The sequence below is a fragment of the Triticum aestivum genome, chromosome 7D (genome assembly GCF_018294505.1).
Source record: "Triticum aestivum cultivar Chinese Spring chromosome 7D, IWGSC CS RefSeq v2.1, whole genome shotgun sequence".
NCBI classification, from domain to species: Eukaryota; Viridiplantae; Streptophyta; class Magnoliopsida; order Poales; family Poaceae; genus Triticum; species Triticum aestivum.
The window spans coordinates 19,124,164-19,196,252 of NC_057814.1; the positions used below are offsets into that span (position 1 = coordinate 19,124,164).

The 72,089-nt window shown below is 44.5% G+C and overlaps 2 protein-coding genes across 2 annotated transcripts; one reads left to right on the plus strand and one right to left on the minus strand.

Moving 5' to 3' along the window:
* The first annotated feature begins 8,047 nt into the window (after positions 1–8,047).
* Positions 8,048–9,715, plus strand: LOC123167305 (acid phosphatase 1). Its single transcript, XM_044585153.1, has 2 exons — positions 8,048–8,537; positions 9,071–9,715. The coding sequence occupies exons 1-2, from the start codon at positions 8,080–8,082 to the stop codon at positions 9,453–9,455; spliced, it is 843 nt and encodes a 280-aa protein (XP_044441088.1). The 5' UTR covers positions 8,048–8,079; the 3' UTR covers positions 9,456–9,715.
* An 11,276-nt stretch (positions 9,716–20,991) lies between these two features.
* On the minus strand, positions 20,992–22,953 carry LOC123167910 (3-ketoacyl-CoA synthase 5). Its single transcript, XM_044585774.1, has 2 exons — positions 22,183–22,953; positions 20,992–21,907 (listed from the first exon to the last, which is right to left on the minus strand). The coding sequence occupies exons 1-2, from the start codon at positions 22,857–22,859 to the stop codon at positions 21,097–21,099; spliced, it is 1,488 nt and encodes a 495-aa protein (XP_044441709.1). The 5' UTR covers positions 22,860–22,953; the 3' UTR covers positions 20,992–21,096.
* Positions 22,954–72,089: the final 49,136 nt, after the last annotated feature.

Here is a 72,089-nt window from a genome sequence, read left to right on the forward strand (position 1 = left end):
TCGACGGTCAGGGACTCGGTGCTTTGGCCGATTTCTACCTCTGGGTGGTTTTCTGTTAAGTCGCTCTATTCTAAGCTAGTGGGTGGCACACCTACCAGTCGTTTTTCCCAAGTTTGGAAGGCCCGCATTCCCCCTAAGATAAAAAATTTCTTGTGGCAAGCCTTCCGAGGCCGGCTGCCCTCGGCTGATCAGATTCGTAAGAGAAACGGGCCGGGCTCCCAGTTTTGTGCTCTTTGTGGTGATGTGGAAGATTCGGATCATATCTTTTTTCACTGTCACCTAGCTAAGCTTATTTGGAGTTGTGTGCGGGACTGGCTTCATGTGTCTTGGGCCCCTGCCTCCTTTGCCGAGTTGCGCAGCCTAGCATCCAACCTTTCCGGTGTTTATAGACGGATCTTTTGGGTCGGCTTGGGGGCTTTATGCTGGTCCCTGTGGACTACTAGGAACAAATTTACTATCGAGCACGTGTTTCCGGCTAAACCGGCTGACTGCTTATTTAAATCGTGTGCTTTCCTGCAGCAGTGGAAATCATTGACTAAGGCCGACGACCAAGAGGCGCTATCTATGCTGATCGACAAAATCCGGACCACGGCGTCTCAGTTATGCAGACAACAGCACGATGCTTGAGGGATTCTTTGGGCCTGAGTCTTTAGCTTAGTTGGTTCCTTCTATTCCGGCCTGCGTGCCGTGTACTGGCATGGGAGCCATGTACCATGACTTTATCCTAGTTGTCTTGCCCAGCGTTGGGGCTTGGGTGTGTTTGATACGTTTCGGTGTTGCTGTTGCTACCTGCCTTATGGCTTTATTTATAAAGTCGGGCGTATGCCTTTCCTCTAAAAAAGAATCTATGTTGTGATAGCTTAGCCCATGGGAACATGTCAGACCAAGGTATTAGCCCAACCCACCACAAGATTTCCTTCGGGCTGACCCGATGTGGCCATTTCCCCCCTCCAAGTGCTGGCGACAGTGGCGTCCATGAAGGGGTCACACTTCGGAGTTGCGTGCCAGGTGGTCACGCCTACCACCACACATTGAGACATGTAAGAGGATCCAACGCAAGTTCTAGTGGCATTCCTAGCCGCCGAAGACCGCGGAACATTACTACGGTGTCATCGCCATCCGTGAGGGGGGCACACTTCGGAGCTGCATATTGCCTATTTAAACATCCCACCACACTTAGTGGCATTGCAACCCCCCCCCCCCCCAAGGCCCACGACCGCCCTAAGCATGGCCTCATTTACCTGAAGATCTAGGCCTTTGACTTTCGCCGGACGGACTTTGACCAACGTTCTTTTCCATTTGGTTGTGATAGGTCATTCCATACGAACTCTACAGAACAAGGTCCGGGCCCAACCCACCACAAGATTTCCTCCCGTGTCGACCCGACGTGGTTGTTTCCCCCTCCAAGTGCTGGCTGCAGTGCCGTCCGTGATGGGGGTCACACTCCGAAGCTGCGTGCGGGATGACACTGAATTGATCTCGCTCTGAGCGTTCAAGAATATTCATGCAATACCAAAACTGCAAAACATTACTTCAGTGTCATCGCCGTCCGTGAGGGGGGCCACACTCCGGAGCTGCGTATTGCCTCAGAACCTGACACAATGTTTTCATATGGCCCTTGTAGGGTGCGGTGAAAGTTTTAGCGCGTTTCACGGAAGCCTGATCGGAGGTCGCTTGTAAACTACACCATCTCCTAGGTAGTATCTGGCTATCGTGAGCGAACGTGTCCGGTTTGTGAAGGAAGTGTATTGCCCGTTGCTCCGTTGGCCTCGAAACTTCTCGTGCTCACAAAGGGAGCCATTGCATGACACGTGCTAGTACATGGCATTTTTCGGGCCAGCCTGCAATATTTGAGACATTTACTGCATCCGTAGGGTTTCAATGCGGGAAATTGCAGGTCTGCACGGCGGCCACTTGAAATGATGTCCAGAAGTGGTTTGTCAAATCATATATGATGTCTTTGCAGTATGTGTAGGCCTAGTGCAACCCAAGGAGGGGCATGCCCCACCACCGGGAGGTGAATGTACCTCGGCGGCATGCCGGATCTAGCCGTTGAAATCCATGGGAAAGCATACGATGCCGAAAATCCTCGAGACCTGGCATGGTGTAGTCATATGGCCCTTGTATAGGGTGTGGTAAAAGTTTGAGCATGTTCCACAGAAGCCTGACCAGAGGCCGCTTGTAAACTACACCATCTCCAAGGTAGTATCTGGTTATCGAGAGAGAACGTGTCCGATTTTGTGAAGGAAGTGTGCTACCCGTTGCTCCGTTGGTTATTTCAACCCTCCATCACACTTGTATACATATATTAAGACACAAATGCACGTTTTGGTGGCATTGCTACCCCCGAAGGCCCCCGATCGGCCTACCCTAGCCCCGTTGACCATGAGATCTAGGCCTTTGACTTTCACTGGACGGCCTATGACCAACGGACATTTCCACCTGGTTGTGATAGGTCAGCCCATAGGAACATTTCAGAACAAGGTCTAGGCCCAACCCACCATCGGATCCCCCTTGTGTCGACCCGACACGGCCGTTTCCCCCTCCAAGTGCCAACGGCAGTGCCTTCCGTGAAGGGGGTCAGACTCCGGAGACGCATGACGGGTGTTTGCACCTGACACCACACTTCCAAACATGTAAGAGGATCCAGCACAAGATTTGGTGGCATAGCTAGCCCCCGAAGGCCCCTGGCCATAAGATTCCCTCTATGTCGACCCAACGTGGCCGTTTTCCCCCTTCAAGTGCCGACGGCATCGTCGTCCATGAAGGGGTCACACTCCGGAGCCGGTTGTCGGGTGTTTGCGCCTGCCACCACAATCCTTGAAACAATCTGATGGATGTAGATATAAAATTTGTCTCGATTGGCCAAGGAATGAAAAATATACAAAAAATTCAAAACAAAAGGGTGCTTTCTGTAAATTTGAAGCAAACATGATTTAAGTTTGTTCAAATTTGAAACATAGCATACTAACAGAATCCTTTCAAGATTCTGATAAAAAAAACTATATAAATTTTTTCAAAATCAATCCAAGTATCAATTACTTATGATTTTAACAAAGTATAAAGACCTATATGCAAAAGTACATGAGGTCACATTTCTAACATACTAAAAAAATAAAAACAAATTGGATATTCATCATCCATGGAAAATTCTACCCCAAGTCGATGCATAATTTGTGTGTGTTTAAATTTAGATAAGTTTGATTTAAATCATTCAAATTTTAACTTAAAAAACAAAAATAATTTAAAATAAAAAAAGAGATGATATCTGTGCCTATGGCCATGCCGTAGGCATAGTTCTCGGGGCTACTAGAAGGCGCCACGTGGCGGGGCTATGCCTACGGCCTTGCCGTAGGCATAGATGGAAAACTATGCCTACGGCTTTGCCGTCGGCATAGCTCTGCGACGTGGCAGCTCCTAGTAAAAAAAAGATGATATTTATGCCGCCGGCCGCCGTCAGGGCCGTCGGCATAGATTTGACGGCGTCTGTCGCCGGGCCACCAGGGCCACCTCTATGCCGACGGCCTAACTATGTCTACGGCTGCCGTAGGCATAGATCAATGTATGCCGACGGCCTTACTATGCCTACTGATGCCGTAGGCATAGATGGAGCTATCCCGACGGCTTTTCTATGCCGACAGTATTCCCCAGGCCGTCGGCAAAGCTTTATCTATGCCTACGGCAGCCGTCGGCATAGATATGGCCGTAGGCATATAAGGTTATTCCGGTAGTGGCCAGGCGGGAGCAGAAACCCGGGCGTCTCTAGAGCACGACAAGGATGACGACCAACATGGCCGACACCACAATAACCGGATCCAGGAGGCGCGCACCTCTACCAGGTGAGGTTGACGGGGAAGATGGTCGTCAACAGGAGCTGTGGACAGGGGGTGCGACCTAGACAAGGGAGAATGCAAGGACGCCCCGCCGTCGCTGCCAACCACACATGCAAAGGCCGCGGCGGCTGCCGGCGAGGGCGGACGGAGGAGGGAGGAGGTGGGCGTGGCCTGAGCTGGATCTAGGAGTTCGGCCCCAGAGTTTCCCAGTAGCGGATAACACGGTTTTGGGGGGGGGGGGGGCATCGCGCACATCTCATTTGAATTATTGTGTCAAGCTCATTAAGTAAATACAATAATTCAAAATAAATTATAGTAGCCCACTCACATGTGTCAAGTGGTTTAACTCTAGTCTAACATTGCTATTGGAGAAGGAGTTATACCAAAATACAAAATCTTGGTCTTTTTAACTTAAACCATAGAATAATGGTCAAATAGGCTGCACATGCATATGTTTTCACAAGCATGCACTCCTAGAGGTACCAAAATGCTACCGGCCGGTCGCTAATTCCTTATGGTAAGACCATCTACAACCACAGTTGGCGTATCTAAGCCCCTTTGTGCGTTCGACGCGCCCGCTGGAAGTGACCGCACAGTTCACTTATATCTATGTCCACAATCACAGTATCCAAATGCCCGCACCCAAATCCATATAATGCATGGAGCAACGTAACACGTAGATCCACATCACAAATGAGTTCACTGGACAAAAAATATAGATAGATTGAGGCATAGATTGTTCATCCGACAGACTCAATCAAACCCAAAATAGACAAAGTTCACTGGATTAAACTAGATACTAATTAAAAAGACATTCTAGAGGACGAGACCACCACTTCTTGGTCGTGCCCTTTCCCTAGCGGTTGGCGGCACAGCCGTCCGTCTCCTTCATGCACGCGTCGGGGGAGGGAGGATCATCGTCGTCGTTCGTGGTGGTGCGTCTCTCCCATGCCGAGCAGATGTAGTCGGAGAGGCGACGGATGGTGCGAGCCTGCTCATTGGCATGGAGGCCGCCTTGGCCATGCCATGTTTTTTCTCCCTTGCAAGGCAATCCAAAGATTTGAGCCCGAGCCCAAGCGCCTTCATATTTTGTACTAGAACTGTTTGGCATCCGTCTTCGTCATGGTCAGCGACCGGCGCACGATCACGCAGAGGAATGCCTCTTCCAAGTCGAGAGCGGTGGAGTCGGCGCGTTGGCTGGAAGTGCCGGGCTCCGTCACGGCCACGGCATGCTGCCCCTCGCGGTTAGCAACCTTGGCCTCTGACTCCGTCATGCGCATCCACGGGAGCCGCCGTCAAGAGCACCCAACACTGCGCAGGCGGTACTGGCCGCCAGAGGGGAAGGGGAGGGGGCGCCCTGCTGCGTATCTGGAGCGGTGCCGATCTGGATGGGGGACCGTGGGATAGGACTGGCGAGCATAGCCCGCACTGCGGCGGCAGGACCCGAAGGAGCTGGCAGCGGACGTGATGGAGCTTGGCCTCCCGCCAGTGTCTAACCCTGACTACTAGATGGCAATGCGGAGCGCCACACTATTCGTCGTCCGACGCATCACTGCCAGAGCCGGAGTCCTCCTTCACTAGGCCATCCCAGTCCATCAGATCGGTCTCGCTGACGGAGTCATGGCCGGCCATGGCGGAGGGGGACTGAGAGACTGGGAGAGGAGGGGGAGGAGACAAAGGGGAGCGAAGTGGTCGAGAGGACTGAGTGTGGAGTGGGGTTTGACACTTTGATTAGTGTTCCTTAGTCGGATAGGGTTCTTGTGGGGAATGGTGGTGAGGGCGGCGTGTGCCATAGCGGGCCGATGCGACGTGGCGCATCCGCGCCTCCCCATATCAGCCCTACATATGGGCTGGATATGGGGGTTGCCGGACAACCGGAGCGTTTGGGCTAGTTGTGGGGAACACGGTTGGGTGCGGTTTTTTCATCCACGCAGTGACCGGGCAACCAGCCCATGCGTTTGGGGTGGGTATGGGTGTTTTCGGTTGTAGATGCTCTAGCCGCGCGTGTTGTACACAACGGATTTAATATCATATATTTTGACATTAAATTTTTAAATTCAACATTTGTTTGGAAAAATCAAAAGAAAATCCGGAATTCCTGAGATTTTTGGAACCCGGGTTTTCAGCCCCTGCCGGAAAAAGCAAAAAAAAAAGAAAAAATATTGGGGCGGGGGGGGGGGGGGACAGATACACAATCAAGTCATAATAATGAGGATGTCGATGCATCGTGCGCCACTCCAACCGTGATGGGAATGGGGGGAGGGGTAGGTTGTAGATGCTCTAACCATGCATGTTGTACACAATGGGTTAAATATCATATATTTTGACGCATTTTTTTATAACTAAAAATTTGTTTGGAAAATTCAGAAGAAAAAATTCCGGAGTTCCTGCGATTTTTTGAAAACCGCCCCCTGCCGGAAAAAGCGGAAAAAAAGAAAAACATTGGGGGGAAGGGCGCAGAGTCACAATCAAGTCATCATAATCAGGCTGTCGATGCATCGTGTGCCACTCCAACCATGACATGTAGGGGGGTGGTAGGTTATAGATGCTCTAACCATGCATGTTGTACACAATGGGTTAAATATCATATATTTTGATGTAATTTTTTATTCAAAATTCGTTTGAAAATTCAGAGTAAAATCCAGAATTCATGAGATTTTTACAATCAAGTCATGGGGCACCACTCCAACCGTGACCACATGCCAACCTTTGAGTATTGTTACCATGTTGAATGTTTCGTAGGTTAAAATTTTCTCATATATCCAACACATCTAGCACCTCCCAACACAGCCACATACATGTAATCCTACCACAAATATCACATCACATAATATGTCCCCGGCCCCATCAAAATTGACATCAACACACCCTATACCACTCTTAATTTTGTGAATGGATGGGTGGCTTAGTCAAGCTCTCTGTTGCTACTTGCAGTTCATAAGAAATATGAATGGCAAATTTGCGTTGCCAGCACACGGTGAAGCACGGAAACTATGTACAATGGGTTAAATATAATATGTTTTGACGCTAAATTTTTTAAAACTCAAAATTCTTCTGGATAACTCAGATGTAAAAAATCCAGAATTCCCCGAGATTTTTTGGAAACTGGATTTTCCGCCTGTATCGGAAAAGACGGAATAAAAAAATTGGGGGACAGTAGGATGTTGATGCATCATGCACCAGTCCAACCATGACCGCATGCCAGCCATTCAACACATCTACCACCTCCAAACACAGCCACATACATGTAATCCTACCACAAATATCACATCACATAACGTGTTCCAGGCCCCATCAACAATGACATCAACAACCCCTATACCACTCTCAATTCTGTGAATGGATGGTGATCAGCTCTCTGTTTACTACTTGCAGTTCATAAGAAATATGAATGGACAATTTACATAGCGAGGACACGACGAAGCACAGAAAATATGTACAATGGGTTAAATATAATATATTTTAGTGCTAAATTTTTTAAAATTCAAAATTCTTTTTGATAACTCAGACGTAAAAAAATCTGGAATTCTCCGAGATTTTCGGAAACGGGATTTTCTGCCCCTTAGAAATAACCATTGGTGGGACAGAGTCACAATCAATTCATAATAATTAGGACGTCGATGCATCGTGCGTCACACCAACTTGACCACAAGCCAACCATTGAGTATTGTTGCCCTGTTGAATCTTCTCTAGGTTGAAATTTTCTCACATATCCAACACATCTACCACCTCCAAACATAGCCACATACATGTAATCCTTCAACAAATATCACATAACGTGTTCTAGGCCCCATCAATGACACCAACCGACCAATCGAAAGTGTTTGTTGAATGATTGGATTGTATCCATCAATGACACGAACCACATACTTGACCGTATGTTAGTATTGGCTCATATACATCTTATCCCATGTTCCCAACCGACTAATCGAAATTGTGTGTTGTAATCCTACAAAAAAATGTCTCCTCAACACCAACGTGTTCCATGCTATGAATACGACCACGCCAGTGACACCAACCACCTCTTTTGTCACTTAATTTCTTTCACGATCATGGTCATTATCATTGATGGCTATGTACATCGATAGATGCGGAGGCCGGGTTTTTTTTCCTCCTCGAAAAAAAAACTCAGCGTCACACACACTGTACTGTAGGACTGATGTTGCTTTAAACTTCCTATATAACAAGCTAGAGACTCCACACTCTTTGTATAGCACTGCACCTCAGGAAGCACCAACAAGTAGAAATGGCAATGGCTACGAAGATGCTGCTCCTGCTCGCCGCCGTGGCTCTTCTTGTGGCCTCCAGTGGCGCATGGGAGATTAACATCCACATGCCGTCGTCAGTTGCCACAGTCACCGCCATGGAAGAGGCCATGGCGCCGATGATCCATGCGCTGCGGCCAATGCTGGGCTCGGGCGGGCAGCTGGGGAGCCGCGCCGGCGTGGCATGCGACAGCTGGCGGCTGGGTGTGGAGGCGCACAACGTGCGTGACTGGAAGACGGTCCCCGCCAGCTGCGAGGGCTACGTCGGGCATTACATGCTCGGCGGTCACTACCGCCGCGATTCCAAGCTCGTCATCGACGAGGCCATCTCCTATGTCGACAGCCTCAAGCTCGCCGGAAACGGCAAGGAGGTGTGGGTCTTCGACGTCGACGAGACCACGCTCTCCAACCTCCCCTACTACGCCACTCACGGCTTCGGGTACGTGCCTATATAGTATACACATATATGCTATAGATGCGTACATCTTGTTATATAATTCATCTGAGCAGAGACTTGCACTCATCTTGTCCTTCAGATGAAGTAGAAATCTCTCCCGCAAAAAAAGAAGAAGAAGTAGAAATCTGATTAGAACTTGTTAAAACCATCAACTCACTAGCTAGCTAGAAACCACCGGTAAAACCTTAACTGGCACATAACATCTTCCATGAATACAAGTGAAAAAAAACAAATGAGACCAGAAGTGGAAATAAAATCTTAATTATAGGACGTGTTTTTTTTTGTTTTTTGCGAAATAATTATTGGACGTGTTGGACCTTATTGCTGGTCACGGGTCACCTCCAATCACAGTTAAGGAGGTCGTCCAGAAGGACCATATACATGCATGCCCTGTGAGTGACGAGCTAAACAAGAGGACTGCGCGGAGATAGTGATGTGATAGCTACTTTAACTATGGATTTATTTCGTAACCGTCCTTATGAAAAGATGATCTAGCTGACTTGCATGGTTGACAGGGCTACCCCGTACAACTGGACGAGCTTCCAAGAGTACGCGCGGCAGGCGAGCGCACCTGCCCTGCCAGAGACGAAGCGGCTGTACAACAAGTTGCTCTCGGTCGGCATCAAGCCTGTGATCCTCACCGGCCGGAGAGAGGCCCAGAGGACCGCCACTATCACAAACCTCCGCCGGCAGGGGTTCTCTGGGTCAATGGCGGTGCTGCTGAAGCCAGCGGAGTTCAAGGGCTCCTCGGTGACCTTCAAGTCCGGTGAGAGACTGAAGCTGTTGTACGCCGGGTATGACATCGTCGGCAACATCGGTGACCAGTGGAGCGACATCCTTGGCACGCCAGAGGGCGCCCGCACCTTTAAGCTGCCCGACCCCATGTACTACATCGGCTAGGGCTCGGCCGCCTCCGGATCTCACGCGTCGTCGTCGATTGCTTGAATAAGTTACATGCATGCTTTCCGTTACATGCAATGCATGCTTGGTCGATGGCTCGAATAAGTTACATGCATGCTCTCCGTTACATGCAATGCATGCTTGGTCAATAATCCCTCCCTTGTCGCTGCTTGCTTCATTTCCATATATATAATTGATCACTTGTTGTATTAATAAGATGTATTATGAAGAAGTTGCATCTATCTATCTACCTTCGATTATATCTGCAATTCAGAGATGGGCCTAGGCTCATCTACTCTCATTGAATAGTAAATTCAAGAAAAACCGTAAAAAAAACTGAAATTCTTAGGGCATCCAAGATTCTTGGGTGCGCTAGGACTGTGCCAATTTTCATGGTCAAATGACATCGTAGGAGCTCATGGCAGAAGAACAAAATTGGGCCTGCATAGTGCTTTCTTTCAAATTTTCTTTTACAGTCAGAATTTTGATATTATTTTGCCAAGAGCTCCTCGGATGTGATTTGACCACGAATACTTTCATGCACCCAGCGCACCTGAGTATCTTAGAGACATTAAAATTTCAGATTTCTTTGGATTTTTTACTATTTTTTAATTTACTATTTATCGGCAGCTGTAGATGAGCATGGGCTCTGAAATCCCTGTTCTCCGATTGTATGCGCTATAGTAATTATAGACTTCCTATGAACTTACACGTTAATTCATTGTTGAAATATATTTCCCACCTCTCTCCGTCAATTTTTACTTTTGGAGCAACTAATTGGAGCATAAATTCAATACAGTAATCAGAGTCAATCTGCCATATCTCATCTAGCTTTCCAATCTACCTTCAATCTCGTCTTCATCATCTACGGCGCCTGCCCTCTTCTTCAACCAAATTTCTGAGGAACTTACGAGAGAAAACTTCCTCCTATGGAAATGAAAGGCTCAAATTCTTCCCCAGATTCATGGGCCTGGACTTTATGGCTACCTAGTTGGCAACCTTCCTGCGATCGAGAAAACCATGACATCCACAGAAAAAGAAGGCAAGCGAGTGAACACTCCCAATCCCCGTTACACGCCTGGATGATTACGGATCGGCATATCCTTTCCTATCTCCTTAACTTTCTTTCCAAAGACACTAGTAGAAAACAGGGCTTTGGTTCGGCCAGAAAAAAGCATTAATCCCGGTTGCATTACGAACCGGGACTAATGTGAGCATTAGTCCCGGTTCGAGCGGCTAGGGCACCGTACAGGCATTAGTCCCGGTTCAAATGGGACCTTTAGTCCCGGTTGGTGCCACGAACCGGGACTAAAGGGTGCGATGCCCATTAGTACCGGTTCGTGGCACCAACCGGTACTAAAGGTTAGACCTTTAGTCCCGGCGAGCCACCAACCCGTACTAATGGGGTTTCAGGTATTAGTACCGGTTCATGGCACAAACCGGTACTAAAGGTCCCATTTTCAAACTCTACCCCCCCCCCCCCCCTAGTGGATCGCCTTTTCAGTTTTGTAAAAAGCAAAAGAGAATGATAAAAACTTCAAAAATTAAAATCCTTCCAGATGTAGTTATGTTACTACATGTACTAGTTAGGAAAATTTAAAAACTTAAATTTGGACATGTTTTGCAAAAAAGTGTAGGGAAAATGTAAAACGGCTATAACTTTTGCATACGATGTCAGAAAAAACGTATAATATTAGTGTTACTAAATAATTATTCAAGAATATAGTGTTACTAAATAATTATTTCAGTTTTTTTGAATTTTGGTCAAATCTGGTCAAACTGTGGTCAAACTAATTATTCAAGAAATATTAGTGTTACTAAATAATTATTTCATTTTTTTTGAATTTTAGTCAAATCTGGTCAAACTGTGGTCAAACTACTTATTCAATAAATATTAGTGTTACTAAATAATTATTGTTTTTTTAGAACAATAGTTTCAAACTAAAACAGTGAAATGTGTGACTTCATGCTCAAGCTAAATTCCTGAGGGTTAATAGGATTGACATCTTACTATTGTCAGGAAAACAACAAGTGCAGACTTGGAAACGAGGAAGAATAGAACTCGGAAGTTAAGCGTGCTCAGGCTGGAGTAGTGAGAGGATGGGTGACCGTCCGGGAAGTTAGATGATTTGGGATGATGAGGGATGATTAGAGATTAGAGGTTAAATTGAGCAGTGATGAGGGGTGATTAGAGATTAGAGGTTAAAAAATTCAGAAATTTGAAAATAAAAAAAATTCAAAAAAATTAAAAAAATCAAAAAAAATCATAAAATTTGCTTTAGTACCGGTTGGTGTTACCAATCGGGACTAAAGCTGAACCTCCAGACAGCGGCCACGTGGAGAGCCTTTAGTCCCGGTTCGTGTAAGAACCGGGACTAAATGCCCTTTTTCTACTAGTGAGAAATCCTCATCCATGTCCTACATCTTGAGGCATCTCAAGTCGTAAGGAGTGCCATCACCAACATGTTCGCATCCGTATCCCTCTCACCAATGCCCAGAAGGGTAACATGTATGTTTCGGCGTATTTTTCTCGAATGAAGGGCCTCGCTAAACTACTTGCAGGCGCCGTGAAGCCTCTCGCTAAAGAAGAGCCCGTATCCTACATCCTTGCTGGCCTCAACATGGATTACAACCCTGTGGTATATTCCCTAGATACAAAAATCGAACATCTCTCACTTGATGCACTGGCGAACTGAGCACCTTCAGAACAACCGGGGCGGATTCAAGTCCTCAGTAAATGCAGCATCACGTAGAAATGGTGGATACCATGGACGCGGTGCTCCATGTGGACGTGGTGGAGGCCGCGGTGGCCGAAACAATTGAGACAACAGCGGTGGTGCTCATCCCTCCTACAACACATACTAGGGATGGGCGTGACCAAAAACGCTATACACAATACTAGCAAAGGAGAAAGCGCAAGACACAAGAAAAAGAGATGGCTCAAGCACTCACATTCGGAAGCCTGCTCAAGCCGGCGACACAATTCCTGCGCCCGTTGGAGCTCTGTGGCAGATCTTTGGCAGGCCTCCGTCAGCCGCGTGAGTTGAGCCTCAAGTTTTTTCTGGCCCTCCTCATGAGCGCACAGGGCCGTTGACAGGGTGCCAACGGCGGATCCTACATGGCGCGTGGGCGCCACCTAGCACCGTAGCGCACACCCCCAAGCTCCCCTTGCGCGCCTTCTGGGTCGGCCGATGTGGGGTGCAAGGTCCCCTATTTTTTCTTTTTTCTTTGATGTTTCTTTTTCTGTTTTCTTTATTTCTTTTTCTATTTTCAATTTCTTCTTCATCTCCATTTTTTCTTCATTGTTTTTCTTTTTTCTCATTATTCTGATTTTTTTAGATCCTGAACATTTTTTTCACTGCATTCAAAATATGTTCATGAAATTAAAAAAATCACCAGAATTTTAAAATAAAAATTCATCAAATACAAAAAATGTTCATCCAGTTTTCAAAAGTTCATTCGATTTTCAAAAAAGTGTTCTTGAATTGAGTTTTTATTCATCAAGTTCAAGAAATGGAAAATGTACATCTAATTCAAAAAAATGTTCATCGTATTCCAAATTTATTCACTGTAATTTCTAAAATAAATATCTAACTCAAAAAATGTTCAACCTATTTCATCCTATTTTTTCAGAAAATGTTCTTGAATTGAGAATTTGTTCATCAAGTTCAAAAATGTTCATAAAATTCAAAATTTGTTCATCTAATAAATAAATGTTCATCAATATCCAAATTCACAAGCATTTTTTTAAATCATAAACTTTTTTCAAATTTATGAAAATTATTCGAAGTCAGAGGACATTTTTTGGCTCCACAAACTCTTTTTAAATTCGCATTTTTTAATTTTGGAAAGCTTTTGAAATCCCGAATTATTTAAAAAAGGAAAACAAAACAAAAAACGAAACAAGAAAATAGGGGGCTCCCCGCTGCCGCTCATGGGCCGGCCCAAAATGGGCACGCGGGGGGTGCGCGTGAGTCCGCTCCCTGGGGCGTGTTGCGGCATATAGGAGCTCTCAGTGCCAACCTCATGTTTTAAGAGTCCTTGCACGTCTTTGTTTTCTTCAACAGAAGCCCTCACGACGGCGGTCGACATCAATGGCGGCCTTCATTTGCTCCACGGTTTCCTGCAGAACTCGGGCTTTATCGCAGGCATCCTGGGGCGCCAAGTCTGAGCCATCCCGCTCCTTGTGCGCCCCAGCGACTAGCTGTTGAAGCCAGTTGTTTTCTTATGATGTTGCTCATCAACAAAATACAGACTTCGCCAAATTAAAGTGGTCAGTGTATGAATGGCAAAGCACGAGTATGTACAGTGCAAGTCGCTTACACATGGCGCTGGCCCGGGATTTCTCCAGGGTTTCTTTGGCCCGACGCTGCTCAGCTAGCTGTTCGCACAGCGCAGCAACTTCCGCAGCCAAGCCCCACGTTTCATCTGCTAAGTTTTCTGGACAACAAAAAGCAAGGATTGTCAATGAAATGCCACGCCGAATGATTTCCGTCCATCACCGGATGCAAGTGAGCAAGGACCTGAGCGCGGTCAGGACGAGCTGTCCTCAGGCCCGGAGACTGCTACCTAAAGAAGGCCATTTGCAGGCATCTTTATAGGTAAAACTTCGTTTCAGTGCAAACCTACAAAGTATATTCTAGGACGCCAGATTGTAGATGGACCGACTCGATATCAGCTGGTATTCTAATCATTCCACTGAAACAAGTTTTACGAAAGCTACCATATGCATGTGATACTTCTAGCAACCGATCCCTCGTCCTCTTTACAGGCCACGGCTTTTTTTCTTTCCAGGAAGACGATGGAGCAATATAACCTACCCGTGAGGGAGAAACTACACCCTAGAAAATATAAATTGTACAATAGCCATGTAGGCTTTCTGCTCCAACAACACTCACACGACCACATGGAGGAACTCAGCATTGCCGACTAACCAAGAACCAAGAAAATTATCAAACAAGGATTCACACATGTACAACAGCCTCCTAAATCTGGAGATTCAGATCCAGAGGGCCTGACCCTCGACTTGCCAACAACAACGAAGCGTGCACCATAGTGACGGGCGAGGAGTGAGAATAGAGAGGTCATTGACGCCTCGACGCCTAGACCTGAAGGATGGACACAGTGGAGCTTCGTCGGCCACCTCTCGCTCGCCAAGCAATAGAGAGTTCACCAAACATAGGAGAGACACAAGATGGTTTCATGAAATATGTTCAAGTGATTACAGGAATATCGTACCTTTCACCTCACCCATCGATTCGCAATCGGATAGCTCCGATTGAAAATTTTCAGGTTTGCACTGAAATACGGGTTTTCACCTGATATGTTGCCTATAATTCAACTAGCATAGTGGCCCGCTCTTCGCGCGGGCTAGTATTTAATATAGTTTGGTTGCAATAAGTTAATATGTACCAGTTCTTTGGGCTAGTCGTGAAGTGGTGATTTTAAGGATATAAGAGTTACCCCTTTAATGTTTCGGGGAAATATCTGGAGGCTATGTTGTTGCTGAACTTTGCTAGTGGTACGTGCTCGAATCCACGGGTTTGTCTAATGCGGCTGTAGTGATGTGTACATGGTTTGTTGCTGGCTTGACAATCCTGTTGTGGTGTATTAATTAAAGTTTCCTATTTTTAGTATATAATATTTTCCCGAGAAGTATCATATGCATAACATTTGAGTTAATATGGGTGATTTTGTAACGATTATATTTTTTGTTCATATTCCCATTAATTATATGTTAGCATGGATTTATTTTTTAAAAAGTTTGCATCACAAAAAATTCCATAATTTACGCTAAAAATACGTATATGCACTATACTTTTTTCCCTAGATGATGTACATTAATCATAGGTGTTGTTATGTTTCATAGCTGATTATTTGTGCTGTTTGTAGTAAAAAAAATCATTTGAATGGTTAGTTGGGCTTTTAACTCAAGATGCACACGTATATGCACACAGCGTTCAGGCATTTGTCACACTCCACATCTTCACACAGAGGTTGGTCTTGCCTGATCCCTGTTGTCCCATTTCTCCTTTCCTTTCTTTCTGCGTTGACTTCCGAGTTGCTACCAGTGGTTGATGTCCAGCTACTCATAGAGCAAAGACACCCTCCGTTTCTCCATTGACTCCCAAATTGATGTCGTCGGCTGGTGTCTAGCTACACAAAGAGCAACGTCGGTGCTATTGCTGATTCATTGTGGGCATGGATCTCATCTCCTGTAGCCAACCTGGATCTGGACTGAGTTCATCCTCCAGAAGACACATCCATATTAGTCAATCAAGGCCAGCCGACACGTCGTTTTCGTCCTCCATAGCGGCTGCTATCTTCCGCCTACAGTTCGAATTTTTTTCCGTATCCTGTTCATGTCACATTTCCCCCTTCTTCTTATCCTTTTCCTATGTTTGTACCGTAGAACTGATGTAATTAAGGTAATGAAAATATTATTTTGTTTATGCCTATCATCTTTATTAGTGCTTGGGATCGACATTGGCGCAGTTGCTCCCGTACCCCTATTCATATTCATGCTCTCAACTACGTAATGATCCTCAAATATCAGATAATATTGAGCGGCGATGTTAGGTATGAATGAGTTGTTTCCATCAAATGCTGATGCACGTTTCCATTACTTGTGCATATCAGTAGACCATATCCATCCTGCCATATCATGTTAGCATTGATATGTTAGCTACTACTTAAAGGGACATGTAGAAATATACAAGGTGTGCACGTATGTTTTTTTTGAACAGCATGTACATGCTAAGGATTATTTAAAGGGGCATGTAGAAATATATAAGGTGTGTACGTTTTTCTTTAAACAACACGTACAGGCTAAGGATAGCGGTATTTTTTTTAGATGGAGCGCTCTTAGATATAATCCATTAATTATGTCTTTTAAGTTATGGGTCCACGAAATCAACGATCAGATGTTTCTAATTATTGTGGTAATTTGTAGCTTATTTATCTTTTTCTGATTAACCCATCAAGCACTTTTTATATTTAATAGATTTTCCTTCAAAAAACTAATTTTTATTTTATTTTTTATTTTTTAGTATATAAGTTTTTGTTTGCCAGGAAAAAGAAAAAGCAAGCGTTGCAGAAAAAAAATCAGTCACATGTTAACGATTGGCCACTATTTGGCCTAGCTAGTGCTTGCCCTTGTAGTTAGCGGTCGGCTTTTTCCAATTGATTGTTCTGGTTAGTAGCGAATTGATGGGTACGTAGGACATACAAATCACTTTTATAGTATATATTGATGAGCAAGTCAGCGGTCAGGGGTTTTCCATTTGATGATTTTTGTTAGCTGAAAATTGACGAGACGATGCTGGTGCCCGGTAGGGTACAGTTTTAATTAAACACTGATCTCATGTTGAAACGTCACGTCACTGTTTGTTCCCAGGCAGGGTGCCGTCTCATTAAACTCTGATGTTGAAAAAAAAAAGTATTGACATGGACCGTTGGCTGCTTTTTAGGGAACTACAGAAAAAAATGGGGAGAGGAAATGTTGAACCCTGTTTGCTGAAGGTGGTATGACACAAGGCGCCAAGTGGTTACCAATATTTAGATGGTACGTTTATATATTTCTGAGTCAGACTACATAATGGCAATTGTCGGTCTAGTGGTTAACATTACTAGCTGTACATTTTTAAAAGGGACATTGAGAAAAATTAATCTGTTAATCTTCCAAGTTGCATGTTGTCACAAGTGCAGGTGCACAATTTTTGTTCTTTTATGCCCCCTCTGTCCCACAATGTAAGACGTTTTTGTAAGCTAACTTTCAGGGTAGAAGTAAACACATAAAAGTGATGGTGCAGACAAGGGAGAAGATTCTGAGCATGACAACCTTCTTCTGCTAGTTTGTGATGGTTGATTGTGTAGAATAGTTCCCCATTTCTCTAAATGCCTATGGGTGCCACATCCCCTCTTTTTGTTGTCATGGGTGACTGTCTTGTTTCTTTTACATTTTGTTCGGATGGTTACATACCTATTAAACGATCGTTGGTATCCTCAAGTCCTGCATGGCACGTGCCCTTAAATCTAAGCCATAGTCTTGCACTCCTCTAATGAATGAGACAGTGCAATAGTACACATATCCGATTCCAAATTAATGCAACAATAGTCGTTGGGTGGTGACATGTGAGCAACGAGGAATTTTTTCTCTTTCTAAGGCCCTGTGTGAAAAGTAAATAAACATAACTCAAGCAAATAAATACAATATGAATATATATTGAAAGATATGTCTAGTGCTATTGATTGGGTGTTGTATATGTTGATATTGTTTCTATCAAATTGGTCGATCTAAAAGAATGACTTAAGAATATCTATAACTTACGAAAACTCGATGACTTATGTCGACGGCAATAGGTGAGCGACCAAGATTTTCGAAATAACCCTGGTAAGTAAATACATGAACATTTTCGAAATTCATGAACCATTTTGAGTTCATGAAAATATTTTGAAATTCAAAAACTTTTTTTTAATTCTTGAACTTATTTGACTTTATTAAACCTTTTTTGAATCCATGAACCTTTTTGATATCATGAACTTTTTTTGAATTCGCAATTCTTTTTAATTCGTGAACATTTTTTAAGTTTGTGATTTTTTTTATTTAACCACCTTTTCCAAAACTAAAAAAAAATGTAGTTGATTTTACATAACTGAGCAGTCAAGGACCAAGTGATCTGTACGTATCAAGTTAGATGGAAAAAAACTGAGTAGTGAGTGAGAGAAACAGAGAGAAGAGTTGATGTACCGGATCATACTGCCGCCTTTAGCAGCCATCACAGCGAACCGGTGCCATGAAACAGCCTGTCTCGTGGAAGAGCCACCACTAACGATCTTTGGAGTACTCAAGTTCCATCAAAGCTTCGGGTATTTCTATGGCGTCTCGCTCGGCAGTCCCTTATGACTCATTATTTTCTTGAAAATAGAAATATGGCTACCATAATTGCTCTCTATGTAGAAGTGAAGACTCATGGCCTCATGCACTTAAAGGTTGCTCAATGTAAAGATGTGTATGGGCTCTTTCAAAAGAGGAAGTCGTGGAACACATGATAGACACTAAAGAATGCAGCACCAAGCAATGGTTAATTACACTAATGGGCTTGTTATCACATGCAGACTTTACTCTAGCCCCAGTGACACTATTGAAAATTTGGACGGCACGTCGAAAATTGATACAAGATAATATCTTCAAGCCCATGTATACTCACATGTTTCTGAAAATCTTCATCAGTGATCTTGATCAAGTTCCAAATCGGAGATGAGACCTATTGCCACTATTGGTGAATTTGGTGTTTGCCATGGTCTCCCCCGCATCACTGTTTCTTCAAAAATGATGTAGATGGTGCAGTCAACATGCAAGGTGGACAAGGAGAGGTGGCTGTGGTATGCTGTGATCGTGATGGAAAATATATGGGTTCATCTTCTATCACAGACAATGGAGTCATTGATGTTGCAGTTCTTGAGGCTATGGCATGCCGTGAAGCTCGTTCTTTAGCTTCTAATCTAATGGTGACCCACATTCTAATTTGTTCTGACAGCAACTCCGTTATCAAGGATATTGAAGCCAACACGGGAGGAGCTCATGCACCGGTGATAAAGAGTTGATTGTCAAAAAGAATGATTTGAAGAATGCTAGTTTTCTATGAGTGAAGATGTTGAAACTTTGAATCCATCCTAAAAGCCTGATAAATCACAAGTGACCCAATCAAGCCACGAAAATGGCGTCAAAGCAATGGCAGAGTACAGTCATACATGGAAATGAAAAACAGCGAGGAGATGGTCTAGGAACCAATCCACTCATTATCTTTCGCTATCCTTCATTTTATTAGAGGTGGCCTATTTGCAGTTTTTTTTATTAGAGATGGCCATCCATGCGTGCATGCCCCCGCTCAATACGTTCTGCATTTAGGGTCATGTTCGGTTACCCAAGGTATATTTGCGTTTTTTGGAACCTTAACCCAACGGAGGCTAGCTGGAGAACTATGTTGTGCACTGTGCTTGGTTGACCACAAAGGTCTATGTTTCATGTACGTAAAAACACAAGAATGGTGTTTGGTTGCATGTATGTGCTGCAATGTTCGGCTGTTTGGTTACCGGTGCGCCGAGAGAGCCACCACGTGCACTCCCTTGTGGTTGCTCGGGCCTAGCTAGCTCGGATGAACACTCGAGGCAGGAGAGTGCTTTGAGTTTCGTGCCATGCAGCCTAGCCTTACTCGTGGGCACAAAACAGGCCGGTTTTCTATTGCCCCGAACCACGTGTATGAAACTTTGTGGGAAACCAAACACGTCTGAAAACTAGCTATTAAAGTAACTTTGTATATCTAACCAAACACGTCTGAAAACTAGCTATTAAAGTAACTTTGTATATCTTGTTTGTGTCTAGACATTATGTCAAGACAAATTTTGAAACCTAACTTTTGTGACTTCTTCACCTATGGTTGCAATATCCAACTTTTTTAAATCATATTCATACTTGCTTATAATTTTTCTACAGGGAAATAGTCCTTTGTTGTCGGGCTGTTCGTACTTCCAACATCTCCTGTAACCTATAGGAGATTGGTTTACCGATCAAGTCGCAGTATCATCGTATGTCGAGCCACCAAAGTCATCTGAACCTGAATCACCGGCGTGTTTCAGATGGAAACATCAGGACACCCAAGGTGCTATCACCATGAGTGCTACTCTTTACGTTTCATCATTCGTAAACCAGAATGGACTAGGCGATACAACGCGAAGCTTTGAAAGGAAGTCGAGAGTTGTAAACACTACAGGCAGACTGCTCTTAGTGTTGTATAGATTCCTAACTATTCACTGCCATACTCATTTAGAGTTCCTACGTGGAAACAGTTTGCAAATATATCTCTGAAATTCAAGAGGTACGTGTTGATCGAGTGACATGTTAAGACTTTTGAAAGTGTTGTTGCCGGGGTCCCACCAATTGCAAGAAAGAATGTTGTGCCTCTTGGTTCTTCCAAAGCCAAAGAAGAAGAAGAGCACAGAAAGAGGAAATAGAAGACCAGAATCGCCGCCGCCACCTTTGAGCTAAAACGGAACGCTGGATGACAAACACAGCCATCGTGGACTCATAAACTTAACATCCAATAAACTCAAGCTTATTCTACAAGCATTGATGCCAGTTTCGACCTTCTCCGGTCAGATGCAATCTAGTCGTTGTCAGCACATGCAAGAACACGATGAGAGAAAATATTTTGGTGCCACGATAACTTGCGGCTTTTTAGGATATTTTCCATAGCTTTATATTAGACCGACACTGACACCCAAGATGACACAAGACAATAGGATGCCATCCGGAATACAACTCCAACCCCGATTTACAAAACTAAGTAACTACAACTAATTAAGGTTTCTCACGACATCTCACGTGATTATTTAGGCGATTGTGTTGGTTTTTGCACTTATTATGTAGTACTCCCACCATCCCAAAATATAGTGCATATTACAATTTTGAAAGTCAAACTTTGTAAACTTTGACCAAGTTTATTAAAAAAATATCAACATCTATGATACCAAATCAATTTCACTAGATTCATGCAATATATTTTTATTTAATATCGTACATATTTGGTAGTAGACAGAGATAATTTTCTCCATAAACTTGGTCACAATTCATGAATTTGACTTATTTTAGCACGTCGGGAATGTCCACCGGATACCTGTGGATAGACGTGGTCCATGGCCCATCGGTGTCGCGGGCAGCTGGTTGGATGCACTCCCACACCACGCTGTTGCACTTGAACCCTGAGCCGAAGCCGATCATCCAAACGCGGTCGCCCTTGCGCATCCGGCCTTTGGCCTCGACGTAGGCGAGCTCGTACCACAGCGAGCTACTCGACGTGTTTCCGAACCGGTGCAGTGTCATCCGCGACGCCTCCACCTGCTGGTCGGAGAGGCGGAGCTTTTTCTGCAACTGGTCTATGACGGCACGGCCGCCGGCGTGAATGCACATGTGCTCGAACGCCGTGGAGAAGTCCGGGATGTAGGGCTTGATGCGCGCGCCAAGCACCTTGCGTGCGATGAAGGAGAGGACGAAGAGAAGCTGCTCGGATGCCGGCAGGACGAGCGGCCCGATCTCAGTGATGTTGGCCTGGAGCGAGCTCCCTGCGACAACCATCAGGTTCTTGCTGAGGTTGATCCCGACGTTCCCTTGGTCGTCCTCCTCTTGGAACACGCACCGGTAGGCACCGTCGTCGTTCGCGCCCGTGAAGGTGCGCACAACGTGCTTTAGGCGGAACCGGGCATTCATGGGGGACGTCGACAGCAGCGCGGCCACTCCGCCGACGCGGAATAGGCAGTTGGGCAGGAGCATGGCGCGCTCGTTGCCGACGTAGTAGTTCGGCGTGATGGTCTCCGTGGAGACGACCAGCGCGCAGGCGCCTCGGGGAAGAACCTGCAGGAGGGTCCTGGCAAGCCCCGCGGCGATCAGCCCCGCACTGCGATGATTTTAAATTTTTAGTTTCAACAATATTTTAGCAGTTGCGGAAATCACTAAATTTCACTGAAATCCAGTATTTTGGTTTTCATTTGGGCCAAAGGATTGGAATTTCAATTGAAATTCACTAGGATCCAACAAATTATTTGAAAAAATATTATATATATATATATATAGAATTTGTGTGTACTGCCGAAATTGTTGAAATATTTTGACCGAAACACAATTATTATGTATGTACCAAAATTTCAACGAAATTGCACTGAAAGTGAGAACCTGCAACCCATGCCGGAGAGGTTGATGCTGCGGATGTCGCTGCGCAGGTTGTACTTGTTAACGATGATGTCGACCAAGGACGGCGTGGGGCAGAAGAGGCTGCAGTTGAGGACGAGTGTGCCGATGGTGTCTGGGGCGACGCCGGTCTTGGCGAGCAGGTCGTCGATGGCCGAGAAGACGACGAGCTCGAACTCGTCGCGTGCGTTCTCGAGGGTGCAGTACTCGTGCGTGGGGACGTAGTTGTGCGCCGCCGGCAGGCATGTCTCCTCCCCGAGCCCGGAGCGCTGCAGCAGCCGCGACATGAACCGGACGCTGCGGGCGTCGATGGTGGGCGTATGCTTGGTGTGCTCGACGAAGGAGGCCATGGGGATGCGGGCGAGCGGGCGGTTGGAGGAGGAGTGGAAGCAGGCGTAGTCGATGAGGTACACCGCACGCGGCCGAAGCATGAGGTACACGGTGGCCGCTGCGGCCGGGACGAACCCCGCCAAGAAGAGGTGCGCTGGCTGAAGCTGGAGCTCACGGAGCCAGCTGATGAGCTCTGCTGGTCCGAGCCGCACCAGGGCGACGAGAGAGTAACTGGAGATGGCGGCGGTGACAACGGCGAGGAAGTTGTCCACGATGCGCTGGTACACGGCCTTGAGGCGCATGCTGCTATTTTTTGGAACGTTGAGGCTCATGCTGCTTGGTTACGTACGTGTGGTTGTTTGTGCTTTTCTTGTATGAGGGGTTACTTACGTGTGGGTGTCTTTGGTGTGTTTAGAGCTTGCACTTATATAGCGAGGTTGTGGCTCCGGTGCTGCACATCATGCCCGGGCTATAGACGATGTGTGAGGAGCCCGCTTCGCCTCTGTCGATGGTACATGTGGACTCACTTGTGACCTCGACGGTGGTTATATATGGCGCCACCCACACCACCACCGTCGAAGCCCAGCGTGGAGGATTGGCCGTTTGGGCGCAGGTGTCTTCCACCTGCCTGAGCTCATCAGCCAGATAGTTCCCACAGGTGACTAGGTTGCGGCATCCGGTGAGTTGGCACTTGGGCTCTCTTCACTAAAAAGCTTCGTGGATTCATCGCCAGCTCGGACGTTGCTAGACCTACATCTGCCAAGATGATAGCAATCGGGGACAAGAGAAAGAGGGTGTGCGCTAGCCATCGTTCCGGCATCCTAAGGACAAATCATTCCAGAGCAAAAGTAAGAAGAGTGGCACTATTGGGAAGGTGTTCATGTTGTAATGTTTTTTGCCCGGTCTTCCGTCAATTAATGGGTAATTCACTTCTGCTTAATTAATGAACAAGGCAAATACATTGCCTCGGTCAAAAAAAAATAGTCCGCTTTTGCTATTATCTAGACCACAGATTTTTAAATTTTCTTCCTTAAAAAATCTTTTAATATTATATATGTTTCTGTTTGCAGGGAAAAGGAAAAAACAACACATAACAAAAAATCAGTCACATTGTAAACAATTGGGCACTATTTAGCCTAGTGCTTGCACTTGTAGTCAGCGGTAGGCGTTTTCCAATTGATGATTCTGGTTAGCAGCGAATTGATGGGTAAGTCAAGCAATTCACTTATAGTATATCGGATGGGTAAGTCAGTGGTCAGGCGTTTTCCGTTTGATGATTTTGGTTAGCAGCGAATTGATGAGACGATGTTGTTGGTGCCCTGTAGGGTACAGTTTTAATTAAATACTGATCTGATGTGGAAAATGCCGAATAATACATCTCACGTCAAGTCACTGTTTTCATTAAAATCTGATGTTGAAAAAAAATGTCGACACCAACCGTTGGCTGATTTTCTTAAAGAACTAAAGAAAAATTGCGCCCAGGAAATGTTGAATCGTAAACAGGGTACCATTTTGGTTAAACTCTGATGTTGAAATAATGTATTGACACGAACGATTGGCTGATTTTTTTTTTAAAAGTAACTAAAGAAAAAACGCGTCCACGAAATGTTGAACCCTGTTTGCTATAGGTGGCTTCTAATGGTTAACATTACTAGTTGTACATTTCAAAAAGGGTGACTGAGAGGTATCAATTTCTTTATCAGCCATGTTGCACATTTCCATCATGTACACGTGCACATTTTTTTTAGAAATATACAAAAGTCGGGTCGCACATACCTACACAAGAAAATGCACATAATTTGAAAACATGTAACCACCATATTTTCTTGCATAACGATCCACATTCGTTGAATGATACTAATAAATAAGCGCATTAACAAATAGACCCTCTTTAATAATATGTGCAACTTTATTTATAGAGGAGTATAAAACTTGGTAATATCACATTTCCAGCAATGACTTATTTTATATTTGTGGACTTGATACGATGCAAAGAGTTAAATGGCACAAAGCTATATATACAAAACTATAGATTTTGTGGCTGCAGTTTTGCAGCATGCCCAAATAGCGTGGTCGATGGGAAAACCGTAGGTTTTGTCCTCATCTTTTACATCCTATCCAAATCTCACAGTTGAAGCATTTTATCAACAAAAATGACAATCTGGCCCCACCTGACAATGCATCCTTGCTACTTTGTTTTCATGCCCTCCCCTGATATGTACTCCTCATCCTCCTCTTCTCCTGTCTCTCCAGCATCGGATCTATGATTGCAGTAATTTTTTTAGGGTGAGGAATATCGACATTTGTAGTTGTACGATCCCTATTCGCATTGATTGCCGTTCAACTGATTTCATGTTCACTACACGGGGTCACTTTATGGGACCTATCAAGATCTCCCATTCGGGCAATTACAATTTTTATGCATGTGTGTGTCTGCACCTCCATCGGTCGCCTCTTGGGGGGGGGGGGGGGGGGATTTAAGTCATGAATATTACAAATATTACTTCAAGATAGTAGACGGCTACTGGAGGCACAAGACCCTGATGAACCATTGATATGCCATTAGTTCCATCGCTTCCATCACCCAACTGGATCCATTTTTTCCGAATTTGCAATTGGCATATGGCTAATATTCTGAGAAAAATCTCCAACTTATTAATGTTTGGGTGAACATCTCTGGACAATAGGGATATTGTAAACCATACGTTTTGGTCGCTTGTACATGCCTTCTTAATGGGATTCAAAGTGAAACTGACTTGCATGGGGTCACTGGGTACCTTCACTTTCCTTGGTTTATCATTTAGTTAAACACTGATGTGATGATAAAAATGCTAGCCGGACATATCACATCAAGTCACTATTTGCTCATGACAATGATGTTTTTGAAGGAAATATGCCCTAGAGGCAATAATAAAGTTGTTATTTTATATTTTCTTATATCATGATAAATGTTTATTATTCATGCTAGAATTGTATTAACCGGAAACTTGATACATGTGTGGATACATAGACAAAACACCATGTCCCTAGTAAGCCTCTACTAGACTAGCTCGTTAATCAAAGATGGTCAAGTTTCCTAACCATAGACATGTGTTGTCATTTGATGAATGAAATCACATCATAGGAGAATGATGTGATGGACAAGACCCATCCGTTAGCTTAGCATAATGATCGCTAAGTTTTATTGCTATTGCTTTCTTCATGACTTATACATATTCCTCTGACTATGAGATTATGCAACTCCCGAATACCGGAGGAACACCTTGTGTGCTATCAAACGTCACAACGTAACTGGGTGATTATAAAGATGCTCTACAGGTGTCTCCGAAGGTGTTTGTTGGGTTGGCATAGATCGAGATAAGGATTTTTCACTCCGAGTATCGGAGAGGTATCTCTGGGCCCTCTCGGTAATGCACATCGCTATAAGCCTTGCAAGCAATGTGACTAATGAGTTTGTTATGGGATGATGCATTACGGAACGAGTAAACATACTTGCCGGTAATGAGATTGAACTAGGTATGATGATACCGACGATCGAATCTCGGGCAAGTAACATACCGATGACAAAGGGAATGACGTATGTTGTTATGCGGTTTGACCGATAAAGATCTTCGTAGAATATGTAGGAACCAATATGAGCATCCAGGTTCCGCTATTAGTTATTGACTGGAGATGTTTCTCGGTCATGTCAACATAGTTCTCGAACCCGTAGGGTCCGCATGCTTAACGTTCCATGACGATTTGTATTATGAGTTATGTGTTTTGGTGACCAAAGTTTGTTCGGAGTCCCAGATGAGATCACGGACATGACGAGGAGTCTCAAAATGGTCGAGAGGTAAAGATTCATATATTGGAAGGTAGATTCGGACAACGGAAGGGTTCCGGAGTGTATCGGATACATACTGGAGTACCGGAGCGGTTACCGGAACCCCCGGGTGGAAGATATGGGCCATATGGGCCATATGAGGGAGGCTAACCAGCCCACAAGGGGCTGGTGTGCCCCCCACAAGGGAGGAGGCCGAATTGGTTTAGGGAAGGGGGCGCCACTCCCCTTTCCTTCTCCTACTCCCTCTCCTTCCCCCTTCCACCTCCAAGAGAAGGAGGGGAGGCCGAATCCTACTAGGACTAGGAGTCCTAGTAGGACTCCCCCATTGGCGCGCCCCCTTTAGGCCGGCCGCCTCCTCCTCCCCTCCTTTATATATGGGGTGGGGGCACCCCAAAGGCACAATAGTTGTTTCTTAGCCGTGTGCGGTGCCCCCCTCCATAGTTTACCAAATCGGTCATATTGCCGTAGTGCTTAGGCGAAGCCCTGTGCGGATCACATCACCAACACCGTCACCACGCAGTCGTGCTGACGGAACTCTCCCTCGACCCTCTACTGGATCAAGAGCTCGAGGGACGTCATCGTGCTGAACGTGTGCTGAACACGGAGGTGCTGTACGTTCGGTACTTGGATCGGTTAGATCGTGAAGACGTTTGACTACATCAAACGCGTTACTAAACTCTTACGCTTCCGGTCTATGAGGGTACGTGGACACACTCTCCTGTCTCGTTGCTATGCATCTCCTAGATAGATCTTGCGTGATCGTAGGAATTTTTTTGAATTACTACGTTCCCCAACAGTGGCATCCGAGCAAGGTCTATGCGTAGATAATATATGCACGAGTATAACACAAAGAGTTGTGGGCGATAATAGTCATACTGCTTACCATCAACATCTTACTTTGATTAGGTGGTATTGTTGGATGAAGTGGCCCGGACCGACATTACATGACCACGTTCATGAGACTAGTTCTACTGACATGCTTCGCACACAGGTGGCTAGCGGGTGTCTATTTCTCCAACTTTAGTTGAATCGAGTTTGACTACAGCCGGTCCTTGTTGAAGGTTAAAACAACACACTTGACGAAAAATCGTTGTGGTTTTGATGCGTAGGTAAGAACGGTTCTTGCTAAAAGCCCGTAGCAGCCACGTAAAACTTGCAACAACAAAGTAGTGGACGTCTAACTTGTTTTGCAGGGCATGTTGTGATGTGATATGGTCAAGACGTGATGAGATATAAATTGTTGCATGAGATGATCATGTTTTGTAGTAGTTATCGGCAACTGGCAGGATCCTTATGGTTGTCGCTTTATTGTATGAAATTCAATCGCCACGCAATTGCTTTACTTTATCACTAAGCGGTAGCGATAGTCGTAAAAATAATAATTGGCGAGACAACAACGATGCTACGATGGAGATCAAGGTGTCAACCCGTTGACGATGGAGATCATGACGGTACTTTGGAGATGGAGATCAAAGGCACAAGATGATGATGGCCATATCATGTCACATATTTTGATTGCATGTCATGCTTATCTTTTATGCATCTTATTTTTCTTAGTACGGCGGTAGCATTATAAGATGATCCCTCACTAAATTTCAAGGTATAAGTGTTCTCCCTGATTATGCACCGTTGCTACAGTTAGTCGTGCCGAGACACCACGTGATGATCGGGTGTGATAAGCTCTACGTTCATATACAACGGGTGCAAGCCAGTTTTGCATGTGCAGAATACTCGGGTTAAACTTGACGAGCCTAGCATATGCAGATATGGCCTCGGAACACTGAGACCGAAAGGTCGAACGTGAATCATATAGAAGATATGACCAACATAGAGATGTTCACCATTGGAAACTACTCCATCTCACGTGATGATCGGACATGGTTTAGTTGATATGGATCACGTGATCATTTAGATGACTAGAGGGATGTCTATCTAAGTGGGAGTTCTTAAGTAATATGATTAATTGAACTTTAATTTATCATGAACTTAGTACCTGATTGTTTTTGCTTATCTATGTTGTAGATCAATAGCTCGCATATAGCTCCCTGTTTTATTTTTGATATGTTCCTAGAGTAAACTAAGTTGAAAGATGATAGTAGCAATGATGTGGACTGGATCCGTGATCTGAGGATTATCCTCGTTGCTGCACAGAAGAATTATGTCCTTGATGCACCGCTAGGTGACAGACCTATTGTAGGAGCAGATGCAGACGTTACGAACGTTTGACAAGCTCGGTATGATGACTACTTGATAGTTTAGTGCACCATGCTTTGTGGCTTAGAACCAGGACTTCAAAAACCGTTTTGAACGCCACAGAGCATATGAGATGTTCCCAGAGCTGAAATTGGTATTTCAGACTCATGCCCGTGTCGAGAGGTATGAGACCTCTGACAAGTACTTTGCCTACAAGATGGAGGAGAATAGCTCAGCTAGTGAGCATGTGCTCAGAATGTCTGGGTACTACAATCAGTTGAATCAACTGGGAGTTAATCTTCCAGATAAGGTAGTGATTGACAGTGTTCTCTAATCACTATCACCAAGTTACTAGAACTTCGTGATGAACTATAATAAGCAAGGGATGACGAAAACGATTCCCAAGTTCTTCGCGATGCTGAAATCAACGAAGGTAGAAATCAAGAAAGAGCATCAAGTGTTGATTGTTAACAAGACCACTAGTTTCAAGAAAAGAGAGCACGGGAAAGATAGGGAACTTCAATAAGAATGGCAAGCAAGTTTCCACTCCCGTGAAGAAGCCCAAAGCTGGACCTAAGCCTGAAACTGAGTGCTTCTACTGCAAAGGGAATGGTCACTAGAAACGGAACTGCCCCAAATGCTTGGCGGATAAGAAGGATGGCAAAGTGAACAAAGGTATATTTGATATACATGTTATTAATGTGTACTTTACTAGTGTTCATAGTAGCCCGGCCCTGGGTATTTGATACCGGTTCAATTGCTAAGATTAGTAACTCGAAGCAGGAGTTACAAAATGAACAGAGACTAGTTGAGGGCGAGGTGACGATGTGTGCTGGAAGTGATTCCAAGGTTGATAAGATCACCATCGCATACTCCCTCTACCTTCGGGATTAGTATTGGACCTAAATAAATGTTATTTGGTGTTTGCGTTGAGCATGAATATGATTGGATCATGTTTATTGCGATACAGTTATTCATTTAAGTCAAGAATAATTGTTGTTCTGTTTACATGAATAAAACCGTCTATGGTCTTACATCCAATGTAAATGGTTTACTAAATCTCGATCGCAGTGATACACATATTCATAATATTGACGCCAAAAGATACAAAGTTAATAATGATAGTGCAACATATTTGTGGCACTGCCGTTTAGGTCATATTGGTGTAAAGCGCATGAAGAAACTCCATGCGGATGGACTTTTGGAATCACTTGATTATGAATCATTTGATGATTGCGAACCATGTCTCATGGGCAAGATGACTAAAACTCCGTTCACCGGAACAATGGAGCGAGCCACTGACTTATTGGAAATAATACATACCGATGTATGCGGTCCGATGAGTGTTGAGGCTCGCGACAGTTATCATTATTTTATGACCTTTACAGATGATTAAGCAGATATGGGTATATCTACTTACTGAAACACAAGTCTGAAACATTTGAAAAGTTCAAAGAATTTAAGAGTGAAGTTGAGAATCATCGTAACAAGAAAATAAAGTTTCTATGATCTGATCGCGGAGGCGAATATTTGAGTTACGAGTTTGGCCTTCATTTAAAACAATGTGGAATGGTTTCACAACTCACGCCACATGGAACACCACAGTGTAATGGTGTGTCCGAACATCGTAACCGTACTTTATTAGATATGGTGAGATCTATCATGTCTCTTACCGATTTACCACTATCGTTTTGGGGTTATGCATTAGAGACAGCTGCATTCACATTAAATAGGGCACCATCTAAATCCATTGAGACGACACTGTATGAACTATGGTTTGGCAAGAAACCTAAGCTGTTGTCTCTTAAAGTTTGGGGCTGCGATGCTTATGTGAAAAAGCTTCAACCTGAAGCTCGAACCTAAATCGGAGAAATGTGTCTTCATAGGATACCCAAAGGAAAATGTTGGGTACACCTTCTATCATAGATCCGAAGGCAAGATATCCATTGCTAAGAATGCATCCTTTCTAGAGAAGGAGTTTCTCTTGAAAGAAGTGAGTGGGAGGAAAGTAGAACTTGATGAGGTAATTGTACCTTCTCCCGAATTGAAAAGTGGTTCATCAAAGAAATCAATTCCAGTGATGCCTACACCAATTAGTGAGGAAGCTAATGATGATGATCATGAAACTTCAGATCAAGTTACTACCGAACCTCGTAGGTCAACCAGAGCACGTTCCGCACCAGAGTGATACGGTAATCATGTTCTGGAAGTCAAGTTACTAGACCATGACGAACCTACGAACTATGAGGAAGCGATGATGAGCCCAGATTCCACAAAATGGCTTGAGGCCATGAAATCTGAGATAGGATCCATGTATGAGAACAAAGTGTGGACTTTGGTGGACTTGCCCGATGATCGGCAAGCCATTGATAATAAATGGATCTTCAAGAGGAAGACGGACGCTGATGGTAGTGTTACTATCTACAAAGCTCGACTTGTCGCAAAAAGTTATCGACAAGTTCAAGGTGTTGACTACGATGAGATTTTCTCACTCGTAGCGATGCTTAAAGTCTGTCTGAATCATGTCAATTGCCACATTTTATGAAATCTGGCAAATGGATGTCAAAATTGCATTCCTTAATGGATTTGTTGTATATGATGCAACCAGAAGGTTTTCTCAATCCTAAAGGTGCTAAAAAGTGTGCAAGCTCCAGCGATCCATCTATCGACTCGTGCAAGCATCTCGGAGTTGGAATATACGCTTTGATGAATTGATCAAAGCATATAGTTTTAAACAGACTTGTGGTGAAGCATGTATTTACAAGAAAGTGAGTGCGAGCACTACAGCCTTTCTGATAAGTATATGTGGATCACATATTGTTGACCGGAAATGATGTAGAATTTTCTGGAAAGCATAAAGGAGTGTTTGAGAGGAGTTTTTCAAAGAAAGACCTCGGTGAAGCTACTTACATATTGAGCATCGAGATCTAGATCAAGACGCTTGATAAAGAATTTTCAATGAGTATATACCTTGACAAGATTTTGAAGTAGTTTAAAATGGAACAGTCAAAGAAGGAGTTCTTGCCTGTGTTGCGAGCTGTGAAGTTGAGTAAGACTCAAAAGCCCGATCACGGCAGAAGATAGAGAGAGAATGAAAGTCATTCCCTATGCCTCAGCCATAGGTTCTATAAAGTATGCCATGCTGTGTACCAGACCTATTGTATACCTTAGCATGAGTTTGGCAAGGGAGTATAATAGTGATCTAGGAGTAGATCACTGGACAGCGGTCAAAATTATCCTTAGAGGACTAAGGAAATATTTTCTCGGATATGGAGGTGATAAAAGAGTTTGTCGTAAAGAGTTACGTCGATGCAAGCTTTGACACCAATCTGGATGACTCTGAGTCTCGATCTGGATACATATTGAAAGTATGAGCATTTAGCTAGAGTAGCTCCGTGCAGAGCATTGTAGACATAGAAATTTGCAAAATACATACAGATCTGAATGTGGCAGACCCGTTGACTAAACATCTCTCAGAAGCAAAACATGATCACACCTTAGTACTCCTTGGGTGTTAATCACATGGCAATGTGAACTAGATTACTGACTCTAGTAAACCCTTTTGGATGTTGGTCACATGGCGATGTGAACTATGGTTATTAATCACATGGTGATGTGAACTATTGGTGTTAAATCACATGGCGATGTGAACTAGATTATTGACTCTAGTGCAAATGGGAGACTGAAGGAAATATGCCCTGTAGGAGATATGCCCTAGAGGCAGTAATAACAGTTATTTTGTATCTCCAAGTTTGTAATGAATGTTTATGATCCATGCTATAACTGCAATGATTCTCGAGTCTACAATATCCACGAGGCTCGGAGGGAACTCATATGCACGTGTGGTATTATAAACGGTAAAATATATTCCTAGTCTTGCCTCTAAGACTAGCTCAAGTATTGCATGATGATCCTGTTTCCTGATCATGGGCATGACTATGCCAGCAATTTTGAGGGCACAAGTTTGGTAGAACGCTTGTGTTGAATCAACCCGGATTGATGTTGTGCTATGAGATACCTTTGTCACAAGTTTATGGTTAATATCATTGAGATAGTTAATGTTTGCATAATTCCTTAGACCATGAGAGTATCAAGTTCCTTCGTGCTTGCTTCGTGAACTTTGGGGTTTGTTAAACGACATCCGTAACTGGGTGGCTATTACGGCAGCTTTCGGGTTCAAGGAAAAGTATAGGAAGTAACAAGATAGCTCAAGATTGGGATTTGCTCCTCCGACGATGGAGAGATATACTCGGGTCCTCTCGGTGTAACGTTATCCATCATCGTCTGGCCAGACACATTGTGATTTGATCACTGGGATGCCGGAACACGGAAACGAGAAAAGAGAACAAAACCGGTAACGAGGTAACTTGCATGGTGGACAAATTGTTCGTCCATGGGCATGCAATAAATCTCACCTCGGGTGTTTGTGACATATCGCGAAGCAACAGGAATAGCTCGCTGCAACTGGAGGTTCACTCGAATATTCATTCGTGTGGGTATAGGGGTCAATATGGGTGTCCACGGCTCCGATGTTGATCATTGATCGGAAGGGGTTCCAGGTCATGTCTATACTTCACCGAACCTATAGGGTCACACGCTTAAGGGTCATCTATCTGCTGAATACTAGACAGGGAGTCTGAGAGAAAATCACCGAAAAAGTTTCGGACACCGAAAAGTTTCGGACAGCGGAATCGTACCGCAGAGAGAGGTCATCGGATAAGTTTCGATGATACCGAAAAGTTGTTTCGGGATACACCATTAAGTCAAATTGGTTTCGGCACATGCCTGATAATTCTTGGAGGATGCCAGAATCATTCTGGAGGCTTTTTGGAATTTTCTAACATAAAAACCGGAAATGTTCCGGAGCTGCCGGAGCCACTTCAGATGCTTTTCGCAGATGAAAATCACTAAACCGGAATTGTTTCGGAACGCGTTGAAAATAATTTTGGTGGGTACTGGAAATGTTCTAAGCCCACATAAATATTTTCAGTTCGAACAGACGCTGAAAAATGTCGTCGTGAATAGTGAAAGTGCTTTTTGGGATATTTTATGGTGAGTCACCTTTTGGGATATCTCCAAAAGGCTTCTAGAAGGGCTTGGGGGCCAAGCATGCTCCTCATGGGGGTCCCCCAAGGGGGTTGGCCGGCCACATGTGTGGGGCTCCATGGAGCTCCACTTCACTCCCCATTATGCCCTTCATGTGTGACATTTGCATGGGCATTTTGGGTTTTTGTGAGCCATCCCTACCCCTTGGCTTTCCTATAAATAGAGGAGGAGTGGGCAGCCCAAAGCTCATCCCTTGCTCTCATACACATGCCATGCATTATCTAGCTTCTTCTCTCCCTCCCACGAAAAGAGTTTCGTAGAGCCGTAAGGCTGTCTGGGTTCCGGCAGGAACTAGTTCTGGACGGCGAAGCCCTGCCGGATAGCTGACACCGTATGTGTGCAACCCCGTAGAGAGATTGTAGTTTCGATCTTTTGCCCGAGGGGCTGTTCGAGTGTCCTCCCGAAGGGCTGTCCGAGTCTCCGTCCGAGTTTCGAGGGTCCTCCCGAAGGGCTGTCCGTGACATTGTCCGGGGGACTGTCCGACCGCCTCCCGAAGGGCTGTCCGGATAGGGAGTACATCCTCGCGGTTGGGAGGTTGTAAATCCTAGCTGCGGGGATCTGCACCGACGATCTACACCGACTCTTTTTCCGCTGCGCTTCGAGTCGGTACGGATCAGATCAAACCTTGTATGCAGTCTCCACAGTGGTCCTGGGCGTGCTCGCTATACCGAAAATTTTCGTTTTCTGTCGCGTTCCCCTACAGTGGCATCAAGAGCCGTGCTATGCGTAGATGCAGGTTACGATCTAGAATACATGGAGATGTATGGGTATTGCATAATATAATTTTGGAGTAGATGAGATCTATTGCTGATAATTATTTATGCGGGTGACAGATGAAATCTGTTACCCGACGTTCTTGTTGCTTCCCTAGAATTTGCGTTTGCTCAATCTCGAGACAGCATGGTGGAATTTGACAAAGTTCTGGCAATCTGTGATCCTGATTGATCATGGAAGTGCTATCAGTTCTTTGGGTTCTGCCATAGTCAAAAGAAAGATGAAATTCGCAGATGAAAGGGCATTGCAGATATGATCTGCACGGGGGTCATGCGTATGACGAAGTTTAGTATGGGGCTCGAGATTTAATTATCTCGTGTTTCATACACCCCGAGATGTTAATCTAGCAACTTGAATAATTATACTTGATGATAAAACGTTGGTAGCTGCGGTTTAAGTCAAAACCTTAGAAGCCACGTAAAATAAAATTTTGCATGAACCGATTAGAGGCGTCTAACTTGGTTTTGCAGGATGTGCATGTGATGTGGTATAGCAATGCTCATATTCAATTTGATTATGTATGAGATGACTATATGATGTAACTAACATGACCTGCGTGTCATGATTCTGCATGATGGCTGGAGCCATATGATTGCACTTTAATGACCTGCGTGTCAACCTTAAGTAATGCACTTATTTTATTAGCTATAGAGATAGCAATATTATCTGGTGCATCGACAAGGTGGTGGCAATCTTCGCGAAGGTGAACACCGACGCAAATGCCGAAGACGAAGAATTGAAAGACTTCTCCGTCAGAAAGGGCTATACCATATCATGCTAATTATGAATTGCCTGAGATGTTTATCCCCTATGATGCACCCTTCTTGATTGCGCGGTAGTCGCTTTTATTAGGGTGATCTCTCACTTAAAAATATCAAGTAGATAGTGTTCTCCCAAGTGTAGCACCGTCACGGCACCTATCTTTTCGGGGTGCGCCGTGTCACACGGGTACGAACGATTAGAGAAGTGTGAGGCGGGTGAGTTGAGACCTCGCAGCGAGATCACTTGGTTGTCTTGACGTTCAGGCATGACCGTCATGAGCTTGGAACACACGCATCGAAAGATGAACAAGAGTCACATAGTGATGTGATTGGCAAGTTGGCCTACCGGTTAAGATTTTCGTCATCAGTGGTGTTACACCAATGGCGAACAATCAAGACACGGATCTTGAATCACTCATAATCAATTTTGAGAGATATTGATTTGAGTGGGAGTGCATTTTAGAATAAAATGTTTATTCACTAGTGCAAATTTCATTATAAACAAAGTCTAAGTGAAACTTGTGTCTTCGTTGTAGATCAAATGGCTCGCAACACCGCGTTCAACTTAGGCCCGATGTTAGAGAAAGAGAAGTTAGCTACGACTGGAAACAACTATGCGGACTGGGTCCGTAACCTGAGGATTGTCCTCAGGAGCGCTAAGAAATTGTACGTGCTTGAAACTGCTCTTCTAGCTAAACCGGCGGCAGATGCACCGGTAGATGAACAAAATGTCTGGGCCAGTAAGGATGATGATCACAACTTAGTGCAGTGCCTCATGCTAGCTTGCATGAGTCCAGGGCTTCAAAAATGTTTTGAATTCCATAAAGCCCGTGATATGATCCGGGAATTGGATGCTCTGTACAAGGAAACCGCAAAGTCTGAACGATATGATATCATGAAGGCTTTGATGGATTGCAAGATGGCTGAGGGTAGTTCAGTTGGCGAACACGTGGTCAAAATGATTGGCTATTCTGAAAGGCTTAAAGCCCTAGAATTTCCACTTCCACCTGGCCATATGATGGACATGTTGCTTTCTTCACTCCCCCCGTCTTACGACGGTTTTGTCATGAATTACAACATGACAGGGATGGAGAAGACGCCGGAAGAAGTGCTCGCCATGCTAAAACTACAGAAGGAGGACTGCGGAAAAATCGCAAGCAAGTGTTGCTTGTGAATAAAACCGCCAGTTTCAAAAAGAAGAAAGGCAAGCCAAAGAAGGGCAAGGGCACCGGTAAGACCGGCTCCCAAAGCAACTCTAAGGGCGGAGCCAAGAATGAAACTGAGTGCTTCTACTGCAAGGGCACAGGACACTGGAAGAGAAACTGCAAGAAGTATCTGGAAGATAAGAAGACCGGGAAAACCGGAAAAGGTATAATTGTTATACAAGTTAATGTCATTGACGTTTTGCTTGCTAGCGAAAACTCTAAGTCTTGGGTATTTGATACCGGATCGGTTGCTCACATTTGCAACTCGATACAGGGACTTCAGAAGGTGCGCAAGCTAGCAAAGAATGAAGTCGTGATGCGCGTCGGGAACGGCGCTGGGATCGCCGCTCAAGCCGTCGGCATTATGCCTCTACGTCTCCCTTCAGGATTTATCTTAGAACTAAGTAACTGTTATTTTGTTCCACTGTTGTGTAGAAACATTATCTCCGGATCATGTTTGGTACACGATGGGTATTCGTACAAGTCTGAGAACAATGGTTGTTCACTTTATTGTAAGGATATGTTTTATGATTTGCACCCATTGTTGGGGGCCTTTTCATACTAAATCTTGAATGTGGAAATGATGTCTTTAACGTGAATGCTAAACGCCTTAAGAAGGCTGATACCACCACCACTTTCATGTGGCACTGTCGCCTTGGCCACATCGGTAAGAAACGCATGCAAAGACTCCATAAAGATGGAGTTTTACCGTCCCTTGATTTTGAATCATTTGACACATGTGAAGCTTGCCTGATGGGGAAAATGACCAAGACGCCGTTCACGGGTCATCCTGAACGGGCGGGTGAATTATTGGAAATAATACATAGTGATGTATGTGGTCCAATGAACACAGGCGCACGGGGTGGATATTTTACTTCGTGACTTTTACTGATGATTTGAGTAGGTATGGCTATATCTACTTAATGAAGCATAAATCGGAAACCTTTGAAAAGTTCAAAGAATTTCAGAATGAGGTAGAAAATCATCGTAACAAAAAGATTAAGTTTCTGCGGTCTGATCGCGGAGGCGAATATCTTAGTCATGAGTTTGGCCAACATCTGAGTGATCGTGGAATCGTTTCACAGCTTACGCCTCCCGGAACTCCACAGAGAAATGGAGTATCGGAACGACGTAACCGAACCTTGTTGGACATGGTAAGGTCAATGATGTCTCTTACAAATCTTCCAATATCTTTTTGGGGTCACGCACTACTTACTGCTGCTCACACACTAAACAAAGCACCGTCTAAATCTGTTGAGACGACGCCACATGAGATGTGGCACGGGAAGAAACCCGACCTGTCGTTTTTCAAAATTTGGGGTTGTGAAGCTTATGTAAAGCGTTTATAGCCAAGCAAACTTGATCCCAGATCAGACAAATGTTACTTTGTAGGTTATCCCAAGGAGACAGTTGGGTATTCTTTCTACCACGCCTCCGAGAACAAAGTGTTTGTTGCAAAACATGGAGTCTTTCTTGAGAACGAGTTTCTCACTAAAGAAGTGAGTGGGAGGACAGTACAACTCAATGAGATTAGTGAATCTTCGGCAACCGTTGATATGGCTAAGGAACCGGAAGAAATTCCGCTAATTATCCCTACAACCGAGCCGGAAGTTGTCGCATGTGATGCGGAGACTTCAGACAATGTTCTAACTGAACTGCGCAGATCAGGTAGGGCTATCCAGCCACCTGAGTGGTTTCATAACGAAATCTTCATTCTTGAAGACGATGAACCTGCGCACTACAAGGAAGCGATGGCGGGGCCCAGCTCAAAAGAATGGCACAAAGCCATGAGATCCGAAATGGAATCCATGTACGAAAACCAAGTTTGGAACTTGGAAGAACTTCCAGAAGGCGTAAAGCCCATTGGTTGTAAATGGATTTTCAAAAGAAAGACGGACGCGGATGGTAACATTACTATCCACAAAGCTAGACTTGTCGCGAAAGGGTTCACACAAGTTCCAGGAGTGGACTACGACGAGACTTTCTCGCCAGTAGCTATGCTTAGGTCTGTTCGGATATTGCTAGCAATTGCTGCTTATTTCGACTATGAAATATGGCAGATGGATGTCAAAACGGCTTTCCTAAATGGAAACCTCAAAGAGGATGTATACATGATACAGCCAGAAGGTTTTGTCATTCATGAGGATGCTGGAAAGGTATGCAAACTTCAGAAAGCCATTTATGGTCTGAAGCAAGCATCAAGGAGCTGGAACATTCGTTTTGATGAAGTGGTCAAAGAGTTTGGCTTCATCAGGAATGACGAAGAATCTTGTGTTTACAAGAAGTTTAGTGGGAGCGCAAAAGCATTTCTAATCTTGTATGTGGATGACATATTGTTGATTGGAAATGACGTGAATTTTCTTAGCGAAATAAAAGACTCATTGAAGAAAAGTTTTTCAATGAAAGACTTAGGCGAAGCGGCATATGTATTAGGCATCAGGATCTATAGAGATAGATCAAAACGCCTGATAGCGCTTAGCCAAAGCACGTACATTGACAAGGTGTTGAAAAGGTTCAACATGGAGAACTCCAAGAAAGGCCTACTCCCCATGTCACCTGGCACAGTGCTTTGCAAGAATCAGAGTCCTCGGACTCTGGATGAGCGAGTACAAATGAATGATGTTCCATATGCCTCGGCAGTTGGTTCTATTATGTATGCCATGCTATGTACAAGACCAGATGTTTCCTATGCGCTAAGTGTTAGCAGCCGGTACCAAAGTGATCCAGGGTTGGAACACTGGGCCGCAGTCAAGGGTATTCTTAAGTACCTCAGAAGGACCAAGGATTTACTCCTTGTGTACGGAGGTGATGAAGAGCTCATTGTAAGTGGTTACACTGATGCAGGCTTCATGACTGACCCAGATGACTTCAAATCTCAATCAGGCTACGTTTTCATATTGAACGGCGGCGCAGTTGATTGGAAAAGTTCCAAACAAAAGACTGTGGCGGATTCTACGACGGAGGCGGAATATGTTGCTGCTTCAGAAGCCTCCAAGGAGGCGGTATGGATCAAACAATTTCTTGAAGACCTTGGTGTGGTTCCTAGTGCCCAGGACCCGGTGGAGATCTATTGTGATAATAGTGGCGCCGTGGCTCAGGCAAGGGAGCCAAGTTCGCACCATAAGACAAGACATATTCAACGCAAATATAAACTCATTCGACATCATGTCGAAGAGGGTTTAGTGAAAGTACGCAAAGTTCACACGGATCTGAACGTGTCAGACCCGATGACAAAGCCTCTACCACGAGCAAAACATGAGCAGCACCGGATAGCCATTGGTGTTAGGGAAGCCATGTAACTGGATTATGACTCTAGTGCAAGTGGGAGTCTGTAGGAGATATGCCCTAGAGGCAGTAATAACAGTTATTTTGTATCTCCAAGTTTGTAATGAATGTTTATGATCCATGCTATAACTGCAATGATTCTCGAGTCTACAATATCCACGAGGCTCGGAGGGAACTCATATGCACGTGTGGTATTATAAACGGTAAAATATATTCCTAGTCTTGCCTCTAAGACTAGCTCAAGTATTGCATGATGATCCTGTTTCCTGATCATGGGCATGACTATGCCGGCAATTTTGAGGGCACAAGTTTGGTAGAACGCTTGTGTTGAATCAACCCGGATTGATGTTGTGCTATGAGATACCTTCGTCACAAGTTTATGGTTAATATCATTGAGATAGTTAATGTTTGCATAATTCCTTAGACCATGAGAGTATCAAGTTCCTTCGTGCTTGCTTCGTGAACTTTGGGGTTTGTTAAACGTCATCCGTAACTGGGTGGCTATTACGGCTGCTTTCGGGTTCACGGAAAAGTATAGGAAGTAACAAGATAGCTCAAGATTGGGATTTGCTCCTCCAACGATGGAGAGATATACTCTGGCCCTCTCGGTGTAACGTTATCCATCATCGTCTGGCCAGACACATTGTGATTTGATCACTGGGATGCCGGAACACGGAAACGAGAAAAGAGAACAAAACCGGTAACGAGGTAACTTGCATGGTGGACAAATTGTTCGTCCATGGGCATGCAATAAATCTCACCTCGGGTGTTTGTGACATATCGCGAAGCAACAGGAATAGCTCGCTGCAACTGGAGGTTCACTCGAATATTCATTCGTGTGGGTATAGGGGTCAATATGGGTGTCCACGGCTCCGATGTTGATCATTGATCGGAAGGGGTTCCAGGTCATGTCTATACTTCACCGAACCTATAGGGTCACACGCTTAAGGGTCATCTATCTGCTGAATACTAGACAGGGAGTCTGAGAGAAAATCACCGAAAAAGTTTCGGACACCGAAAAGTTTCGGACAGCGGAATCGTACCGCAGAGAGAGGTCATCGGATAAGTTTCGATGATACCGAAAAGTTGTTTCGGGATACACCATTAAGTCAAATTGGTTTCGGCACATGCCTGATAATTCTTGGAGGATGCCAGAATCATTCTGGAGGCTTTTTGGAATTTTCTAACATAAAAACCGGAAATGTTCCGGAGCTGCCGGAGCCACTTCAGATGCTTTTCGCAGATGAAAATCACTAAACCGGAATTGTTTCGGAACGCGTTGAAAATAATTTTGGTGGGTACTGGAAATGTTCTAAGCCCACATAAATATTTTCAGTTCGAACAGACGCTGAAAAATGTCGTCGTGAATAGTGAAAGTGCTTTTTGGGATATTTTATGGTGAGTCACCTTTTGGGATATCTCCAAAAGGCTTCTAGAAGGGCTTGGGGGCCAAGCATGCTCCTCATGGGGGTCCCCCAAGGGGGTTGGCCGGCCACATGTGTGGGGCTCCATGGAGCTCCACTTCACTCCCCATTATGCCCTTCATGTGTGACATTTGCATGGGCATGTTGGGTTTTTGTGAGCCATCTCTACCCCTTGGCTTTCCTATAAATAGAGGAGGAGTGGGCAGCCCAAAGCTCATCCCTTGCTCTCATACACATGCCATGCATTATCTGGCTTCTTCTCTCCCTCCCACGAAAAGAGTTTCGTAGAGCCGTAAGGCTGTCTGGGTTCCGGCAGGAACTAGTTCTGGACGGCGAAGCCCTGCCGGATAGCTGACACCGTATGTGTGCAATCCCGTAGAGAGATTGTAGTTTCGATCTTTTGCCCGAGGGGCTGTTCGAGTGTCCTCCTGAAGGGCTGTCCGAGTCTCCGTCCGAGTTTCGAGGGTCCTCCCGAAGGGCTGTCCGTGACATTGTTCGGGGGACTGTCCGACCGCCTCCCGAAGGGCTGTCCGGAGAGGGAGTACATCCTCGCGGTTGGGAGGTTGTAAATCCTAGCTGCGGGGATCTGCACCGACGATCTACACCGACTCTTCTTCCGCTGCGCTTCGAGTCGGTACGGATCAGATCAAACCTTGTATGCAGTCTCCATAGTGGTCCTGGGCGTGCTCGCTATACCGAAAATTTTCGTTTTCTATCGCGTTCCCCTACATGCCCTAGAGGCAATAATGAAGTTGTTATTTTATATTTCCTTATATCATGATAAATGTTTATTATTCATGCTAGAATTGTATTAACCGGAAACTTGATACATCTGTGGATACATGTTTATCCTTAGTAAGCCTCTACTAGACTAGCTCGTTAATCAAAGATGGCTAAGTTTCCTAACCATAGACATGTGTTGTCATTTGATGAATGGGATCACATTATTAGGAGAATGATGTGATGGACAAGACCCATCCGTTAGCTTAGCATAATGATCGCTAAGTTTTATTGCTATTGCTTTCTTCATGACTTATACATATTCCTCTGACTATGAGATTATGCAACTCCCGAATACCGGAGGACACCTTGTGTGCTATCAAACGTCACAACATAACTGGGTGATTATAAAGATGCTCTACAAGTGTCTCCGAAGGTGTTTGTTGCGTTGGCATAGATCGAGATTAGGATTTGTCACTCCGAGTATCGGAGAGGTATCTCTGGGCCCTCTCGGTAATGCACATCACTATAGGCCTTGCAAGCAATGTGACTAATGAGCTAGTTACGGGATGATGCATTACGGAACGAGTAAAGAGACTTGCCGGTAACGAGATTGAACTAGGTATGATGATACCGACGATCGAATATCAGGCAAGTAACATACCGATGACAAAGGGAATGACGTATGTTGTTATGCAGTTTGACCGATATAGATCTTCGTAGAATATGTAGGAACCAATATGAGCATCCAGGTTCCGCTATTGGTTATTGATCGGAGATATGTCTCGGTCATGTCTACATAGTTCTCGAACCCGTAGGGTCGGCACGCTTAACGTTCGATGACGATTTGTATTATGAGTTATGAGTTTTGGTGACCGAAGTTTGTTCGGAGTCCCGGATGAGATCACGGACATGACGAGGAGTCTCGAAATGGTCGAGAGGTAAAGATTCATATGTTGGAAGGTAGTATTCGAACACCGGAAGGATTCCAGAGTGTATCGGATACATACTGGAGTACTGGAGGGGTTACCGGAACCCCCCGGTGGAAGATAAGGGCCATATGGGCCATATGAGGGAGGTTAACCAGCCCACAAGGGGCTGGTGCACCCCCCACAAGGGAGGAGGCTGAATTGGTTTAGGGAAGGGGGCGCCACCCCCCTTTCCTTCTCCTACTCCCTATCCTTCCCCCTTCCACCTCCAAGAGAAGGAAAGGAAGGGGGCGAATCCTACTAGGACTTGGAGTCCTAGTAGGACTCCCCCATTGGCGCGCCCCCTTTAGGCCGGCTGCCTCCTCCTCCCCTCCTTTATGTATGGGGGCGGGGGCACCCCAAAGGCACAACAGTTGTTTCTTAGCCGTGTGCGGTGCCCCCCCCCCTCCACAGTTTACCACCTCGGTCATATTGTCGTAGTGCTTAGGTGAAGCCCTGCGCGGATCACATCACCAACACCGTCACCCCGCCGTCGTCCTGACGAAACTCTCCCTTGACCCTCTACTGGATCAAGAGCTCGAGGGACGTCATCGTGCTGAACGTGTGCTGAACACGGAGGTGCCGTACGTTCGGTACTTGGATCGGTTGGATCATGAAGACGTTCGACTACATCAACCGCGTTAGTAAACGCTTCCGCTTTCGGTCTACGAGGCTACGTGGACACACTCTCCCGTCTCGTTGCTATGCATCTCCTAGATAGATCTTGCGTGATCGTAGGAATTTTTTTTAATTATTACGTTCCCCAACATTTTTTGAGGAACACGGTACAAATGCAAATGTTTACGAACACATACATACACTCATCCCTATGGATGTATGCACACATGCCCTACCACTATGAGCACCTCCGATATATTGAGCCGATGGGTCTTGAGGTTGACGGTCGATGGGAACGTCGCCTCCCACTGAAAGAATATTCAACATTTATGAGACACCAAAGCATCGAACCTAGAGTTTGATCCTAGGTCTGCCCTCCTAACCATCCAATCACAGGTTGGTTCTCCATGACAATGATGGTGGTGCAACACTGGAAGGATACAATTTTAATTAAACTTTGATGTTGAAAATAATTATTAGCACGGATCAGTGGTTGACTTTTTTTGAGGAACTACGGGAGAGATGGGGCAAATTGCATGGTTGTGATGAAATTTTGTATCATATGATGACAAGAGAGGAGGCTGCAAAATGCCACATCATTAGTACCAATTAGTATTACATGGGCCTCACTTAGCAGCAATGTGTGCACATATATCACCTTCTATTCTCTTAACAACGCATGCATTTTTTTCCTTTCATGTTCAACAATGATGGTTGTATGATCAGTCACTCGAATTAGAGAAAAAAGGGGATATGCAGCAGGGTTGAGTTGAGCGGGCAGCTCGTGTGCATGGATGACAATACAATACTACAAGTATATCCCTGTTGCATATCACCTTTTAGCGAACGGGCTGCCCCCTCAACTCTTCTAGTAGGTGTTGCCCCTGGTAAGCATCTTGGGTGAAATGGAAGTATATCATGCCTATCCAGACATGAAACACCTTCTTCACATTTGACTTTTGCATTGCAGTCTTTGGTGAAATGGAATAGTGTATCTTGTGGCTAAACCTTGTTCCTAGTGTGGCGCCAACAAAATTGAAGACAATTGGTCTTTGTGTATTAAATTCCAAGTTCGTCAATCCATAATTGTATAAAGCCATCAATTTGTGATCGTAGTGGATGCTCTTATTTCATGGAAGGCGCAAAGAAGCGATGGTGCAGCCAAGGGAGAAGATTCATAGCATGGCAAACATTCTTCGACTAGGGTGTGATGGTCGATTGGGTATGATAGTTCCCCTTTTCTCACAGCACCTACCGGTGCCACATCCCCTCCTTGTTGTCGCAGGTAAACGTGCTTTTTGGGGTGTTTTGTTTGAATGGTTTGATAGGCTATTAAATGATCATTGGTATCCTCGACTGTTGCTTTCTGTAGAAAGTAGGGCCATATGGCCTTTACTCTTAAATCATATCCATAGCCTTGAATGAGACAGGACAATAGTACACATATCCTATTCAAAATTAATGCAATAATGGCCATTGGATGGTGACATATGAGCACCGCTCATGGCAGTTCTTACCCACTTGTATCTACTTGCTATAGGCCTTGTGCGAAAAAATAAATAAAAAACTCTGGCAAATAAATATAGTATGAATATATATATATTGTGATAGGTCTAATGATATTTATTTGATGTTGTAGATATTGATACTTTTTCTAAATTGGTCAAACTCGTACCAACTTGCTATAGGCCGCGTGCTAAAATTAGAAAATAAAACTCTAGCAAATAAAAACAGTCTGAATATATATTTTATGATAGGTCGATATTGATTTGGTGTTGTAGTGCTGATACTTCTCTATGAAATTGGTCAAACCTAAAGAATGACTTAAGAAAAAAAATCTATCGTCAACAACAATAGGTGAGCAATATGGATTTTTTCTCCTTCGATCCAAATTTTCTTGCTCATGAGTTATAATCGATCTTGTTTCCATGCACATCTACTTGTTTGGCCCACGCAAAAAGATAAATACTAGTAAATAAATATATTATGAAAGCATATTTCAAGTATCATAAATGATGACAATGTTTATAAACTTGGTAAAAATTTTGTCTGGGTTTACTAATCCCCCTCGTATTTTGGGTTATATTTTGACCATAATTGTAACTAATAAAATATAAGTTATACATTGCAAAAATAATATCATTGGAAACTATATTCAAATATGAATCCAATAATATATTTTTTATGACATGCATTAACATTTTGCTACTCAAGTATATGGTCAAACTTTGACCAGAAAATATGATGGGGACTAATAAACCCAGACGGAGGTAGTAATACATACACTCCTCAAAAGAGGTAGTAATACACACGTCCTACTCCTAGTTATTGCAATAAATGTTCTTAGATAGCAACACAGTAGCCAAGGGGTTATTTTTCGTTCTCCAGAAACTTTTTCAGTGAATTATAACATGGCTTATGTTGTCCCACTACTTGTTGTGCATGTGCCCCACGAAAAGGAGTAGAAACAACTCCATGAAAGGTGCACCCTGACGATGCTACGTCAAGGTAATGACAAAAGGTAACATACTCTAGGTACGTCCAGTTAATTAACTCGATGGTGGGCGTATGCTTGGTGTGCTCGACGAAGGAGGCCATTGGGATGCGGGCGAGCGGGCGGTTGTAGGAGGAGTGCAAGCGTAGTCGATCATGTACACCGCGCGCTGCCAAAGCATGAGGTACACGGTGGCTGCTGCGGCCGGGACGAAGCCCGCCAAGAACAGGTGCGCTGGCGGGAGCTCACGGAGCCAGCTGATGAGCTCCGCTGGATCGAGACGCACCAGGGCAACGAGACAGGATGCGGTGACAACGGCGAGGATGTTGTCCACTATGTGCTGGTACACGGCCTTGAGGCCCATGCTGCTTCTTTTTGAAACTTTGAGGCTCATGCTGCTTGGTTACGTACGCGTGGTTGTTTATGATGGTTTATTACTTGTTAGAGTAGTCATTATGGTATACAACTTATAGTCTAAGTCAGTTTTGTACCCCTACCTCAAGTCGGTTTGTACCCTCTTATATATTCTTGTATGCCGCACCAAATCATCAATAAGCAACAGTTTTATTCAGCTTTCATGGTATCAGATACCGGTCCCAGGGTTTAGGGTATGGCTCCGCCAACGCCACCACTGGTAGAAAAAAGCCCTTTAGTCCCGGTTCGCAACAGCCTTTAGTCCCGGCTGTGCAACCGGGACTAAATATGCGCGACTAAAGACCCCCCTCTTTAGTCGCGCCTCTTACGGACCGCGACTAAAGGCTTTAGTCCCGGTTCTTGTGGCTGACCGGGACTAAAGGCCCGTCCACGTGGGCGCCCGTGGTCCGTCGGGGCGGAGGACCTTTAGTCCCGGTTCTCGTGGCCAACCGGGACTAAAGGGCTCCTCCGCAGGTTTAGGGTTTTAGCCCCCCTAAACCTGGTTTCTTTTTAGTTTGGAGTGTTTTATTTCTTTTATATTATATTTTGTGTTTTATTTTAATTTTGATAAAGTTTCAGTACACATATTTTACGCTACTATATACATGCATATGAAATTTCAAACAAGAAGAATTCAAGAGGAATATATAATATATATTCAATCTCGGGTGACCATATACAACTTCGAACAAGTTTCCATACACAATTAGGATGGATGACCATATACAACTTCGTACAAGTTTCAATCTCGGGTATGCATATAAATTTCTTCGTCCTCGGTATAGTGTTCTCCTTTAGGATTGATGACTTCCCTCATGAAAAATCCTGCTAATTCTTCTTGAATTGGTCGGAAGCGAGCTTCTGGACTAAGCCTCCTCCGCAAGTTATCCGTCGCGTTCCGCACGCTATCCGATGCCTTCCGCTCAGTGGTGTGTCTCCGGATGTTCTCACAAACATAGTATCCACATAGATTGGTCCCCGGTGGCTGCTTATCCACATTAACTAACCTTCTGAAATCTAGCTCATGTTTGAATTCACCGACAATTTCTTCTGAGAACCGTCTCCAAACCCTACAGGGCAAAGAAAATTAAATGAATAAGGAAATTATTAGTTACTTGATATTAGGAAATGAACGAAAGAGACCGATCGATATAGAGCTCAAATGATTGAAAATAATTACTTTTGCAGCATTTTTCTCATGTCGGCCCAACGCTTTGGATCCGAATCCATAGAGTCCATGATTAGAACTCTGGAGGTGTGAAGTTCAATATTTAGCAGAATCCAGTGGAACCTGCGGACACGTTACATGCACAGTCATGCATAACTCATCGATTAGACATACCATGCATGGAGTAAACAAAAGAGAATGGGCACAAGAGAGAAACACTCACCCAAAATGGTAAGGAAATAGAATATGACTTTTGAGTTGATGCTTTCTAAGAAACTTGTACAGGTCTTTCTCCACGTCTTCGGGGTGATGTTGTAACACATGTCCATTAACGATATGTGGGTCAATGAACCCAACATCATGGATGTTTCTTATTTTGCATTCCCAAATCTTCAATCTGCATAATAGCGTACGCAACAATATAGTTAGGACAATATATATATATAGTGCAGGCAATGAAGAACGAGATGAGGTAGAAATAAATCACTTACAGAACGTAGCAACTCAGCATAGATTTGTCGAGGTCGCGCAGATTGAACAGCTGGAACAATTCACTCATATGAATTTCTACAGAGTACCGTTTGGTGTGATGCTCATCTGTAACATCCGCATAAACATATTCTTTGTCGGCCCATGTTATGAATTGCTTGTACCAACGTAGCAGATTTCGCATTTGTGGTGGTAGACTCTTTTCCCGCGCAGGCTCGACGAGAGGCCCATTCCGCACATATTGTAATGCTATCTCACATACTGGCGCATCCTCAAGGCCTAAGAAGGCACGAAGAGTCAAACCCATCTCGGACGCTTGTTTCATGGCACCCGCTACAGTCAATCCAAGTGCTGCCGCAGCTGCTATGATCTCGGGGTCCTCTTCCGGACCGGCTTTCACTATGAGCGGGGGGATCGATTGTTTCTTCTGCATCCCGAGCTGGTCAACTTGTTTCCCGCTTTTTTTACTTTCTTCTTTCTCCTCCTTCAATATTTTTGCTTGCCTACGAAGTTCATGTCCATAGTCGTCAGGCATATTCAGCTCGGCTTGGGACGGTGTCGTCAAAAAATCCTTAGCCCACTTCTTTTGCTTCTCAGTGAATACTTGCTTGGGCTCAGGCTCTTTTTTCGCCTTCATATCCGCCTTCCATTTCTCATAATCAGCAGACGCGGCCAATTTGGTTTCAGCTTCACTAAGTTCCCCAGGCCTTGGGAGGAGAGGCTTCAGTGATGGCTCCGGTACCCTTGTGGTCTTAGGTACATAAGGGTCCGGGTTAATAGTCCAGGAGCGGGTTTCCTTGTTGTCCGCCTGCTTCTGCTTCTTCGCCGGAGGTGGATTGGGGGGCGTCGTACCCGCCGGAGGAGGATTGGGGGGCGTCGTACCCGCCGGAGGTTGTGGATCGGGGGACGGCGTCGAATGGCGTGAAGGAGGTGTAGGTGAACCACCACGACCACCACCACCGCCACCACCGCCACCACCACCACCACCACCATCGGAGGGGGGTGGACTTGCTAGCCTTGGCGCCTCGCCTGGAAACACTATGTACTTCTTTTTCCATAGAATGAACTGGCGCTTGACATCTCCAAGTCTTCTCTCCCCTTCGGGTGTAGGTTTGTCAATCTCCAGGTCCTCAAACCCTTGGACTATGTCTTCCACCGTGACACGAGCATAGCCATATGCAATGGGGTTGTTGTGGTGGAGTGCTCCAGGTGTACAGGGTAAAGCACTGCCGCTAGCTACCTTCGTGGAAACGTTCCCCACGGGATAATGCAGATCACATTCTTTCATCTCCTTTACATCATCCACGGGGTAGTGAGGCTCCGGTGCACGAATCTCGATCATCGGTGCACTAGCACCAGGCGGGGCATCCGTGGAAGCCACGCTGCTTCTCCGCTGCTGGCTTCCGCGATCCGCTTCATGATCTTCATGCGGCCCTGCAGCCGATTTTTCTTTCACTAGTTCATGCACGGTCTGCTTCAACTCATGGAGTTCCGATGCAAACTTCGTCATAAGATCTGCATCCCGGTCCGTCTTTCTCTTACGGCTTCTGTAACAGTACGGGTCATTGTCCTGGGAAAACCCTACTTTCCACGGAACTTTGCCTTTGCCTCGTACACGTCCTCCGTGTTCATCATTCCCGAGGGCTGTTGTCAGTGCGTCTTTCTCTCTGTTGAACTTGATCAAGCCCTCTTGAGCTTGGGTCATTGCGTCAATAAGGGCTTGGGTGGGAGCAAACTGTCTCTGCCGGTGAACACACACCCCTGTCTCCGGGTCTAGCGATCCCCCATGCCCGTACCACCAGCTTTTGGCCCTTGGGTCCCATCCCTCTGTACCTAGAGGGATTCCTCGCACCCTCAGGTCCTCCTCCATCTTCTGCCACCTAGGCTCCGAAAGGCGGTATCCTCCTGGCCCCATAATATGATGGAACTTTTTCTTACTCGCATTATCCTTATTTTTTTGATATTTCCTTGAAATGCTCCGATTGCTTTTGCCTCACAAATTCTGGCCAATCATCTTTCAGTTTCTCATGTTGTCCATTGAAATCCGGTGTCTTGCCCTTGTTGACATAGTCACGGGTTAAATTTTTCTTGAAGTTCCGGAATGCTTCGCCCATCTTCTGAAGAGCGAACTCTTTAACTAGCCTCCTCCTCTGACGTCCACCCGGAACCTCGTTACCGAATTCATCGACTTTGTTGTATTCCGGAGGTAGAATGAAATGTTCCATAAGCTTTCTCCAGCAATCCTTTTTCGTTCTCTTGTCGACAAAACTGAAACCAAGACGTGCCTTCTTTGGCTCCTTCCATTCCTGGACGGTGATCGGGACGTTGTCTCTAACAACGACTCCGCATTGGTTGATAAACTTTGAGGTGTGCTGTAGGGGCTTGCCGGTTTCACTGACAAACTCAATGGCATATGTTTCTCCTGTTTTCATCGCCTTGGATTTGCCACGCTTTGTCGTACTCGATCCGGAGGGCTAAAAAAGAAAGAGAGTCGCGCGCGTTAATACATATGTATTCACATTTCAGTAAGTTTGTATCACGAGAGGCTCAATGTATATATATACCTCGCCGGAGGTGGTTGCTACTTGCAATTCGAGATCGTCGGTTGTTGACGGTTGACCTCCGTCGACAATGTCCGTTCCTTCACCTTCTTGATCATCGACAATCTCTGTTCCACCGTCAAGGTTCAGATAAGAAGAGACTACATCCTCTTGTTGCTCATATTCTGAGCCCGGCACATAAGGAATCTCGTTGTTGATGATGCCCATTAAATAACGTTCAGCCTCCGGATCCCTAAGCGGCTCGGTTCTATCGTCCGCCATATGTCACTCCTGCATGTAGTAAAAATTCTTTAAGTATAAAGGAATTAAAAAATAAGATTAAGGGGACATAGAGGAGGAGGAATTAAAAAATAAGATTCTTTAAGTAAAAATTCTTTTTTTCTTCTTCTTCCTTTCTTCTTCCTCTTTCTTCTTTCTTTCTTCTTCTTCCTTTCTTCTTCCTCTTTCTTCTTCTTCCTTTCTTCTTCTTCCTTTTTCCTTTCTTCTTCTTTCTTTCTTCTTCTTCCTTTCTTCTTCTTCCTTTCTTCTTTCTTTCTTCTTCTTCCTTTTTCTTTTTTCTTTCTTTCTTCTTCTTCCTTTCTTCTTCCTTTCTTCTTCTTTTTTTCTTCTTCCTTTTTCTTTCTTCTTTCTTTTGGTTTTCATTTGGTTTTCATTTTTTTCTTCTTCCTTTTCTTCTTCCTTTTTCTTCTTCTTCCTTTTTCTTCTTTCTTTCTTCTTTCTTTTTTTCTTCTTCCTTTTTTTTCTTCTTTCTTTTTTTCTTCTTCCTTTGTTTTTCTTCTTCCTTTGTTTTTCTTCTTCCTTTTTTTTCTTCCTCCTTTGTTTTTCTTCTTTCTTTTTTTCTTCTTTCTTTTTTTCTTTTCTTTTGTTTTTTTCTTCTGTTTGTTTTTTTTCTTCTTTCTTTTTTTCTTCTTCCTTTGTTTTTCTTCTGTTGTTTTCTTCCGTATTCTTTTTTTTCTTCCTTTTTCCTTTTTTCTTCCTTTTTCTTGTTTTTCTTCTGTTTTTCTTTTGTTTTCTTCTTCCTTCTTTCTTCTTCTTCCTTTTTCCTTTTTCTTTCTTCTTCTTCTTCCTTTTTCTTCTTCCTAGCTTCTTCTTCTTCTGCCGGCGCGCGGAGGACACGGCAGGCAGGGCCAGCGGGCGGCGGGCGGCAGGGCGTCGGGCGGCGGGCGGCAGGGCGTCGGGCGGCGGGCGGCGGGCAGGGCACGGGCGGAGGCGGCGCTCACTGGGGACGGGGGCGGCGGCGCGCAGGGCTTCGGCGTCGGCGTTGGCGTCGGGGCAGGGCTTCGGCGTCGGCGTCGGGGCAGGGCTTCGGCGTCGATCGGCGTCGGGGCAGCGCTTAGGGGAAGTGGCGAAACTGCTAAGTGCAGTATTTATAGACGCACCTTTAGTCGCGGTTGGGGAGGCGGACCGCGACTAAAGGTACCCTTTAGTCGCGGCTGGCCACACCAACCGCGACTAAAGGGTACCTTTAGTCGCGGTCCGCCTCCCCAACCGGGACTAAAGGGTTTTGGCGCCGCTTTAGTTCCCGCGCAGAAAGACCCTTTAGTCGCGGTTGGGGACAACAACCGCGACTAAAGGGTACCCTTTAGTCGCGGTCCGCCTCCCCAACCGGGACTAAAGGGTCTGTGCTGGAACTGGCGCGGTGCGGTGGGATGTTTAGTCCCACCTCGCTAGCCGAGAGGCTTCGACAGTGGTTTATAAGCGCGGCTGCGCTCACCACTTCGAGCTCCTCTCAAATGCAGGCTTACGGGCCTATTCTGTCACTATGTGCCTGTGGGCCTACTGGGCCTTCTGCGGGCCTGAATCCTGGCCCATTAATGGGTTTCTAGTCGTATTCAGGCCGTGGTGGCCCAGTAGGTGGCATATTTTTTATTTTTTGCCTGTTTTTTGTTTTCTTTTTTGCTTTATTTATTTTGTTTTGTTTTTCTTCTTTTTTTTCTTCCTTTTTTCCTTTTTCCTTTTTTCTTCTGTTTGTTTTTTTCTTCTGTTTTTTTCTTATGTTTTTCTTCTGTTTGTTTTTTTCTTCTGTTTTTCCTTTTTTCTTCTGTTTTTTCTTCCTTTTTCCTTCTTTCTTCTTCTTCCTTTTTCCTTTTAAAATCAGAAAAATAAAACTAATTCATTTTAAAATCTTAAAAATACAATTATATATCAAAAAAATCAGAAAAATAAAACTAATTCATTTTAAAATCCCTTGAAGGTTTGACAAAAGGTTTGATACATCATTCAGTTCATCGACCAAATACAAAGTTTGGTACAATAAATTATTACACATCAATTCTTCCCTTGTGTCCCTGCTTGCTTACGATTGTGCCGTATCCATGGAGCATCCTCATCATTTAACTTAATGCTTGGGTCAGTGTTCACTTTGAAGGGCGGAATTTCACCAAACATATTATAATCTTCTGACATGTCTGTCTTGTCCTCCACTCCCACGATGTTTCTTTTCCCTGAAAGAACAATGTGGCGCTTTGGATCATCGCATGATGTACTGATCGTTTTCTTATCTTTCCGTTTCCTCGGTTTGCTACTCATGTCCTTCAAATAAAAAACCTGAGCGACATCTTTGGCAAGGACGAATGGTTCGTCAAGGTAACCAAGATTGTTGAAATCCACCATTGTCATTCCGTATTGCTCGTCCACCTTTACCCCACCTCCTGTTAGCTTGAACCATTTGCACCGGAACAAAGGGACCTTAAAGGAGGGTCCATAGTCAAGTTCCCATATCTCCTCTATGTAACCATAATATGTGACCTTTTGCCCATTCTCGGTTGCTGCATCAAAGCGGACACCACTGTTTTGGTTGGTGCTCTTTTTATCTTGGGCGATGGTGTAAAATGTATTCCCATTTATCTCGTACCCTTGGAAAGTCGTTATAGTCGAAGATGGTTTCTTGGCCAACATGTACAGCTGATCTCCAACATCATTGTCATTCATTAAATGTTTTCGCAACCAACTGCCGAAAGTCTCCATGTGGGCCTTTCTAATCCAGGATTCAGGCTTCCCCGGGTTGTCCGAGCGTAAAATATTCTTGTGTTGCTCGAAGTACGGAGCCACCAAGCTGGAATTTTGCAGAACTGTGTGGTGTGCTTCAGTCATAGAATGACCGTCCATACATATCGTGGATTCCCTTCCGATCTTGCCTTTTCCACTTAGTCTCCCCTCGTGCCGCGATTGAGGAATACCAATCGGCTTAAGGTCAGGAACATAGTCAATACAGAACTCAATTACCTCCTCATTTCCATAGCCCTTGACGATGCTTCCTTCTGGCCTAGCACGGTTACGAACATATTTCTTTAATACCCCCATGAACCTCTCAAAGGGGAACATATTGTGTAGAAATACAGGACCGAGAATGGAAATCTCTTCGACTAGGTGGACCAGGAGGTGCGTCATAATATCGAAGAAGGATGGTGGGAACACCAACTCGAAACTGACAAGGCATTGGACCACATCGTTCTGTAACCGTGGTAGATCTTCTGGATTGATTACCTTCTGAGAGATTGCATTGAGGAATGCACATAGCTTCACAATGGCTACTCGAACATTTTCCGGTAGGAGCCCCCTCAAAGCAATCGGAAGCAATTGCGTCATAATCACGTGGCAGTCGTGAGACTTCAGGTTTTGGAACTTTTTCTCCGCCATGTTTATTATTCCCTTTATATTCGACGAGAAGCCAGACGGGACCTTCATACTGCTCAGGCATTCAAAAAAAATGACCTTCTCTTCTTTGGTAAGAGCGTAGCTGGCACGACCTTGAAACCATTCCGGATGCCGGTCATCTGGGTCTTTCAAAAGTTGCTGGTCCTGCAGTGCTTCCTTTGTATCATTTGTCTTCCCATACACGCCCAAGAAGCTTAGCAGGTTCACGCAAATATTCTTCGTAACATGCATCACGTCGATTGCAGAGCGGACATCTAGGACTTTCCAATATTCTAGCTCCCAAAATATAGATTTCTTCTTCCACATGGGTGCGTGCCCGTCAACTCCCCGCGGAACTGATTGTCCGCCAGGACCCTTTCCAAAGATGACTTTCAAATCCTTGACCATATCAAATATCTCAGCACCAGTACGTTCCGCAGGCTTCGGCCGGTGATCTGCCTTCCCGTTGAAATGCTTGCCTTTCTTTCTTACGTTATGATTTCGGGGAAGAAATCGACGATGACCCAGGTACACGTTCTTCTTACAATTAACCAAACGTACACTTTCAGTCTCATGTAAGCAGTGCGTGCATGCATTGTATCCCTTATTTGTCTGTCCCGAAAGGTTACTGAGAGCAGGCCAATCGTTGATGGTTACAAAAAGCAACGCTCGTAGGTCAAATTCCTCTCCTTTGTGCTCATCCCAGACACGTACACCAGGTCTGGCCCACAACTGTAAAAGTTCTTCAACTAATGGCCTTAGGTACACATCGATGTCGTTGCCGGGTTGCTTAGGGCCTTGGATGAGAATTGGCATCATAATGAACTTCCGCTTCATGCACAACCAAGGAGGAAGGTTGTAGATGCATAGAGTCACGGGCCAGGTGCTATGGCTGGAGCTCTGCTCGCCAAAAGGATTCATGCCATCAGTACTTAGACCAAATCTTATGTTCCTTGCGTCAGCTGCAAAATCTTTGAACACTCTGTCGATCTTTCTCCATTGCGTTCCATCAGCGGTGTGTCTCAACTCCCCGTCGGACTTACGGTCCTCTTTGTGCCATCGCAACGACTTGGCATGCTTTTTGTTCATGAACAGACGTTTCAACCGTGGTATTATAGGAGCATACCACATCACCTTGGCGGGAACCCTCTTCCTGGGTTTCTCGCCCTCAACATCGTCACCAGGGTCATCGCCTCTGATCTTATAACGCAATGCAGTGCATACAGGGCATTCATTCAAATTCTCGTATTCACCGCGGTAGAGGATGCAGTCGTTAATGCATGCATGTATCTTCAGAACCTCTAAACCTAGAGGGCAGACAGCCTTCTTTGCTTCGTACGTACTGGCGGGCAACTCGTTATTCTTCGGGAACATATTCTTCAACATTTTCAGCAAATTTTCAAATGATGAGTCACCTACACCTTCCTGTGCCTTCCATTTTAGCAAATCCAGTGTGCAGCCCAGCTTTTTCAGACTATTATCGCATCCTGGATACAACGACTTTTTGTGATCCTCTAACATGCGATCCAAATTCTCCCTATCCTTGTCAGTTTCGCAGCGTCTCCGTGCATCAGCAATGGTCCGACCAAGATCATCAGCGGGCTCATCATGTGCCTCTTCTTCACCTTCACCTAACCCTTCCCCACCTTCAGCATCATCCTCCATGAAAGTATCACCGAAATGATCATGATAGTTGTCATCGATATCATCCCCTTCTTCATCTTCTTCCATTCTAACCCCTCTTTCTCCATGCTTGGTCCAACAATTATAGCTTCGCATGAAACCGTGCCGAAGCAGGTGCATGTGAACGTCTCTTGAGGAGGAGTAACCCTTCTGATTCTTACAGACAGCACATGGACAGATAATAAAACCTTGCTGCTTGTTCGCATTTGCCACTACGAGGAAGTCTTTCAAACCCGTAGTGAACTCGCCGGAGAGTCGGGGACCGTACATCCATTGCCGATTCATCTGCATTATTATGATATAAAGTATATAATTAACTATCATGCATTTGTTAAACTAACTAGCTAGAAATAATACAAATTAAACAATGAACTACACACATGCATATTTTATCAATGACACATGAAAGGTTCAAGTTGCTAACCGCGATCGCGGAGGAAAAATAAATGAGAAAGCTCAAGTGTGGCTCGGACACTTCATATCATGTTTGTTTCAGGCTCTCGGGCATTTCATCGAACACCTTGTGTGCATAGGAGGAACCAAAAGCAAACCCACCACCCCCTTCTGAAAATTGTGAAGTGAGCTGAGTGAAGTGAAGTGAGCTGAGTCCTATATATAGGGATGGGCCTTTAGTCCCGGTTGGCCAGGCCAACCGGGACTAAAGCCCCTCCCGTCTGCCAGCTGGATGGGCCTTTAGTCCCGGTTGGCCAGGCCAACCGGGACTAAAGCCCCTCCCATCCGCCAGCTGTCGACCGAGCGCGCTGGGCCCAGATAGTTGGTCGCGGGTCTCCTCCCGAACCGCGACTAAAGACCCCTTTGGTCGCGGTTCGATTGTTTTGGGGACTAATGGGGGCGTATGGAAGCCTCTTTTTCTACCAGTGCACCGCCGCCCGGCTACTTCGAGCGCCGGGCCGCACTCATCGCCAAGGCTGCCAACGCCGCGGCCGCTTCTCTCTCGGCCCTCACCATAGCTCTACAAAACTACCCTGCACCCATCCTCGCCGCACCAATATCTCTTGCTGACACAATCTCCGACGTCAGCCCCTACATCCCCATAGTTCTTGATCTCGCCGCCCACAACTACTACCATTGGAGACATCTCTTCGATCTCCACCTCGGCCGTTGCAACCTGCGCTCGCATGTCGCCGCCAACTGTCTTCCCCGCCCCGACGATCCGCAATGGTTGAAAGACAATCTCGCGATCGTCCAGTGGTTCTACACCCGCATCACCACCGAGATCTTCAACATGCTCAATCACGACGGCGCCACCGCTGCCAACATCTGGCACTCCCTCCGTCAGCTCTTCCAAAGCAACACCGACGCTCGGAAAACCGCTCTCTACACCGAGCTTCGCAATATGGTGCAAGGAGACGCCCCGGTGAACCTGTTCTGCCAGCGCGTTAAGACCATTGGTGACGAGCTCCGCGAACTCGGCGATACAGTTAGCGACTCACAGCTAATCAATATCGTCGGCGGCGGCCTCAGCGAAGACTTTGACAAGCAAGCCTCGTTCATACCGATGATACGGCCCCCTCCTACCTTCGCTGAAGTTCGTTCCTTGCTACAACTCGCGGCGGAAACACAAGCTTGCAAGGACTCTCGCCCCAAGGTCTTTCATGCTGCGGCTCGTCCTCCTCTGTCGTCTACACCAGCGCCGCCTTCCAGGCCGGCTCCTGCCGCTGGGACGTCCGCATCGTCATCTGTTCAACCGCCCCCAGGCTGGCGTCCTAGTCCGAACTACCGCGGCAAAAACCCTATCTACAGGCCGCCGTCGACTCGTTCGGTTCCGCCTACGACATCACCAACACCGAGTCCTGCACCACCCACCAGTGCTCCATCTGCGGTTGCATGGCGGCCTCCTCATGATCCTTGGACGGGGCTTGTTCAAGCATGGCCCATGCCCTGGTCCGCTCCGTCCACCCTCGGTGCTCCGCCGGCATACTCAGGTGCCTGGCAACCCGGCCTTCGGCCGCCTACTGGTGCTCCCGGGGTTCTCAACCCCCGACAGCCGGCCAATGCCTATCACGCCGCCCCGACGTATGCTCCTTATGGTCATTACACCAGCGAAAGCGGCGCCTACTACACACCTCAGCCGGCCCTGCTCCCGACGCCACCCCCACCACAGCCGACCAATGCCTACTACACTCCCCAGCCGGCCCTACTGCCTTCACCATCGTATCCGCCGGCACTGCTTCCGACGCCACCCTCACCTGCGACGCCGAGCTGGGATCAAGCTGCCGTGAATAACTTTGCTGCACATGGAAACTCAGGTACGGATTGGATCTTTGATTCAGGGGCCTCTAGTCATATGTCTGCATCTAGTAATTGGTTATCTTCTTGCACTAAATCTCCTATCCCTTCCATTATCCTTGGAGATGGATCATCTATTCCTATATATTGTGTTGGTCAGGCTCAACTTCCCTCTTCCACCAAACCTCTTTTACTTCGCGATGTTCTAGTTGCACCCGCCCTCATTAAAAATCTTATCTCTGTTCGCCAATTTACTTGCGACAATCTAGTTTCGGCTGAATTTGACCCTTTTGGTTTATCTGTGAAGGATTACCTGACCAAGGCCGAGATCGCTCGCTTCAATAGCTCCGGTGATCTTTATTCTCTTAATGGAGTTCCTGCCGCCACCCCTCCAACATCCATGCTGGCCTCCGTCGATCTCTGGCATCGTCGCTTGGGCCATCCCAACCCCTCCGTCTTAGCTTCTATGCTTAGTGAATTTACCATACCATGTAATAGGGACTCTCATAATTCTGTGTTTTGCGAGTCTTGTCAATTAGGCAAACATGTGCGTCTTCCCTTTAGTTCCTCTAGTTCTTGTAGCACTTATCCCTTTGAATTAATACATTGTGATTTATGGACCTCTCCCATTGCAAGTGTTTCAGGTTTTAAATACTACCATGTTATCCTAGATGATTTCACCCACTTTGTCTGGACTTTTTCTCTACGCAACAAATCCGAGGTCCATTCTCTTTTCCTTAATTTTCAACGCTATGTGTCTGTTCACTTCTTCCTCCCAATTCGCTTTATCCAATGTGACAATGGTCGCGAGTTTGATAACATTAAAAATCGTACTTTATTCTTACAACATGGCATCCTGCTTAGGTTCTCATGTCCCTACACATCCCCTCAAAATGGTAAAGCAGAACGCTCTCTTCGCACCCTCAATGATATAGTTCGCACTCTCCTCATTCAATCATCTATGCCTCCCAAGTTTTGGGCTGAAGCCCTACACATGGCCACCTTCCTTCTAAATATTCGACCTTCTAAAACTAAACCCAACACTACTCCCTATTATTCCCTCTTTCTTTCCCACCCCGACTACTCCGCGGTTCGTGTTTTCGGCTGTCTCTGTTTTCCCAATGCCTACGCCACTTCTGCAAATAAATTGTCACCACGCTCTATCCCATGTGCTTTTCTCGGCTTCTCTGACGAGCACAAAGGCTATCGCTGTCTCGACCTTCACACCGGACACGTTCATGTCTCTCGTCATGTCACGTTTGCTGAGCACATTTTTCCTTTCTCACAACGCACTACTACACCATCCAACACCCCTAGCTCCGCAAACACCCCCTCTCCCCATCCTTTCCAACTATATACTCCCCTACCTGCCGAATACAACTTATCACCACCACCACTAACACCCACCATAGCCAATCCCAACCATACACTCCCCCCACCCGAGACGTCCCCAACACCCCCGGCCCCTGCTCCCTCCCCAACACCCCCGGCCCCTTCTCCCACTCCACCACCCAGCCCGTCTCCCACTCCACCACCCAGCCCTACTCCTTCGTCCGACTCTTCCGCTGCGCCGGACTCACCAGTACCCACCTTACCCCCTCGTGCTATTCCTACAGCAGCCCCGATTAATGATCATCGCATGCGTACTAGGGCCAAATCAGGATTTCATCAACCCCAAGACCGCCTAAACCTTCATACCTCCGTATCTCTCACTTCTCTTCCAAAGAATTACAAAACTGCTCTACTTGATCCCAATTGGGCCGCTGCCATGCAAGAAGAATATAATGCTTTACTCCAAAACAACACCTGGCAACTTGTTCCTCGTCCTCCCAATACAAATATTGTTTCTGGCAAATGGATTTTTCGCCAAAAGTTCCACTCCGATGGGAGCCTCTCACGATATAAAGCCAGGTGGGTTTGTCGTGGCTTTTCTCAGCAACAAGGAATTGATTACGAAGAAACATTCTCTCCTGTTGTTAAACCTAGCACCATTCGCACCGTTCTTAGTGTTGCTGTCTCCTCTTCATGGCCCATTCACCAACTTGATGTTAAAAATGCTTTCCTCCATGGTTCCCTTCAAGAAACTGTCTACTGCCAGCAACCTCTGGGTTTTGAAAATCCACCCTTTCCAACTCATGTATGTCTTCTTCAGAAATCTCTCTACGGTCTTAAACAGGCCCCACAAACAATAGGCTTCACTCCATCTCTCTCCGACACCTCTCTTTTTGTGTATCATCAAACTTCTGACACTGCCTATTTACTTTTCTATGTAGATGATATCATTCTTACCGCCTCCTCTCAAAAGTTCTTAGATCATATTGTCTCTCTTCTTAGATCTGAATTTTCTATGACTGACCTAGGACTCCTTCATCATTTCTTAGGCATTGCTGTTGTTCGCGATTCCTCCAGCCTTTTTCTTTCCCAACGCCAGTATATTCTTGATCTTCTTAATCGTGCTGGTATGCTTGACTGTCAATCATCTCGCACTCCTGTCGATACTAGTTTTAAACTTTCGGCTACCGGTGAACCCTTTTCCGATCCTACTCTCTATCGTAGCCTAACAGGTGCTCTCCAATATCTCACCATTACTCGTCCTGAAATCTCTTTTGCTGTTCAACAAGCATGTCTCTATATGCATGATCCTCGGGTTCCTCACTATAATCATGTTAAACGCATTCTTCGGTATTTAAAAGGAACTCTCAATCATGGTCTCCACCTCAATAATTCTTCTCCAAACTCGCTTACCGCATACTCTGATGCAGACTGGGCTGGTTGTCCTGACACTCGAAGGTCCACTTCCGGTTTTTGTGTTTTTCTTGGTAACAATTTGATTCCTTGGTCTTCGAAAAGACAGGTTACAGTCTCACGTTCGTCGGCCGAGGCTGAGTATCGCGCTGTGGCACATGCCGTTGCAGATACAATCTGGATTCGGCAGTTACTCTCCGAGCTACACAGGCCTATTGAGCAGGCCACTATTGTCTACTGTGACAACATATCAGCAGTCTACATGACCAGCAATCCAGTTCAACACCGACGCACAAAGCATATTGAGATTGATATTCATTTTGTTCGTGAAAAGGTTGCTCTTGGTCAGGTTCGGGTGCTTCATGTTCCCTCTACGGCTCAGTTTGCTGACATTTTCACCAAGGCACTGCCTACTAAGCCGTTTCAAGATATCTGTTTCAGTCTCAACGTCGTCGAGCCTGCCGTTGATATTGCGGGGGGATGTTAGAGTAGTCATTATGGTATACGACTTCTAGTCCAAGTCAGTTTTGTACGCCTACCCCAAGTCGATTTGTACCCTCTTATATACTCTTGTATGCCGCACCAAATCATCAATAAGCAACAGTTTTATTCAGCTTTCATTACTCATACGTATATGGTTGTTTTTGGTGCATTCAGTGCTTGCACTTATATAGTCCGTTGTTTGCTGTATCGTCTACCCCTAGAAGCGGGGACATCGTCTAGGTGGTGGCTCCGGTGTGGCAGATCCTGGCCGAGCAACAGCCAACAGACGATGTGTGAGGGGCCGCTTCGTCTCTGTTAACCATATATGTGGACTAACTTGTCACCTCAAATGGTGGTTGTGTCGTCACCCACACTACCACCGGAGCCCATTTTCGTGGAGTGGAGGTTTGGTTCTGATGTCTTACACTCATGACTCGCCTGAGCCGATCAGCCATTGGCACCCATTTTGGGGGCTCTTTTCGCTAAAAAGCTCTACAAATTAATTGTCAGCTTGGAGGTTGCTAGTCTTGGATTTGGCAAGATGATTGGTTACCTCCTAAAGGAGACACAATGAGGGACAAGAGAAAGAGGGTGTGGGCTAACCATTGTTTTCGCATTCCAAAGGACAATCACCTGCGCTCAAAAGCAAGAAGAGTGGCACCATTGGAAAGGCGTATGTGTCTGCTTGATGGATGGTTCTCTTCTTTTTGGGTTGTCGTGTCCGATGTCTTTGTTGATGTATTTCGACGGGGTTCCTTTGTGATGTAGTGATCCATGTCGGCGGTTTGTAGTTGTAGCGGCTTGTGGGCATTTGTTCTTTTGCCAAGGCGGTCGTGGAGATTCATGTTGTAATGGTTTTCGCCTGGTTTTTGTCAATTAATTAGGCAATTATCTTTTACTCCCTCTATAAACTAATATAGGATATATCTTATATTAGTTTATAGAGGGAGTACTTAATTGATCTATGAGAAAGATATTTTGGCTCCACTTTATTTAAAAAGCTGTTTTTGCTATATTATCTAAGCGACTGGTTTTAAAATGTATTCTTCCTTAAAAATCATTTGTTAAACTGTTTTAGTATTATATACCGTGTTTTTGTTCGCCAGGAAAAAGAGAAGCAACCGACACATAACATAAAATCAGTCACATGTTAAACGATTGGCCACTATTTAGCCTAGCTGGTGCTTGCAGTTGTAGTCAGCGGTAGGTGTTTTCCTATTGATGGTTCTGGTTAGCAGCGAATTGATAGGTAAGTCATACATATCACTTATAGTGTATCTGATGGGCAAGTCAGCGGTCAGGGGTTTTTCATTTGATGATTTTTGTTAGCTGAAAATTGATGAGACGATGCTGGTGCCCGGTAGGGTACGGTTCTAATTAAACACTGATCTGATGTTGAAACGTCACGTCACTGTTTGTTCCCAGCAGGGTACCGTCTCATTAAACTCTGATGTTGAAAAAATTGTATTAATATGGACAGTTGGTCTTTTTTTAGGACGCCGATAAGTCCTAAACTTTCGGGGTTTTCCATTCGATGATTTTTGTTAGCTGCGAATTGATGAGACGATGTTGGTGTGCCGTAGGGTACGGTTTTAATTAAACACTGATCTGATGTTGTAACTACTAAATACTACATGCATGTCACGTCACGTCACTGTTTGTTAGTATCGTGATGATGTTGATTCTCCCAGCCAGGATACCGTTTCATTAAACTCTGATGTTGAAACAAATGTATTTACATGAACCGCTGGCCGTTCTTTTTAAGGAACTACGTATGCAGAAAAAACGGGGAGAGAAATGTTGAACCCTGTTTGCTGAAGGTGGTTGTACGGCCCCAAGTAGCCGGGCACTGTAACCGCGGCACATGACACAAAGGGACACTACTTTTCACTTTCTTTTCCGGAAAGGTTGCCTGGTATGTCTATATATTTTCTCCAAAACTATTTTCGCTCGCGGCAATCGGTACCCACTAGTACCACCTTGCTAAGTTGATGTGAAAAGTAAATAAACATAACTCAAGCAAATAAACACAATATAAATATAAATTTGACGATAGGTCTAATGATATTGATTTGTGTTGTAGATGTTGATACTTTTTCCGTGAAACTGGTCAAACTAAGCGAATGATTTGAGAAAAAAAACACGACTTAAGAAAAATTGATGACTTATGTCAGCGGCAATAGGTGAGCAACCTGAATTTTTTTTCTCCTTTGATACAAATTTTCTCAATCGTGAGTTATAATTGATCTTGTGTCCATGCATATCTACATGTTGTGCCGCAAGAGAAAACAAGAAATAACTCAGATAAATAAATACATTACGAAAACATATTTCAAGATCGATTTAGTGATACTGATCGACTTGGTCAAACTAAAACAATTCCTTGAGAAAAATATGCCTCATACTTTCGGGTGGAAGGAGTAATTACTACACACGTCCTACTCATAGTTAATGCAATAACTGTCTGAGGGCAACACACAAGCCAAGTTGGTGGTTTCTGTCCTCGAGAAGTGTTTTGACTGAATTATATCATGGCTTATGTTGTCCCACGTATATACTTATTGCGCATGTGCCCAAGAAAAGGAGGAGAAACAACTCCACGAAAGGTTCATCCTGACTATACGTCAAGAAAAAAATAAATGACAACGCAACATGTTATCCTTAGCACGTGGACTAGATACATGCAGTTAATTAACTAGGAAATAATTCGTGCATTACCGCGGGGACACTACTAAAAATATATAGGCTTAAGACATTGATAATTAAGTTGATGTCGTGAATTATTTTGATGATCAATTATGATGACATGGTAGTCATGCTTGATTTAGTGATGTGGATAGACCGTATGCACACCATTCGACATGAATGGTGAGCTATATCGAAAACAAGGAAAGACTGCATACACAGGAAAATATGTAGTACTTGGTAGGTTGATGACATGGTGGACATACATGGTTTGTTGAAGTGGAAGACACGAAGGGACACGTGCTTAGAAAAGAAATAGTTAGTTGGTTGCTACTATTTAAGAATAAAGGATGTGATCATTATGTGGTTTTGCAAATAAAGAATAGTGGATCATGATTTTCACATATTTTTCTCAAACTTCTAATTTTTTACATTGTCATGACGACAATACTTTAGATAAAATCTATAATCGAGGGTTATGCACGAGCGACCTAGATATTTTTCCTTCATTCCAAAATTTTCTCGCTAGCAAATTAAGTCACTATTATTTCATCGGATATCTACTTAGTGTGGCTGACGCGAAAAACGAGAAAGAACTCCACTAAGTAAATACATTGCAAAAACACATTTCATGATAGTGATGTTGATTGAGTAAATAGGATCTTTTTTTTCTATAAGGTTGGTCAAACTTCAAAGATTTGACTCAAGACAAAATCTACATGTCTTGTTCTTGGAGAGGAATGAGTCAGTAATACACATGTCTTATTCGTAGTTAATGCAATAACTATCCTTAGATGGCAACACAAAAGCGATATTGGTTTTTATTCTTTCGTACAAAATCAGTAAATTACTTATATCATGGCTTGTGTTCTCCCACATATAACTCCAAGAAAGGTGCACTTTGACGATACTTCGTCAATAAAATTAATAATAGTAACAATCACAGCTTATGTTATCCTACGTGCATATTTTTAAAGGAGAGGGAAAATATCATCCTAATGCAAAATGTTCAGGTTCATTATGTTAAATGGATCTGACAGGTATGTGGATAGCATATTCAGATTCGTTATATTTTCTGATCATTTTTCATATATAAATTATTTTCATCTGACTTCCAGTTTTATTTTCTATGAATTTCCAAAGTTTATATGATTTTTTGAATTTACTGGACCTATTTTAATTCGAAAATTATTAAATGGATAACCGGTAGATACGCCCAGAAGTGTACCAGGCAGTGGCTGTGTGAGGCTGTCAGTGGGGCCTGTTGACTGCCTTGTCAGCAGACAACTACTGACTGTCAACTGGTCAATTGACAGGTGGGGCCCAGGTGCCATTGCCACATAAATTAACAGAGGGATAATCATGTTAGTTAGCCGGGGGCCCAGAGGTCAGTGGGGTTAGGGGGTTAGTTAGGTGGCTAACTAAGTTAGTTAGCTCGTGGGCCCACCATCAGTGACCCACTGGTCGGTTTAAGCCGGCCGCGCGCGCGGTGGTGCACGTCGGTGACCAACAGAACGGCGGCGACACGCGGATCGGCGCTTCCGGTCACCATTTGGCCCGGGAGGAGATGCTAAGGGACTGCAGCGACGTAGCGCGTTGATATGCACCCGCGGCAGCGGCTGGGGTGCCCTGTAATGGCGACGGCGGTGAGCTCGAGCCACGACGGAGCTCGGAGCTTGAGGGGACAGCTAGAGGAACAAAACAAGTAGGGGAGAGGGGAAGCACGTGGGATCTCACAGCGAATCATACAGGCAAGCCAGTAGGGTCGGAGGCGCTCGGACGGCGACGTGGTTGACAACGGCGGCAGGCGGCTCCGGGGTTGAGCACGCGGTCGATTCGGTCGTCTTCGGGCTTCTCTGGATGCGGCTGTTGGTGGAGAAGAAGAGGCCATTGAGGCGGATCTTCAGGACAAACAGCAGATGCGATTCAAGGACGGTGGCCACGCGGACGAACAGCGGCAGCGACGGCCATCTCGGGCGCGAACGAACCTAGGAGGGAGACGGGCAAGCATTTGGAATGGGGAGGTGCTAGGGTTCGTCAGGGGTTCCGGGGGACCTTATCCATTGCGGGGACCCGATGGATGACCGACGCGTGTCCATCTCAGCCATGGACGCGCCTGCGGCGTCCAGCGCGCCTCGGTGAGCAGTAGGTTGAAGACAACCTCAGGGGTGGGCTGGCAGGCTGCTGTAGCAAGTGGGCTAGAGTGCACAGTAGGTAAGTTTCTCTTTTCCTTTTTCCTTTCCGTTTTGTAATTTTCTTTTTCTTTTTTATGTTTCTTTATTCTTTTCTGCGTTGCATTTTAATCTCATACTAAATGAATTTAGTTAAATATTAAATTTGGCCCATAAATGTTAGGCGAAGATTTGAGCTATCCCAACAGTTTCAATTTATTTTGAAATGTTTAAGTATTTGTTTAAACTAAACTGGCTCGAATTAATGTTGCTGGCACTGTTTTAATTAGGTTAATTTATTTATGACAATTACCTGGTGATTATTTGACACCCAACGAACATTTTGTTTCTATGTTTGAAGAAAAAATAATTTGAATTGCAATTTAAATTTGAATTTTATCAAGTGGCAATTGGCTTAGCAAAAAGGTGATGACATGGCATCATTAGCATGGGTTCACAATAGCTAATCATCAGGAGTGTTACACTATTGGGAGGCATCAAAGGTGCATCGATGACTGGAGGCAGCTGTGGAGACGCCACAACCACGTATACAGCAGCATCTCATACAAGGACTTTGAAGTTGTGCACCGCGACCAGAGGTCCCAATCCTGCAGTGTTCATGGTCGGGAGGGCCTCAACAAATGTTGCCACATGCATCAGTAGGGGATGCTATGAGGACACCACTGGAGATCTATGCCCCACCAGTCAACCACGGCAATGGCTCCGCAGGTGCATGTATGTTGACCAACAGTGAAAGGGTGTGTGCTTCTATCCGAGCGTCGAGGTTCAAACCTACCAAGAAAATCACGTACCGTCTCCAAAGACCACCGGAGTGGCAGCTTCTCGGACATGACGGAGTGAAGTGTGATGTTTGTATTGGAACATTTGTTGAAGTGATCACCTATGCCCAATCTAAATCGAAGCACTTGGTCCGAGGCTCTATATGACTGTATTCCTCTTGATATTGTTTTTTGAGCCAATAAAATCCACCCTTTGTCAAAAAATATGACTGTATTTCCAATGTGCACTTGGGTGTGTGACTCATGTAACGAAGGTGGGCTCTCATGTGAAGAAACTAGGCGACAAATAGTCAATTGTTTGTTAGATACATGGAGGGTTCCAAATCCTATCATGTCATGTCTACGACTTCATTACGCACTGCCACAACATCAACACGGGCGTGCTACACAAAGCTAGATGCGTCCATGTCATCTCTGGGCTTTGAGTGGTACCCACATCAGCATGATTTGCACCAGAGGGAAAACGCATCATCCTACCTCCACGTTGGCCTCTATGTGAATGGTCGGGTGATCAACCGCATGTGCGTCAATGAGATCAAAGAGTTCAATGCACATATGCACGAGCTCTTCAGCATGAGCGACCTCGGGTGTCTCAGATACTAACAGGGACTCGAAGCCACACATCGCACAGGCTTATTCATGTTGGGCCAAGCAAGCTATGTGGCAAAAATTCTGGAGCTTGCCGGCATGGAAAATTTCAACTCGTGTCACATGCCTATGGAGAATAGGCTTAAACTTGGCAGGAACACTGGGGGAGTATGTGTGGATGTGATACACTATCACAATGTGATCAGGAATCTGTGGTACTCTAGTGAACTCGCGTATGGACATCGCCTATGCGGATGCCCCAAAGGCTAAGCACTAGGCTGCGGTGAAGCAAATCCTATTTTACATCCGTGGAACGATGCGTTATAGCTAAAATACAAGTCTGGTGCGTCACGAAGGAACGATCTTGTAGGGGAGCGACACGATCACCGAAGCACATCGGTGGTGATCTTCCTCGCGTCAAGCGTCATCAACTAGGCCACCCAAAAGTAGAATATCATTGCACTCTCCTCGTGTGAGGTGGAGTACATCATCAGCAAGTCAAGGGATTTTGCTCACTTGTCTCCTCGGTGACATGAATGGCAAGGAGCCGCAACATGTGAAGCTTTATATGTGGACACCACATCTACAATTGTTGTTAGAAAGAACGCCGTTCATCATGAGCGGAGCAACCATATTGACACACGCTACCACTTCATTGATAAATGCATCGACAATGGGAAGACAGTTGTCGATCACATTGAACACATGGACAACTTGCTGACATACTCACTAAGCGTCTTAGACGAGTCAACTTCATCGAGATGAGATTGAAGCTTGGCATGAAGGAGGTGATGTCAAGCACAACAGGATTAAGGGGTAAGTTGTTAGCTCTGTTCAATCATGTCACTCCATAGTTAGCTTACTCAGTTCGTCAAGTTCATCGAGATGAGATTGAAGCTTGGCATGAAGGAGGTGCAGTCAAGCGCAACAGGATTAAGGTGGTGAGTTGTTCGCTCTGTTTAATTATTTCAGTCCATAGTTAGCTTAGTCAATTTGTGAGTAGCTAATATGGTGCCATGGAGTGTGTTCCCTACACGACTTTTCCGCCTTATCATTTCCTTGCACCATAGTTGTAGGCAAACAAAAATGATAGCTACATGGGATAACACGAGTTTTGTGGGCACGCCTTTGAAGAATAATGCAAACCCAACAACTCCAGTTTTTTTAGTTGAACCCAACGACTCCAGTTGTCAGGACGATTTATCAGGCAAATCACATATGACCCTTGTTTTGTCATACTATCGACCTTTTACATGGACTAAGCGAGTGTATGAAATAGGTCGGCCCATCAATTTTTTCCTTTTTCTTTAATCTGTTGTTTAATTTACCCATTTTTGTTGGTTTTCTTTTCTTTATTCTTATAAGAACAGCATTCTCAAAAGATGTTTGTCTTTTTAGCAAAAAAATCAGAGTGATAAAATATTTTGCATTTCAAATAATACATATTCCTAGATTATTTTTTGAAAAATTCTAAAAAAATGTTAACAAAAGTTATTCAAACATTTTTAAATTTTCAAAATATGTTGGACCTTTAACATAAATAAAACTTCTTTTGTTAAACCAAATGAAAATACGTCTGAAAATAAATAAACTATATGAAGCAAAAAACAAAAGTAGAAATATAACCTAAAACACTCCAGTGGCTTCACTATAGTACACGCAGCTAAATGGCTCGGTCCAGTCAACAGAAGCTCCCGAGCTACCAGGGTCTCAGGAACAGACAAGATGTTGGCAATCCAATTTCCCGCATATAGCGAACTAACGTGACCCCCTCTGCTACTACGTATGATAAGCCCAACTCCAGTTTCTGGTTTCGGAAAGGTTCAGACCGGTTTTCCTTTTTGCGAGGTATTTTTCTCGATTTGGCCTTTTTAATTAATGAATTGTTTTTCAATTTCACGATCATTATTGAGGCCTTCAAGATTTTCTTTTCATTTTTTCAACTTTTTGAATTGGTCAACATTTTTGGATTTCACGAGAACATTTTTGAATTCAAGACCAAAAATCAATTTCGCAAACATATTTCAATTCACGGAACATTTTTGGATTTCACGGAAGTCTAATTTAAATGCCGAAATTACAATTAAATTTATGAACATTCTTTTGACTTCATGAACATTTTTTTAACTCACAAACATTATTTAACTCGAGAATATTTTTTTAATTCACGATCATTATTATAAATTCATGAACAACTTTGTTTTTTTATTTCTCAAAGATGTTTTTAATTTGTTAACATTTTATATTCGCGAACATTGTTTTTGTTATTCTTGAAAGTTGTTTGAATTCGTAGAACTTTTTAGGTTTTACGAATTTTTTTTTACAACTATGAATATTGTTTGAAAGCACAAACAATCTTTGAATTCATAGACATTTTCAAAATTCACGAACATATTTAATTATTAGAGAGTACTGTATTTGAAAACAACCAAATTTATAAAAAAAAGTTGAAAAAATCGCACTAATAAAAACAAAGAATCGTGTACCCCTAGCATCGCATTCTTATTGGGTCAGCGTTGTAACACTAGTGACATGGGTAGGGTATGTGTTTGCTCGCCTGCCAATGCCCTACGCATTGCTTAGGAGGTCCCTTAAGATGTGTCGCTCCTTTGGAGCAACGAACTCAAGGTTATCCTTGGGTTACCCCAGCAGGGGTCATTTTTTGCATGGAGCGCGCAAATGGTGCGCCAAAGACACTGTCACGTGTCACATGCTGGGTGCTTCCTCCATGTTAGATGATTTTTCTTGGCTTTTGAGTTTTCCCTAGTTTTTTTGAGGTTTTGAAGGGAAATTTTTGGTTTTTCTTTAAGAAACAGTGTTTTTCCGTAAGAGGCGTAACATGTGCTTTTGCGAGAAACACAGTTGTGCTTCCCGAGATGCATAATAGTGAGTTTCTGGTGAAGCACAACCCTACTTTTGCGAGAAGCACAACCTCTACTCCTCCAGTAAAAGAAAAAAATCACTACTTGTGCTTCCCCAAAAAAGTGAAAGCTACAACCGTGCTTTCGGACGCCGAGTTTTACTGGTATTCGTTTTATGTTTTGGGTTTTTGTTATTTTGGATTTTTTTTTGTTTTCTGTTTTTTCATGAAAAAAAAGTTCATCGAAACATATTATCATGGGATCTAACTTCAAAGATCTCAATGAGAGAAATCCAATAAGAAAAATGGTTCTATATTTGGATGCATGGTTCAAGAGATAAAACATTTTGAATAAAAAATCTACAAGAAAAGCTCACAGGTTGCGACAAGTGGCGCACATGAAGTGAGCCACTTGTCAACATCGAAGAAAGCTGGGGAGTGACCTTTGCAAAGAGTATCCTTTAACTAGTGATTTTGATGAATCTGGACCTGGGTGCGAGTTGGGCTTGGTTCAAAATAATAGAAGGGCAAGCCGAGCTCCTCTTTCGGCCTAGCCACTTGGTTGGTGGTCCTTTCGGCCTTTTGGATTTTGCAGACTAAAAAGATCCAACCAGGATGACCTACGTGGGGGTGCTTCTATTCTGGGAGACTTGTATGAGATATCACATTAGGTGAGATCGTGAGATCAAACCCAAAATTTCATATTTAGACATTTTGAAAAAAATATGAAATTATTTAACAACATTCATGGGGGTATGTCTACAACTTCAAAAAAATCAGCTCAAAACTCGATGTACATTGAGATTCAAAAAAACAAATTCATATGTGAATAGTGGCAGCTTTGGGTGAATAATACTTTGACACTATTCATGTTCAACTTTGTATTTTTTTTGTTTCTATTAATGTAGGTCGAATTAGGAGCTGAAACTTTTTGGAGGTTGAACATGTAGATTTTTTTTCAAAAAAATCGATCACCTAATGTGAGATCTCACACAAGTCTCTTCCCTGCCCCCATTTCTTAGAATAGGATAGCAAATTGCTCACCCCGTAATATGGGCCTGGCCCATTTATCATATATGTCACACAAACCCTTATGTCCGGATTTTTTGGGGAAAAGTTCCTTCCGAGTTTTCCTGTTCGCTTTTCATTCCATTTTGAAAAATGTACTAAATTTCCTGAAATATAAAATGTACTAACATTAGAAAACAAACGGAATTCATACATTTTACACAATTTAAAAAATACTCATGAGTTTTCAAAAAATTGAATTTCAAATAGTATCAAATTAAAAAATCGCCCACGTTAATGAAAACATAAATGTCTCAGTACACTAGAAAATCGATACGAAAATAAAAGATATGAAGAAAAAATGAAAAATGGAAAAGGAAGAAATGTTATAGAAATGAAGAAAAAGAAAGGCCAGAAAAAGAGAACTAAAAAACTGGAAGAAATCATGTACATAAACAAGAGACGTGTTAGATCGAAAGAGCACGGTCTATCTCATTTATTGCACGTCCTTTGTTATTTGGGCATCGATTCTACGTTGTGGGCATAGAATAGGAAACGAACCCGGTAACCAGAAAGTTCGTGTTTATGATCAAATTTGATCTTCAGGTACCTTCCTACCAAAAATAACCTCAAGATATGGAAACTCG

What these genes read in the sequence shown, in the direction of transcription:
- LOC123167910 (XM_044585774.1), bottom strand. Translation starts at nt 22,859, where the DNA reads ATGAGCCTCAACGTTCCAAAAAATAGCAGCATGCGCCTCAAGGCCGTG. An exon ending in CTCTCCGGCATGGGTTGCAG is followed by an intron (nt 21,908 to 22,182) that starts GTTCTCACTTTC and finishes AAATCATCGCAG; the next exon opens with TGCGGGGCTGATCGCCGCGG.
- LOC123167305 (XM_044585153.1), top strand. Translation starts at nt 8,080, where the DNA reads ATGGCAATGGCTACGAAGATGCTGCTCCTGCTCGCCGCCGTGGCTCTT. An exon ending in TACGCCACTCACGGCTTCGG is followed by an intron (nt 8,538 to 9,070) that starts GTACGTGCCTAT and finishes CATGGTTGACAG; the next exon opens with GGCTACCCCGTACAACTGGA.